General features: G+C 43.4%; 1 protein-coding gene across 1 annotated transcript; it reads right to left on the reverse strand.

Annotated features, from left to right (window-relative positions):
• Positions 1 to 13,064: 13,064 nt before the first annotated feature.
• XPNPEP1 (X-prolyl aminopeptidase 1) lies at positions 13,065 to 47,304 on the reverse strand. Its single transcript, XM_082225266.1, has 21 exons — positions 47,181 to 47,304; positions 43,440 to 43,539; positions 38,781 to 38,901; positions 35,929 to 35,992; positions 34,131 to 34,235; positions 31,843 to 31,935; positions 30,886 to 31,029; positions 30,510 to 30,605; positions 28,758 to 28,839; positions 27,828 to 28,038; positions 26,413 to 26,502; positions 26,111 to 26,161; positions 25,172 to 25,230; positions 23,521 to 23,598; positions 22,305 to 22,376; positions 19,569 to 19,629; positions 18,813 to 18,882; positions 17,504 to 17,677; positions 16,100 to 16,176; positions 15,062 to 15,160; positions 13,065 to 14,386 (listed from the first exon to the last, which is right to left on the reverse strand). Exons 3-21 carry the CDS (start codon positions 38,895 to 38,897, stop codon positions 14,258 to 14,260), a joined length of 1,872 nt encoding a protein of 623 aa, XP_082081392.1. The 5' UTR covers positions 38,898 to 38,901; positions 43,440 to 43,539; positions 47,181 to 47,304; the 3' UTR covers positions 13,065 to 14,257.
• Positions 47,305 to 72,089: the final 24,785 nt, after the last annotated feature.

Below are 72,089 nucleotides of genomic sequence, written 5' to 3' on the forward strand. Positions count from 1 at the left end.
TGGTGTAGTGATGTCATCTGCTGGAGTGCCAGGGAAATTTGATAGTCCTTCCTTCCTCCGGCAAGCGAATGAGGTGCTGGGGAGGCTTTCCTTTTCTGACAGACTTGCATAGAGGAAGTTAGAAAACGAGAGAATTATTCAAGCAGAGGTTTGATACTTTCTCTCTATCAGTTTAAACGATAACCCTTCTTTCTTGAGATTCTTTGCAATTTCAAATGGAAAGCTAAAGGTTGCATTTCAGCTGACTGAAGATCTTTTGTTGAAGCTCAATATGTTTCCTTCAAGCTGAACTTATGCAGTCAGAAGTGAGCACTATTGAGTTCAATGGCACTTATGCTACGTATTGCAGTCATGCTGATCCTAACATGGGATTATTGGGCATTATACTTTGTACAGCTGCTTTGTGGTGTATATCAGTGGATCCACACACCTGCCTGCATTGTTGGGTTCATTGCTGCAGGACAAGGTCGTTGCTTTGCCTGGGGTCCTTTGTGCCAAATCCTGCATCTCCTGACTCTTCTTCTTCCCCTTACAGTGTGGCCAGATGCACTCCTGATGAGGCCCAGCCACCCACATATTCATTTGCCCAGAGCCAGTGGTGCATATAAATCAGCATGTGCATTTTTTTTCCAGATTTGTTCCAAAAGATCAAGCAATGCCCCTGCTGCTGGGACCTGTCATGATGAGCTCCTGCGCTTCATAATTTCCCACTACACCACTGGAGAGAATAAAGGGATTTGGAGCAAGTTGTCTGCATGTGAAAGATTGAAGGGAAGAGCTGGAGAGAAGACTCCAGGAGACAACGCTGATGGTGGTTTTCTTTTCCTTTTTCTCTTAGTGAGAAAGCACATAAAAACCTAAGGGAAGCCCTGCTGGATCAGGCCAAAGGCCCATCTAGTCTAACATCCTGTTCTCATAGTCCCTAATCAGTTGCCGATGGGAAGCCTACAAAGCATCTTCTTCATCTTCTGAAGGTGCTTCACATCTTAAGACATGAGTGAGTCAAAGGCAAGGTTCGGAAATGGCCTTCAGTGCCCTCCTAAGTATGGGGGAGAGAACACTGGATAAATTCAGCAGCATTTAGGCCATCTGCTGCTGATATAGCTCCGCCGCAAGGAGAAAGAAAAAGTTGCTTTTTGTCATGGTGAGCAAAAGCCATCTATATGTTTGCAATCAACAGAGTATTACCAACCGGCTCTTTGGCAAATGTTATGTTGGGCCATTGAGACTAGGTTTACCCAGAGTAAACTATTTCAATTAATGAACACGGCTATGTTAGGTCCATTAACTTCAATACATCTACTCTGAACAAAAGTTAGGTGACCACTGTTCATAATCTAACCTCCGTGTAAGCTTTTTGTACAAGTGAATCAGGATGAATGCTTAATAAACAGATTGTCTGGACATACCCATAGGTAAAGGTGAAGGGACCCCTGACCATTAGGTCCAGTCGCAGACAATTCTGGGGTTGCGGCGCTCATCTCGCTTTATTGGCCGAGGGAGCCAGTGTACAGCTTCCGGGTCATGTGGCCAACATGACCAAGCTGCTTCTGGCGAACCAGAGCAGCACACGGAAACGCCATTTAAGGTACCTTCCTGTCGGAGCAGTACCTATTTACTTGCACTTTGACATGCTTTCGAACTGCTAGGTTGGCAGGAGCAGGGACCGAGCAACGGGAGATCACCCCGTCTCGGGGATTCGGACAGCCAACCTTCTGATCAGCAAGCCCTCGGCGCTGTGGTTTAACCCATAACGCCACCCGCGTCCCGGACATACCCATAGGCACTCCTAATTTCCCCTTGCTTTTTGGCCCATAAATCAACCCTTATACCTATGCATTAGGAGGAGATGGTCTCTCCAGCAAACGGCCTTTCTCATTTTCCTACCAGAATCATTTCTCAAGTATCATTCAAGCTACTTGAAGGAATCAGGAATAGGTTGCATTCTGTTTTGCTTCACCCACAACCTTACCAGAGGTCCCTGGTGACCTTGGCTTTCAGCTCTGTTCTTTGCTTTTGCCTAGAAAGGTAGCTGCTATCTGGCATACCAGCCTACTCCAACCCTGCAAACCTCTCTGTCCTGTTCCACCTGCCCTATCACCAACTCCCACCTTTCTCCACCCTCCATATTCTTAAGCATTGGTTGCACTGGCCTCTTTGGCCCTTGTGGACATGCTTGTCCTATGCACAGTAATCCGATTATATACAATTCCTGAGTACTTCCTCAAAAAGTCCCAACATTGACAGTGAACTGTAGTTGGCATATGCTAAAAGTCTTGATTCTTGAGTTCCCGTCACAGCTCAAGACACACTTACAACACTGTTTTGACAAGTCTGTTCATTACTTGGGTGTAGACAGTGTGATATGGGCTTGATTCATTGGCATCTCTGATACTTGTATTTTTCTTCTTCGTTAGATGGACTAATAAATTAATATGGGGAAATAGCATGGCAAGAAATGTGAAGCTTGCCCTATCCCAGAACAGCTGCTGTAGTTGAATTTTGGGCTATATCTTATTTGCAGTCAAATGTCATGGAATCTGATCATAGACCCTATGAGGTATAGTTTGGGCCATAGGATCATAGACCCTATGAGGTATAGTTTGTGCCACAGTGAGAAGCATAAAACCCAGCCTCGGCATGTTTTAAACCGAACAAACTCAGCTGAGCAAGGAGGGAAACTCACATGAGTGGAGTACTAATCAGGGCAAGCATTTATTTTGCATGTCTGATCTTTAAAATATTTTAAAATCTATCTGAGAAAATATACACCCTTGACATTCAAAGGAGGGCAGGGAAATCTGAAAGGAGAGGGAAATATTTACATGAGATTTGTGCAACATGGCGAGTCCCGTGAAAATGCTAGCCACCTTGAGCCTATGGGCAGAGGGAGCGAGGATATAAACTGAAATAAATAAATAAAACGCATCCCTTCTATCTTCAAGCAGTGTACACAAAGGCCACAGTTAAAAAGACTCCCGTGGAATACTGATGGGATGGAACAAGCAAGTCTCTGGTAGAAGAAGGACCCCTTGTGGTGTGAAAGAAAAACAGAATGAATTGAATACATGCCGGAAAGCAGCTTCTGGCCTGATTTGCTCATGGGGCGAAGATTAAACACTTTGAGAGGTAAATACAGCAGAATGTCCCCTCACACTGTTAACGTGATGCTTATGTTGGAGGTGGCCAAGAGCACAATGTATATGGTTACTTGGAAGTCCCACTGTGCTCAGTGGTGCCGACTCTCAGGTAAGTGTAAACAGACTTGCAACCTTAGAAAGGATATGCAAGCAGGAATATGAAATGTCAGAAGGTTCACTTTGCTTACTCCACTGAGATGGCTGTCGAGCATCTGAGGCTTATGTATGTGGTACACAGTGTTTGCGTGTGTCTGTGTGTGTGGTGGGGCTCATTATATCTTTAAAGAGAGAGCCAAGACCTATTTACTCCTTTGCTTAATGTAACACGTGTAACTTGAAAATTTGATTTCACTGACAATAATGGGTTAGATGTATGTATGGACATACACTTGGAAATCAAGCTACACTGTCTAATGGCAGTTGATTGATATTTTGTGCATGCTGTGTAAAATATTAATCAAGCAATGAATAGTAAATACTGTCTTATTTGCTAACAAGCAAAAGAGGAAAGTGCAAACAACCACTGTAGCGTGGATAATTAATCAAAAGATGGATCTCGGTTGCCATACTCTTGAAACTCTCCCATTTAGTCACATGATGTATGTTAGCTCAGGCCTTTCATATGACATACATTTTTATGTGACTTTTGAAACAGAGTATTTTATTTAAAACTACAGTGGTACCTCGGAAGTCGAACGGACTCTGTTCCAGAAGTCCATTCGACTTCCAAAATGTTCAGAAACCAAAACATGGCTTCCAATTGGCTGCAGGAAGTTCCTGCAGCCAATCAGAAGCTGTGTCTGGTGTTTGGGTTCCAAAGAACGTTCGCAAACCAGAACAGTCACTTCTGGGTTTGCGATGTTTGGGAGCTAAAACGTTTGACTCGCAAGGCATTCAGGATACAAGGTAAGACTGTAATGGCAAGCAATTGATGGTCTATCACAGGGGTCTGCAACCTGCGGCTCCGGAGCCGCATGTGGCTCTTTTACACCTTTGCCGCGGCTCCGGGGCGGATACTAGCAAGGGGAGGAGGCGCATTGTGTGCCCCGACACTCCCCACTGTGGCAGGCACTGTACTGGCTGTGACGTCGCATGGGGGCAGTGCGTGCGTTAGTCACGCACCGTCCCAACGTCACCTTCCCGCCCGCTGTCAGATCGGAGGGCAGCGGCACGCATGCTTTAAATGTCGCAATGGTTTTGCGGCTCCCAGTTGTTGTTTTTTCTTTGGAAACGGGTCCAAGTGGCTCCTTTTGTCTTAAAGGTTGCAGACCCCTGGTCTATCATCTTCTTGATACTCAATGGGTTTTCAGCAGGGTGGTACACCAGATTGAATCCTAATCCAAATTGGGCCAAGGATCAGAGCAGGATCTGGGCCTCAGTTTGGTTGGGTTGAAACAGCTTTGGATCACTACTTGTTGAGTAGGCCTGGGTCATCCAGGGCTGTCAGAGAGCAGGGCATCAGAAAGGAATGAGAGGAAGGCATGAGCAAGAAAAAGGAGAAACCATGAAAAGGAGAGACCTACTGAATCAGTCTGATCCAATGGATCAGGGTGGCCCTAATTTTCAGGTGCCTCCACGGAGGGGAGCTAGATGCAGTATATCTATTGAATGTCTAAGAAAACTACCGGTAATTCTTTCATTAGGCTTTGCACCTTTTTGCCAGCTTTCACTGCATATTCTTTGTCTTTAGGACACATTATACAGTTTCTTTACTTCTGTCATTAAAATCTTTCTCGCTTTCTCGCGCTCTCTCACACCGAGAGAAAGGTCAAAAACACTTCGCTGGAGATGGGTTTTCCATTTTATTGTCTACGAGGTCGCTAGTCGTGGTGTATATAAATAAAATATATACGTAGGGTCTGCTAGCTGCCTTGTTGATTTGGTTGCATTTAGGGCCTGTTTATTTCTTCCTCTCATTCTACACTGGGGAGAGAGAGAAAGGGAAGGAAAGAACTGGAACATTAAAAATAAAAAACAAGCTGCTATTTGATACACTTCCTTTGCATTAAAACTGCATCAGGCTTCCGACTTGCTTTTAACAGCATCCACGCCCTGCTTCTGGGAGTGAGGCGTTGGCATCTCTTGTGAGCCATTAGATTTACACTTGCCGACGTTGTTCTTTGAAAATTTGAGAGTTCTGCTTGGTGAGCAGGGTCTCAGGTGGCTTGCAAGAAATAAGGCTGGCTCCCATCTTTCCATTTGGGAGTCAGTGTTCCTGTGGGGATTAAACTCCCCTGTAGATGACCAGCTTGGCATGTGCAAGCAGCAAATCACCACCACTTACTCTGTTCTTGCTGCAGACGCTTAACAAGCTTCCACATATTGTGATGTTGATAGTCAGAGACACGCAGGTGACCACACATTTCACTTTCCTGTCAGAGAAAATCTACTATAAACTATCCCTGTCACCCCCATAGGGACATGTCATTGTTATTTTCCCCTTAGGACTCAAGGCACACACTTAAGATCACCTAACGCAAGCTTGTTTACTCCACTTAATACTCTTTAATGGACTGCATTCACTGTTTTGCAAAGGAACACTTTTTCTACTCTTTTCAGGGCTCATCCACACCATGCATAGAAAGCACGGGTATGGGCAGCTTTTTATTCTGCCCTGCTCCTTTCCAAGGGAAAATCCGCTCTTTAGCGATAGATCAAAACAAATGGCAATCCGGAGAAAAACTGAATTGCCATTTGCTCCTATTAAGCACTAAAGAGCAGTTTTCCCCAGGGAAAAGTAGCAAAACAAGAGGAAGTGTAAATAAGCCCTCAGTGCGTACCTAGGGATGAAAGTGGGGGTGGGGTTCATATTCGCTTTAGCAATTGCAACAGGAAAGAGATTAGTTCTTCCAAATGAATGCATGTGAGCAGCAGTACAAGTTTGGTATATAGACACCTCAGGATGTCTCATAGCTGAATGGAATATGGAAGTGCTACAGCTTCTAGCACAACCTGGTCTGCACACATTTTCTAGCTAGAAATCCATTGAGAGGTATTGGGCTCTTGATTGCAAAACAGTGAAACTGTCTGTTCCTTAACACGCTTGTAGACTTCATTTGGCCAGATAGGTAGCAATGTGCTATTATCATGAGTATGTGAGGTGTTCAGACATTGGTAACCACAAGTACTTTCTTAGACTGCTACCCTAAGCTCTACTTTATGTACAGCAGGGAGGGGGAACATGTGGCCATGCAGATATCTGGGGCCATGCTGATGGAAGTTGGAATCCAGTAAGATTTGGAGGCTTGCAAGTCTCCTGTCACTGCTGTACAGAGTGCCTTACCACTGGCCACTTTCACTTGACTTTAGTTTGTACTCAAATTTAGCCTGTCCCCTGCCTAGTTTTGTTGCAACTGCTTTCCTCAGACAGGACTCTAGACACTAGATGCAACATGGCCATGCATTTGATGATACACATCCCAGTACCGTAATTGCTTTTTTCTTGTTTTGGCTCACTGACAATACTCAGAGCATCTGTTCTCGATTCCATATATAGAAGAATACCTGATCAAAGGAAGTTGTTTTGTTTCTTCCCTTCCTTAGAAAGTGCAGTATTAGGACTCTTGATGATCAATGAGATTAAACTCCTAAGGAAAGCCAGTGCTATAAATTCTTAAAGTGTGGAATGGCTGCTATATCAGCAGGAGAGGGTATTTTTGCAACAAAAACAAACAAACAAACAATGTGGTGGAAAATAGCTCCCTCATGTTAGACCTCTGAGGTATAATGGAGTCCTTATTGAAAGCAATACAGAACAGCGTTCCTGACTATTGTTGCCGAGCCAATTGCTTCTGAATGCCAACGCAGCCACTTTTAACACCAGCAATGAAACACACAGCCTTGTCAACAGGAGTGCAACACTTAAAAACCAGAGCCAAAAGATTTCCCCTCCCTTTATCAATTTTGTCCACAATGGAGGGTTCAATCTGCTGCCAGTGGAAAAAGAGAGCTAATAGCCAATGTTCTTCCTAGTGGAAGGAGCTGCTTGGAACTCAAACAGTGTAGTCCTAACCGTGTTTTCTCAGAAATTTGTCTTGCTGATTACTGTGTAACTTACTAGCCTGTAAGTGGCTTTAGGATCACAGCTGTAAAGCCAGGGTTTGTTGTGTGGGCATCAGAAAAGTCTGGCAGGTCTCAGAAGAGCAGTGCATATCCTCTAAACATTAGGCTATCCCCCAATTTAAGAAATATTAGTCAATCATATGGGTTAATCAATCTGCATAATTTGGATGTTAATTGAAACAAGCAGTTAGCAGCACCCACAAAATTTGCCTTGTGTCTGTAATACTTGGAAGCAGCCTGATAAGGTTTTAGATCTGCTTATGTCATTCTGATTCAGTTTGTTATCCAGGACCCAAATTTGACCTGTTTAATCAGAAACACTATTTTTCCCCATTGACAATGATGGGAAAAATAAATATGGCTCTCTTTTTTTACAGAAGTGGCTGGAATTTGCAGTTAAGAGTCCCTCCGGAATGGCTTGAACCTGCCAAATTTCAGGTGCTGATTCACCCAGGGGTTTGTTGTGCAGAGAAACTTTTTGATGAGTTTTTAAATTTTTGCCATAAGTACATGCAAATTCCAGACATGCTTCCTTGTTCTGAGGCAATAAAGCCTGCCAAATTCCAGAAAGATGAGAGCAGTGGTTCTCCCACAAGGGCAAATCAGTTTTATCAGTTTTTGGTGGGGAAATGGAAATCACGTTCCCTCCTGGTTTTTGTGCACAATCTGCTTGAAAACTCTGCATTTCTCCTCTGTTGCTGAATGGAATGAAAGATGGGTGACCAATCCTGGCATCCAATGAAATGTGAGCATGTTCAAGGGGCTGTGGTTTAACGTAGTTAAACCAATGCAAACAAGAACTGAGTTCGGATATTTATTGAGACCTTTTGCAAGTGCCTTAGGATGTATTGGTGAGCACCTTGGCACCACATTTGTGCCTGGAAACGATGCCTTATGAGGAACGGCTAAGGGAGCTGGGCATGTTTAGCCTGGAGAAGAGGAGGTTAAGGGGTGATATGATATCCATGTTCAAATATATAAAAGGATGTCACATAGAGGAGGGAGAAAGGCTGTTTTCTGCTGCTCCAGAGAAGCGGACACGGAGCAATGGATCCAAACTACAAGAAAGAAGATTCCACCTAAACATTAGGAAGAACTTCCTGACAGTAAGAGCTGTTCGACAGTGGAATTTGCTGCCAAGGAGTGTGGTGGAGTCTCCTACTTTGGAGGTCTTTAAGCAGAGGCTTGACAACCATATGTCAGGAGTGCTCTGATGGTGTTTCCTGCTTGGCAGGGGGTTGGACTCGATGGCCCTTGTGGTCTCTTCCAACTCTATGATTCTATGATTCTATGACCCCTGCCATAGTACAAACTGCTTTGGAAACCCCTTTTGATTTCAAAAGCTGTTTGCAATGCAGTGAAGTTTTGTTTTTTAATGAAAACAAGGCTAGGGCTGTGACCCCATGCATATGGGAGTCAGACACATTGAACTCAGTGGGCCTTACTTCCATGTAAACATGCTTAAGATGGTGCTGAAAGCTCCTCTTGGCCTCATAGAACTAACTCTATAGTTTTTTGTACCTTGATTATTAGGTATAGTTGTAAAAAAAAAGGTTTATTATTATTCATCTTTGAAATTTGTTGTTCTTCAGGATTAGGAATGACTCTAAAAAGTAGATTTACTTTTACTTTGTGAAATCCCAGTGGTGAAGCTTCTTCTACATTTCTCTCCTTGATCCTTCGTTCCCAGACATCAGACAATATGTGACATGTCTGTGGAAGTTCTCTCAGAAAAAGCCTTGGCAGATGCAAGAAGTAAAGTTCTTATCTCAGTACCCAGGGAAGTTATGCAAGTTAAGCTGATGGCACTGAGATGAGGAAAAAACACCCTGGAGAAATGAATCATTGATAGAAGATCCTAAATATTAATAAGATACAAGAGGATGCTTCATTCAACTTTGCACTTAGCCCAAATGCCTGGATAGACTTGCTCGCTCGCCTGCTGGATCAACTATTCTAAGCCATGCAAAGATACCTTAGGCGTGCCGAACAAATGCCAGGTCTTTCTGACTGCTGAATGGATTATTTATTCAAATCTCAAATGCAGCAGAAACTCTTTAGCCTAAACAAGGTTTCAGATCAAAATTTCAGTTCTGAATATACTGTCCTTCTGAGGCCCACTAAAGAAAGGGGCCTCTATGAGAAAGGGGGGAAAGGATATCAGAAAATTGCAAAGCATCTTCAAATGCATCTAGGTTAGATTGCACTAATGCGTTATATACCTGGGGCTGCCTTTGAAGACAGTTCGGAAACTACAGCTGGTAAAAAATGCAGCAGCCAGATTATTGATTATTGACCAGAAGGTCTGAACATATTACATGTTTGTGTCATATGAGCACAAGGCATCAGCCTTAGTTTCCAGTTTCCCAGCTTTTGGAAACTTGGGCCAATATGAGTTAGTCTTAAATCTGATATTCAACTGGCAGGCTTTTAAATAATAATTACAGAAGGTTCTAGAAGGTTCTTTCTGATTGGACAGGTGCATCCCTAAAGATTTAGAATTTCTTCTGAGCTAAGGTTATGTGTGGCACACTCATTCTTGCAGTTAAAAGGTATATAAGCCAATATTGTTCATGGCACTGATTTCCTTTCAAGTATGAATCCATATTAAAAAATGGCAGAGAAAGTTCCTTTTCTCAGAACTTCTCCCCACTCCACCATCTTATTATATCAGTATGCATCTGTTGCAGCAACCCACATTTTGAAAAAAATTTAATGAGAAAAGCAAAGTGGGTTCCCCCCCTCCCCCCAGTCTGAGAAGTTTCCGCTGGAAATCCCCCAAGGACACAGAACAGCGAGGAGATAGGCCCCAGCTTTAATTGTTGTATTAAAATTCTTCCAAGCTAGTACACAAGCATTAAAAAGGCAAGCTAATTAAAATGCCAACACGGTGCCTTTCATAGCCTGTGAAGTTCTTATTATGTGCTTTTCTTATTGCTACCGTAACTTCAGCTAGACCCAAAAGCCTCCCTAAAAGTCTCTGCTTATATAAAAAAGTAGAATTGTGGCAGTTTTCTCCCTCTCTTGCAGTACTAGAAACTGAGGTCATGCAAGGGAAGCTGAATGCTCTTAAGATTCAGGGCAGACAAAAAAAATAATAACACAGCAGCACATCATTAAAACACTGGAATTTGCTGCTTCAAGGCCTAGTGATCACCACCAACTTAAGACGGCTGAGGGAAAAGGAAACTAGCCATGGCCACCAGTCATGAGATCACCTCTAGCATCAGTGGCAGTGTGCTTCTGAATCTGTTTCTGGGGAACATAAACAGGACGGTGCTATAGTGCTCCTGTCCTGCTTGTGGACTGCCTATTAACACCCGGTTGACCACTGTGGGAACAGAATGGTGGACTAGATCAGTGTTTCCCAACCTTTTTTGGACAAAGGCACACTTGTTTCATGAAAAAAATCTCGAGGCACACCACCATGCCAGATGGGGAAAGGTTACTTTTTACTTATGTAAAAAAAAAAAAAAAAAGTAACAGCATAGAAGGTAATGGTTAGGCTAGCATCCCTCTTCCAAATATGCTAGGTTTTTATTTGCAGGGACTGTTCTACATGGGAAAGCATTCAGCACTGTCATTCTCCCATCTGCCATCTGAATTGGTACTATTCTGGGTCAACTTACTCTGCTGCATGTGTAGATGAAAATGGCACCAAGTGTGGGGGAGGGGGCAGAACAGGTTTCAGATACAGGATATTAAGCATACACGTACTTCAGATTGAACTGGTTGCTTGCTTTGCAAGTTTTCATTTCCCAAATGACTGCCTTGGCAAGCGCAATACCTACCAGGCTCAACGCCGGTCTCGCACTGCCGCTTCCCGCGCTCTCAAGGACCCGGGAGGAGGAAGGCGTGAAGGCAATCCCGAAGGCGCGAAAACCTCGCGCATGCGCAGGCCTTCCGCCTGCGACAGCCCAGTAGGCCGGCCGAAGCGAGCGGCGATGGGATGTGGGAGGGAGCTCACTCGCCGCCCCGCGTGTGCCTATGTGGGGCACGTTACAGCCCCGTGACGTCAGCGCCACGCAGGCAGCCAGGCAGGCAGACAGCGAGAGCCCCGCGCTGGGCGGCCTCTCCTCGCCACCGCCGCCCCGCCTCTCGCCGCCCGACTCGCCCGCCTCCCTCCCACAGCACACCAGGCAACGTCTCGCGGCACACTAGTGTGCCGCGGAACACCGGTTGGGAAACACTGGACTAGATGGGTCTCTGGGAAGTGAGGTTCTTCTTTTCCTTGAACCCTTTGCTTCTCCTATACACACGGATGGCTCCCATTAGTCTCTGCAGCATAAAGAGGCTGCAATGTCTGATATCACTGCAATGGAAACCACAGCAGCAGCCTCCTTCCACTAGGTTACTGTAGGGGGAGAGTTCACATCTCCTATATGGAAGCAAATGACACTAATCTGTGGGGGGGAAGTAGAGGAAGTGCAGGAGAGGACAACTTAAGGTAGGGGGGAATTCCTGCCCCCATCCCATGGTTATCCCAGTATCGGAAGGCAGATTTTGCCCTCTCTTCAATAGTACCCTTGGTTTGATTCCACTACCGAATGAACGTTCTTCACTCCATGTTTCCCCCCAAAAAATAATAATAATTAATTGCTTTTTTATCTTCACCTCAGCACTTGAAAGTGCTGCAAATTTATACTAGGCCTATTTGCCTTTGAGTGTCTTGTTTCATCCTGATGTGCCTGTTTCTTCGCACAAAATGACTGAGCACTTCTTAATAAGGATTCTTTTAATCGTGTGGCACCTTTGCGTTCGTATTGCAAAACCCAGTCTAATTCCATCAAACTCCTGCCTCAGAGAGTGACATGTTTTAATATTAGTAGGAACCAATATGGGCCTGACTATGGCAACCGCACTAGCAAATTCCCACCGTGAGGGACAATTAAGAGGATTTGTATGAACAGAAATCAGACGAAATACAGCAAGAGACAGGTCACTGTTAACTTCTTAAGGACTGCGAGAGCCTGTTCCATTTTTAATTAATGACACTGAGCCTTAACAAAGATTTGCTTGAAGAGCGTTTGTCTGGAATGCCATTATTTTAGGAGCATCGTTTCATTATTTAGTGCCCATGCAGCAATTCCTCCTGTTAAAGATTCAGACTGGGCTTAATAATATAGAAAGTGCATGGTCTGGAGTACAAAGAGACCCCAGGTGATACAGTGGTTAAAATGTCTAAATAGGATGAGGGAGGCTCGAGTTCAAATCCCCATACAGCAATGACCCTATTTGGTTGGATAACCTTGGACCTGTCCTCCTCTCCCAGCCTATCCTATCCAACCTCTCAAGTGTTGTTGTGAAGATAAAATGGAAGGAAAAGAACTGTGTATGCAAAAATATTTTGCAGCAAGTTGTTTCCCCTGTTTACCTGTGGGTGGGTGTGGGTGTGTTCTGTCCTGGCACTCCCCGTTGCTGGAATGGAATAGAGTTTTGATGTTGAATATTTGTTCAGTGGCCCAAGGCAAGAGCAATTCAGCAACAACTTCCCAGTTGAAACACTTTTTTTTGCAGAAATATTAAGAGCTACCTGGTTTATCTTTGGATTGAAGGGTGGACTTGACAGAACCGCCAGAGCTCTTTGGAGAACGGTGAGTTAACAATGTTAACAAATAAACAAAATAGATCTAACTTTTACGTGTCTCCATGAGTGAAAAGAGTAGACAGCCCACATTCAGATCTCTGATCCTAAGGAAGACTAAAGCCCTTACTCCCGCCTCCAAAGCTTCTCACATTGTTCAATCAGACTGCATTAAATTAAGGGAGGGGGAATGCCTAAGAGTCCACAACCTGCTCCCATTGCAGAAATTTGGGGTGCATTTGTGGGATTTTAGAAATCTGTGAAATTGGACACAGCAGTAAAGAAGTATATGATGTTTATTGGCACTTCCAGATTTTGACTGCGGGTAGAGCAAAGACATGTTCCTAGCCATGTAAAAGGTTCACTCAAAACAATCAAGGCTGCTTTTGAACATTCTCCATCCTCAACACTAAACGTTTGCTTAATGGTCACACCCAGCCCACACCCTCAGAGCTGGGGGGAAACAAAAACCCAAGTGGCTACCATTGCTTTATACTGCATGCTTAAACACCGCAGGTGTCCAAAACAATTTTCATCACAAGAAGCAACTTACAGACGCTGCAAGTCGGGGCTGGTTTGTAGAAGAAGGTACCTTTCCCCATCACTTATTGCTCAATGACACACAACCGCATCCATTGAAAAATAATTTTGCTCAAGGTAAGCCAGGACTATCTGGACATTCTCTTCTGTGGCAGCAAATCTTTGTGCATTTACCTGGAAGTAAGACCCACTGAGCACAGTGGAACTTTCTTCAGAGTAGACATGCACAGGACTGAGCTGGGGGGGGGGGGGCACTTCACAGCAGCCAAGAGGTAACACGATGCTGCAGTCACTGTGTACATGTGAACTTGCTCTGAGCTGCATTTCTGAGAGGTGCAAAATGCAGAAAAGCAAGGCTTTGGAAGTTTTCAGTACAGGGTCCTTGGGAACACCTGTTCTCAGGCCCCTACAGGAGACCCATTTTACTATGCATCTCCACCTGATGCATAGCCCTGTTCTCTGTAGCGCTTTGGCAGGACATCGCAACCATTAACTTGCATCACGTTGCACACTTCCCAGGTAGTTTTCAGTCAGCTGCACAAGCTTGGCGGTTGCATAAACAATAGAATCCAGTGATTCAGCAAGTTTTCAGTGACCTCGTGCTGTTCTCCACTGACCCATCTTCTCCGTAAGATACAGACTCAATAGCGCCCACTTTATTTTTGCTCATTATCAAGAAAATAATAATAAAAGAATCATGAGGAAAGAAATCCCCTCCCCACCCCCCAAAAAAACCACTCCCACCCAGCCCCAGCACCAAGTTCTCTCCTGATTGATATGAAAGGGTTTTCACATTCCCCCCACTTCACTCTCCCTCCCCAGGCATGGTATATTATTGTAAAGCTGAACCAATACTGCACTTGCAATTGTGAAAAGGAATGACTTTCTCGCAGAAATGCACATAGACACACAAAGAGGATGTGCGCTGCTGTTAGTGCATCTTGGAGATGGGCTCCGTTTCCCTAATGAGCCACCGGAGAGCTTCTTCCCGTCCTTGTCGCTCGAGCTCTGCCCCAACCACCTCTCGGCATTTTCTGTGGTACTCGTTCACCCAGTCGCACTAAAAAGAAAGGAGAGCACCTTGATCTCCAGCCACTGTGAATGCTTCTTGCAAGGGGGGAAGGGATTATATATGTCTAAAAAGCTCAAATAGTTGAAGTGAAGAGCAGCCCTTTGTGTACTGATGTCTATGGGGAAGTGCAGCTAGATACAATAGTCCCTTGTGCATCACTTTTGGAGGGATGGGGGGGTCAAAGGCAATTGTGAGGGCAAGCTGAACTCGCAACAAAATGTTGCAGCGTGGAAGGTTCAGTGTTCCAGGCAGCTAGCCATGCCCTCTACCATGATGCGCAAAGAAAAGCTGGGCAGGAAGAGTACCAGCAAGCATGTTTCTGTTTTTGTCTTTAAATTTCAGCTCTTAAGATACCTATGAATACATCACAACAAAACAACCTCACCTGATATATACTCAGTTCCTGAAATTTTGTCAATCTGGGAGTTCCCCTTCCCACCTTCTATCCTCAAAATAACCACGGTGCCATTTGTACTAGTATCCTGTCAGGTTTGGCAATAGACCACGACAGGTTTGGCTGTAAATACTAAGACAGCTAAGTACTAAGATGGAGGTTTTCATCAAGACCTGCTCTGTCTGGAAATGAGGGGGAAGAAAACCAAGCATTACAAGTCCTCACAGTAAAAGTCTCAAGTTTTACAACACAGTTATTATTTTCCTTACCTCTTTTGGAGTTAGCAAATCAACGTCTATCATTTTGGTTTGAATGGGAACCAGGGTCAAAGGCTCAAACGTCAAACTCCCTCTGTTGCTGAAGTTATACTACGGAAGTAAAATATCCTAGTCATTGGAGAAAGCTTCTAGCTGAGTAAAAGTGCCCCTCTCACCATCACAGATTTCCCATAATGCAGCCTTCCCCATTCTGGTGTCCTCCAACTCTCATGAGATGACAGAAAACTGGACAACAGTGGCATTAAGGGTATATTCTGAGACAGTTTAACTAAGCAAATCCAGACATGTCATCCATCCCTCTGGAGAACTGTCCCTCGTGCATAAAACTGACTTTAGATTTGTTCTCACCACCTTTATAAAGATGTTTTCAGTCAAGTAACCTAATGCATGTCTAAAGTCCGTTTTAGGGGTGTAATCCGGCCCACCGGTTGGTTTAATCTGGTCCCTGTGGCAGTTTATTTCCTGGATAAAATCCTTAAAAAGCCTCAACAACTTCAATCCTAAAAAGAGCTCAACAACTTCAATCCTAAAAAAAGGTTGGCCCTTTGGTCGGCCCTCACAGCCATTCAGTTCATCAAATCTGGCCCTCTTTGGAAAAAAATTGGACACCACTGACGGTCCTAATGTGAAGGTTGGCCATCTTGTGCCAAACACCATGTTTCAACCCAATGTTCTCTTACGTTTGTCATTCCTACATAAAAACTCCCTTTCATCAGCAACTAGGAAAGTTAATAGAAGATTAAGGATACTTGTCAAAGTTATGTTTCAGCTTCCAGGATGGCAGAAACAACCAAGCACTGCAAGGATGGAAAAGCTGTGGCTTTGAAATCATTGGTGGGGAACCTGCAGCCCTTGAGACGCTGGAGGACTCCAAGTGCCATCAGCCCAAGCCAACAGGGCCAGTTGTGAGGGATGATGCCCAACAACATTTGGAAGAAGGTGGGTTCACTCCCCATTGGAAAGACATTGTGCTCACAAATCACAGCAAGGAGGCATTGCTCCTCTCAAGCACGCAAAGGAACCGCTCACCTTGGTTTTAACAGGAACGACAATGACAACGTTTTCTATTCGGATCCCAAAAGCATCAGCCTCATAATAACCAGGCTCTGCAGAGACAAAGTTAGCCAGGAACACTGTTAGAAAAATTTTCCCCAAAGGGCAAACCCCCTAACAACCTTGGGAGCAAGGCCCAGCTTTTCTGTTCAAGCAACCTGAAGATTTTGGAGTTCAAAGAATCTTCCATATCACACCCAAAGACACATTTACACCTTTCATACCTCTAGTTACGAACTTAATTCGTTCTGGAGGTCCATTCTTAACCTGAAACCATTCTTAACTAGAGGCGTGCTTTCGCTAATGGGGCCTCTTGCTGCTACTGCACTGCCAGCACACGATTTCTGTTCTCATCCTGGGGCAAAGTTCTCAACTCGAGGTAACTCTTCCAGGTTAGCGGAGTTTGTAACCTGAAGCATTTGTAACCTGAGGCGTTTGTAACTCAAGGTACCACTGTAAAGGCTTCTTCTGTGGCTTGATCACAGAAGCTGCATTGGTGAGGCAACACTTGGGGGTGAAAATACCAGAACCGTAAGAAAGGGAACCAGGATGGGTGATTTTTTTAATGCAGGGGCAGAACCAAGGCCCTTGAATAGCAATGATGCCTGAAAACCCCACAAAATTCACATGGCAGACAAGAGATAATGTGCACCAAATCTACTGAACACTTGTGCCAGCAAAATCAGACCTTAATGCATACATCCTGGGCTGACAAATTGCTGCCGTAACAGCTAAGGGACATCCCTGCCTCAAATCTCACTCACTGCTAGGTGAGCCCAGGCACCATTTCTCAGGCTCTCATCTATAAAATGAAGCAAGAGTAGTTCAGAGCAGCAGCTTCTTGGAGATGGAGTTACTTTATTTATTTTATTTTATTATGCTTTTTATTAACTTTTTATTACACCACATAAGCACATGATACTTAAGAAACAAACTAAAAAGAAAACACAAAACAAATGACAAACAAATAACCATAAAGCTGAAAGCTCTTACACACGGACTTATGTTACCCTATTTTCGATTGTTATTCTATTCTAATAGACTTCCTTCCTCCTCAAAGCGGGTCTAATTTCTTGTTTGTTTAACTGTTTCTTTCTCATTTCATCATGGAGTTACTGATGCTTACCAGGAGGGGGGTGTCTGTGAGTCTGTGATTCAAATATATTTGGACACTTGCAAGCACAATATAAATGCTAAGTATTAATATAATCACTGTTGATATTTAAGGACTGGAGAGGTGCCACCCTCCCATTCTTTCCCAGAAACAACAACATAGAGAGCCAAGAGGATCACATGAAATTCTTATATTAAAAGCCAAAGAGGCAGAAGACACTAGTTCATGTAACAAGAGTCATGAGTCAATGGGAATAAATTGATTACCATCAGAAACAATCATCCCGGCTTCCAGAGGTTCATCTGCAAAGGTTTTGTAGCTAATGCCACATGGACCTTCATGGACATTTAGGAAAGCCCCAACTCCGTGTCCTGTGCCATGCAGGTAATCTAAGCCTTGGTCCCACAGTGCAGAGCGTGCAAAGGAGTCCAGGAGGTGACCTACAAGACACAAAAGGAAGTTGCAGGTCCACAATATATTAACAAGCTGAGCAGAAAGCAAGCAGCCTTATTTCTGGTGGTCATATCCTGAACTTGCAGGTTGAAAAAGATGTGCATACAATTTTATACTGTCCTTTATATACTATGATTTTTTTTTTAAACAGCTTTGGAAACAGGATGTAAGCATGACCATAATATTATCCAAACAATTGGTTTCCCACTCCCCCAGAACAAAAACTAATTCATACAACAAATTTCCCCATAAATCTATATGCATATATAGTGGATGCTAGTCATCAGAGAGTTCATTTGGATACTTTATAAAGGGATGCCATATTTCAGCAAAATCATCTGTATCAGTCGCATCATTGGGGCATGTACTCTCTTAGTTAGTTTCTCAGATAAAGCAATTGACCACACGTTCTGCTTCCATTGTGTGATGTGTAGATAATCGTGTCCTTTCCTTTTGTGTACTGTGCTGAGGGAACAATACAGATACCCCTTTTATCTGCAATCTTGCAGAATTTATTCATTTTTTTAAAGGGATAATGTTGTGTCTTGCCTGAGAGTTTCAGAATTGTAAATTGAGGGGAAACAGGCCATAGCTCAGGGCTTGAATATTGGCATTGTGTGCCAGGGGTCCCCCCACATCCTCAGGCAGGGCTGGGACAGAATTCTGCCTGGAATCCTAGACAGCTGCCAGCCAGTCAGAGCAGACAATACTGAACTGAATGGACCAATGGTCTGACTCCATAGAAAGAAGGCGACTTCCTATGTTCTAAGTTTCTTAACACTCTTATATTCAGGTTCCATATAATTTTATTCAGACTTAAATTTCAGGTGTCAATTTTATTTTACTTAACGTGCTAAAACCGGAACCCCATTTTTAAAGGGGAATTGTTGTGATTTGCAAGGGAAATATTCAATTTTAGTTTTAAGTTTCTTTAGTTTGTATATATGCTTTATCTGCGTCTGTGGCAATTCTATTCATCCTAAGTTACCTTTATAGGGGTATGTACTTCCACATTGTTAAACCCTTCCCTCGTGAAGGCCTGATGACTAGATAACAGAGAAAACACAAATCTGATTCCGAGTGCCACTGCAGCTGAGGAAGAGGAAAGGGAAACAGACCAACCTTTGGTCCCGTTGGGGAATATGGCTGCGCTGACAGCTATGTGACCCTTCAGCACATAGGTAAAACACTCCTGGAAGGAAAGGGAAGACGATGAACAAAACAGAAGCCATTGGAAGGCCTGGCCCACGAGTCACTTGCAACCTAGAACAAGTGCATAAAGAATTCTGGACTGGGGTCTGCCAATATATTGGAAGCAGCAGCTCAGTTTGATAGTAAAAGCGACCAGTGTATATCTCATCTCCCTAAGATGTGTGTGTGTGCAGGGAGGGAGGGGTGAGATAAAGGGCAATTTCTAGCAGTGATCAGAGCTTGGATGTTCAGCTTACATGTGGACTACACCCCAGATGTTTTAATTGGCTCTTGTACACATTGGCATCCAGAGCATCTGCCCCACCCCACCCCCTTTGGAGAAAACACTGCTTCTATAAATATTCAGGTGGTTTTGATTATGAAAAAATAATGCCACAAAACTGAATATCCAAAAGGTTCTCGATGGATAGATACAACAGGGAGTGGGGGTGGGAATGAAACCAGGACCCATAAAGAGGGAGAGTTGCTGCAGGTGCCCAGGGACAATAAGGCCACCCTTGACTTTCAGGGGTGTTTTGGTGTCAAGCAGAGCTACTTGATCGTCTCACGGTCCATTGTAGTAAGTGAAACCTGCACACATACAAACCTACAGTGCTTATTGTATCTAAAATTGCCTAAGTCAACCCCTTTGGGGAAATCAATGATGAAAACCGAATTCTTGCATACCTTTTCATAAGCTGTTGGGGTGCCAAAATGCATTGTCCTTGTCACATCTGTAGTTCCATCCCTTCCAAAAAGAGAAAGAGAAAAACATATTCTAACTATCCAAAGGGAAAGGTGGAGGCATAGGCTGTTGCATTATACCGAGTCTTAGCATTGGTCCATCTAGTTCAGTGATGTCTACACTGACTGGCAACAACTCCCGAGGGTTTCAGGCAGGGGTCTCTCCCTGTCTTGCCTGTATATGCTGGGGATTGAAACTGGTATCTTCTGCAGGCAAAGCAGATGCTCTAACACTGAGCTATGGCACTTCCCGGAAAAGGCAAGAATATACTTTAATCTATAGCCAGCCTAGTGCAAAAAATTTTGAGCTTCTTCCAAGTGTTCTGCAGTGGGTAAGGCTCAGTTGTAACAAGAATGGGCATTGCTGGTCTTGCTGAGTCGCATCGAAATAGGCTATGAAACAGGTCAAGATTTCCTCATGGAAATGCCAGGAGACCATTGCCCACCAATCAGCTCACACAAGGAAGATATTCTGTGGGCCTCGTCCTTCTTACTGGAATCTAAAGTGCAGAAATAGCAATCAACTGGCAGAAGTTCATTGGGCAGGAGAAGGACAAGGTATGCCTACAGAGGGTGGAATAACAAGATGGGTAATTGGTCATGGCAGCTGTGACCTTCCAAACCTGCTAGCAAGAGATCTCCCAATTAGAGACCCCCCCAAAGCAGATGGTTTCTCCCGCACTCCTGAGATAAGGTCTCAGCTAGCCAATGGACATCCAGGTGTCTTCTGCCACACCTCAAAGTATAATCTATTTAGTTATGCTATTTTTTAAAAGGAGCGGCTTCTAGAAGCTGGCTCCAGCCCTATCCCAACTTTTCTCTAGTTAATGCATGCTCAAGTAAGCTTTCACAGACTGCAAGGCCACTGGAGAGATGTCAAGCGGAATCTGTAACTGTAGCTCAGAGGAAATGAACTCTCTTCCAACAAATCTATTCTGTTATCCCTCCAGCTATCCCGGCCCTGGTGTCCGTTGGTTCCTCCCGCTCTCTGCTTATGGAACATTCCAATCCGGATAACCATCTGCATTGTTGTCTCTGCACAGGGCAAGCTGTTCGGAAAGCTGAGGTACAAAGGATTTGGCTCCAGCACAAGAGATTGTACTAAACGACCTCTGCCCCCCCTTCCCCCCCCCCCGGCTAGCTCTGCCAGCGTACAAACTGAAGTCACTGGATGCAACTCAAGGCTCTGGGATGCTATGTTTCATAAATGATACATAATTTGGTACTGTGGGGCATGTTTCAGAGGATGAGAAAAGCAGGACACACTTCCTTACGTCAAACCAACAAAAACAGGGGAAATAAATCCTGCCAAACCAGTAAAAATCAGGGCAAAATGTGCATCCTGCAGCTCTGTGCATGAAGCACAAAAGAACAAAAATCAACCTTCCAAAGACAGCACTAGGGAAAGCGAGTTGGAGAGCATGTGAGCAGTGTTTGGGGAAGTATTCAAAGCCAGTCAAGCAGGTTTTCTATTGATCCATGGGTTGTTGGGAGCTATCAGGACCCCTGCATAACTCCTCTACCCTGTCCCAGAGGAGTGAGCAAATATTTCAAGTTCTCCAGAACGTCTTCTGCAGGCTAGGTGTTAAGCGGCACTTTTTAAAAAATGGGGAAGAAAAGAAAAAGGCAGGTACAGTGGAAAATCCTTAAGAGTCTGAAAAATGGGAGTTCAGAAAGTGCAATGCACACTTAATTTCATTAGAGGGACCCGGTGCAAAGTAGGTTTTCAAGTTCATCAAGAAATTCTATCTAATGGGTTGGGATCGCTGACCAAGGAAGCCTCCTTCATCTCTATGGTCCTACAGGTCATGGAGCTTTGCTCAAGCATCTAATTTAACTATATGTACCATGCTGAAAAGAAGTCAAGGGATCTGTATCTCTCTGAGAATTCCCAAATTATCCATACTTTTGAAAATAAAGAGCACAATCCACATGTAACTGCTCTTCCACAACCTCTGTTGACATTAACAGGAGTTAAGCAGGACCCTGAGAACTTCCCCCTGGGGGGGGGGGGGATTTGTGCAAAGTCTCTCTCCAGGCACTCTGCCCTAGCACATGACTTTTAAAACACTCGAGTTAACTTTGCAACATCAGCCAGTTCAGCCCTGCTGCCCCACAGCCTAGAGAATGTCATGGATGCATAACTCATTATATTCAAGTGGCTGCTTCACAATGTGGCACCAAGGAAGCCGATAATTAGGCTGCCTGAGAAGAAGGCGCTCATTGTACAAGTTTTATCCACATAGTTCCCATTCAGGGGGCCATTAAAATTTCAGAAAAACAAAAACGCCAAGCCTCTAAGCCAGGAAGGGAAAACCTGTGACCCTTCAGGTGCTATGGGACTCCACTTCCCATCAGCCAGCATGGCCAATGGTTAAGGATAATGGGATTTGTAGTCCAACAACATCTTGAGCGCCACAAGTTCCCCATCCCAGTTCTAAAGAAGCAATTTTCATCCACAGATCAGTTCCGCTCCATTCCTTGCTGAACAAAATAATTTTCAGCACAGCCCCCAACTTGCCAGAATAATATTGCTATGACTCGTATTTTCTCCATGGTGTTTATCTTAAACAAGTATAGTATAAGGCTGTGTCTTTTTCAATACCAAATCTATATCTGAGGTGGGATTTGATTTAGTGTAGGTTCACCAATGTGAAGTAGCCTATAAGCTTCATTTACCTGTACTGAGCCCCAGAATCCAGGAGGTAGATTTCATTCATGGATAAAGTCCTATTTGTCTCAGGTGTAGGCCTATTCAAGAAAAGAAAAATGATTTGTCTCACCTTTTCATTGAAACCAGCAAGTGAAAACAGACTGAATTACAAGTTCTTCCTTCAATTATACAATTAAATTATGAACTCTGGGCCGAGTGTATTTGTCCTTAGTAAATTTTCATGGACTGTTAGATCAAATCAGCTGCCCATTTCAGTCAGCATCATGTGTCTGAGGGCATCTTCAGCATTGTACAGCATGTGTTTACTATTCTAAATTATATAGGAGGCTGTGTAGCATCACAATATTTGGTGGTGGAAGCACATTCACAATGACAATCAGAAGGCTGGAAGAGCTTGTTATCTACACCTACTTGTTGATCACATGATTCTCTATTGAAAATTCTACAGCTAACAGGAGACAGGTCTATGAGCCACCAAGAAATATTCCAACACTTTAAATAAAATTATAAAGTAAAGTATTTGCATGTATTTGCACTTCATTCAACCATTATTTCAACTAGGGTTGTGCTAAATTCTGCACAGTTATCAGTTTTTGCACTGAAAGCTACACTTTGGGACAAGGTTAATTTTTTCACTGAATCAGTGGATGTCAAGATTTTTTCCTTTTTTAAAAAAAAAAAAAACGCTTCCAGCCTCCACATCATGCAATCCCTGAGAAACTTGTAAAGGACAAACGAAAATCCTCTAGTTTCTGTATTCTGCAGCAACAAATAACCTCAGCCCTCCACAATGACTCCACCCCTCAAACTCTCTCATTAGTAACTTTGAAAAAAAACAGGACGCTAGCCAAACAGGGACAACTGATCTTCATGAAGCCAACCGCCTGAAAACAATTTGGACATCCACAGTAGATGGTTACGGAACAAGATACATTGTTCTGCTGCTTCAACCACAAACTCTCTTTATATCACTAGACGGAAAATAACATCAACTGACGTGATTCCCTGAAGTTCTGTTAAGCCTCAGATAGCATGGGGACCACACCAAGTGCAATGGGATCCTGGAGAAAAGATTTGGTCATAGAAGCCAACTTGAAGATTAACAGTAGCGAACATTTCCTAATCTAAACTAAGCAGTGATACACTAGCATGATGGTGCTCTAGGTTCTTCCAACTATGTAGTGAAGTGTCCAGTGCAAGGACTCTATTGCTCTTACTTACTTGTAGTGAATTATAGCACCGTTTGGGCCTGTACTTGAAATCGTAGCAAAGCTCAAGTCGACAAAGTTCTCTTGCTGGCTGGAAAAAAGAGAAATTTCATGAGCAAAGGTCATTTAGAACTTCTAGAGAAAGGAGACATCCTGCCTCTCAAAGGATGAGAACAAAGGTTTTCATCTTCTGCCATTGCCCTTCATTGAGATTTCATCATTCATGATCAGCCTGGTGAGTCTTCCTGCAATTTGTCTCAATTAACCATTTGGGCCAAAACTTGCTCAAGTTGTTCTAGCAAGACAATGAACATCAAACCTAAAGTATGGGGAAGGGCTGTAGCTCAGTGGTAGAGCATATGCTCTTCCTGCAGGAGGTCCCAGGTTCAATCCCAGCATCTGCAGGTAAGGTTGGGAATGCCCTCTAAAAACTTGGAGACACACTGCAGTTCTGTATAGACAATATGGCGCTAGATGGACCAATGGTGTGAAGACGTGTTATAAAGATGCGTCCTATTTTACCACCCAAAAAAAGAAGGTTGGGAACTGGAACTAGTGATGATCTCAAACCAGAGCTTGCTCTATACCCTCTGCTTAGTTCATCCAAAAAAGTATCAGCTGGAGTACTGAAACATACTGAGTTAGTGTACTTTCCCCACATCATGCACAGCAGACTCCCTAGCCAAGTTTGCCAATCTGGTCTTAGATACAGGGTTGACTTTGTTTGCCCAAAATGACATGCACTGTATTCTATGTGATGAATAAGCCTGAAGGCCAAGAACAGCACAATCTTGTTCTGAGCTTGTTTAAGACAGAGGTATGAAACCAGGCAAGGAGAAGACAAGGCACCAGTTTGATCATGAAATTATGCAGGACATGGACCCTCTCTCAAAACAATTTGTGGACATCCAATCAAGCCAAATGTTGGAAGATTCAGGACAGGCAAGTGAAAGTACAGTGGTACCTCAGGTTAAGAACTTAATTTGTTCTGGAGGTCCATTCTTAACCCGAAACTGTTCTTAACCTGAAGCACCACTTTAGCTAATGGGGCCTCCTGCTGCTGCCGCGCCACCGCTGCACGATTACTGTTCTCATCCTGAAGCAAAGTTCTTAACCCGAGGTACTATTTCTGGGTTAGCAGAGTCTGTAACCTGAAGCATATGTAACCTGAAGCATATGTAACCTGAAGCATATGTAACCCAAGGTACCACTGTACTTCTTCATGCAGCACATAGTTAAACTCCCTCCCACAGGAGGCAGTAGCATCCACCATCTTGGATGGCTTTACAAGAAGGTTGGGCAAATCAGTCTATCCATGGCTCCTAGCCATGATGGCTATGCTCTCCCTCCAGGAGGCAGCCACACCTGTGAATGCCAGGTGCTGAAAACTGAGGGCGAAGAGAGTGTCTTCTGCTCAGGTCCTGCTTGTGGCTTTCCTCAAAGTTCTCTAGCTAGTCACTGTGAGGTTGAGCCAGCAGGCTCCTCCGATGCTCTTATGCTCCTAAAGGTTTGCTCTTCTTTAAACTGCCTGCCTTTTGGAAGTCGGACCCCTTCTTTCCGCAGCCTCCCAATAAAACAAATGGACCCTGTTTTCCCCAAAGTCTATATAAAACTTCAGTGACTATAATGACCCAGAGATTGCCCACATCTGTCTTTCTTCTTACCTACGGAACTCCTCTGCTTTGTCTGCTGCTGTTATTTCAGTAATATTCCCTTTGGGGACCTAATAGAAAAGATGGCAGCCTGGTAAACAACAATGGAAACACAGCATGTTGTAGCTTTCATGGGATCTTGCCCAGTCACCCTCTCTTTTCCTTCAGAGGCCACTGTTGACTCCCCACCCCTCCATGCTATCCTTGGGCATCAATATCAGGGCTCAACGACATTAGCAGTGGCTAAACCAACAGTACTTTCTCGTCAGTAGACTACAGCTATTGAATATTAGTGTTACATTGGAAAACTTAAAAGTGTGGCTAATCTTAACTATGCTATATTGAAACCAGCTTTATAGTTTGATTTCCTAAGTTGACTTCTTTCAATAAACCATGGTTAAGACTAGACACAGTTTGTTTGAGTTTGGACATTCCACTAAGCTGTGATTGGTGGCAAACAGCAGCAAAAGCTTCTGATCCCCTCCATGTGGCTGCACTGGAAAAGCAGGGCGAGGGGGAAGTGTTTGAATCCAAGGTTAACGCAGGCCCATTCACGTAGTGCCAAGCACCATAGTTTAGTGTGATATCTGAACATGGCCATTGTGAGAAAACTAATATAGCATATAAAAAAAAGAAGAGAATTTGATGCTTTCCAGTAACATTCCACTATGACAATCTCTGCCATGATTTTTCTCCTGTATGCAAGCCAATCGTTTACCGTTCCTCTTTTGATCACACAAGGCAAGCAAAAACAGTCTCCAAAAGTCATCATTTCCTCTCAAGGTGTAAATATGAACAGCCCTCACAATCCCTACAAGTCTCAGTGGCTTTCTCCCTCCCTCTAGGCCATTGTAATCAGTAGTTACCATGAGCAATACTAAAGCTTATATTCATGCAATCTTCTATTATACAGTAACAGTCTTCTCTCAGTAAAAATCTAAAAAACCATACCTCCTTCTCCAGCCAGTTAAATAACTCACACAAGGCCACAGCATCCTTAATCTGTTAATAAAGGGAGAAGAAGAAACAAGGTAAAGGGATTAATGAAATACACCTGTATGGAATAACCCACTGAACATTTTAATGGAAGAAATAGATTAGTAGGCAGTAGCAAAAAGATGACATTTCTACTTCCAAGCAGAAACTTCTACACTTCACTCCGCACTCTGCAAAAACTATTGCAGAGTTCAGTAGAATTAATAATTTGCAGCTCTGAAACAGAAAAAAGCGACTAAACTGGGCAGATCACTTACGTGAGCTCTCCTCATGCCTTCTGACTCCGCTGCATTCTTCACAGCTTTTGCAATGCATATGGGAGTGTAGGGGGTGAGGTAGCGGTGATCCTAAGACCAAAAGGAAAAGATACAATTTGGCAAGGAGCCCAAACTGCCTGCTGACCCTGGAGTTGTCTGGCCACTAAGACTAAGCTGAAGTGGGCTAGCTACATCTTCGTATCCTTCCAAGCCTCAGGGACCAGACAGAAAGGATGCATGCAGGCCAAGAGCATCTTCTGTCTGCATGAAAGGCAAAGTGTAGCCTTTCCTTACAAGGGACCACCAGAACATTTTGCATGCCCTTTCCTGCGCCTTTTCCAGTCATTTCCCCTCGATTCTGCTCAGACTGTTCTAAGCCCTTCAGGAGATGGTCCATCTGAAGTCTACAATTCCATGGATCTACGTATTTAGATAGGATTCCTGCATTGCAGGGGGCTGGACTAGATGATCTGTGAGGTCCCTCTGTGAGGTCCCTCTACAATTCTATGGTTCCATGAAGCAGACATACCTCTGCATATAGTTCTCTCTGGAAAGTCTCCAGCTCTGTGCAAGCCACTTTATGAGCTGAGCAGGAAGCAGGGCGAAGTCTGGTCTCAAAGAACATTGCGGACTGTGCCAAAACACTGCCATATACATGGGATACTGAACTAAAAGTACCTTAGAATCTTCTTGCACTCTGTGTTAGGTATGTAACACAGCACAGAAAGCAAAAAGAAAAAGGAGAGCCCATTTCAAACAGAAGGCATGCTCCTGCAGCCCAGGGTAGCCAGTGGAGTGCCTTCTACGTGTGGCTGGACTCCAACTCTATTGAGCCCCCACCACCATGGCCAATGGCCAGGGATGAGGGGAGTTGGAGTCCAACGCCATCTGAAGGCACCACAAGAGCTACCACTGCTCTAGCTAATGGAGGTTTCTATATTCATGTTCTACATACAGGTGAAGAAGAAAAATGCCTCACATGGGATAACAGTAAGACTCACGGTGCGTTTTGTCACAGCCTCCCCAAAGAAAGCCAGAAGAGGCTGCTGTGTCGTCGTCCCCCAACAAAACGATGAGAACAAAACCCCTTTATTCCTCTCCAGCCCAATCCGCAAAAGTAGTTTTTTGCTCCAGGGCCAATTTTTTTTTTCCCAAATCCCTGCCTTATTCTAATCTGACACTCTTTCAGATAAATTCTTTTAATGAGTTAGTCATTTCCTCCTGCCACAGGGGTTGTAAGCAACCCATGGAGAGCTTGGCTTGGGTTTCAAAGCCACGTTGCAGCAGAGGACAAGAGGCCTGCAACAGCCCCACGGAAGGAAGCTTGGAAGCATCTGCCCCGAGTGGAAGTGCATAGCGGCAGACCTGAGCTGGGGGGGCAAGAGGAATTTGCTGCCTTGCCAAAGCCTACAGACCTTGGGGATGGCCTGGGTCAGGGCATAGCTGGCTTTGTCACTGAGCCAAACTTTCTCGTGGGGAGAAAGGGTGTCGCAGATGGACTTCAGAACGGTCAGGATGGAGTCGTACGGCAGCACTTGGATGCTGAACTCAGGGTCCTGAGCAGAGTCCAGCAACAGATGCTCTCTCACGCCTGGGTCGGACATGCGATCGCCGTCAATGAACAACCTAGAGGAATATATTGGAGAGATAGAGAAAATCAGCCTGAGCCTTGCGGGAAACAAAATTAAATAAAGAGTGAATGACTGAACGTTTTATTTATAGCATTTGCATCTCAGCTTTTTGCTAAAGAGATCAAGGTGTCGTACATGGTTCTCCGCCTCCTCATTCAATCCCCACAACAATCCTGAGTGATTGGCCCAAGGCCACCCTTCATGGACAAGTGGGGATTTGAACCCCAGTCTCCCAGGCCTTAATCCAACACTCTAACCACTACACCACGCTGGCTGGCTCTCCAGGTCTCAGTAGCAGGGTATTGGTAATCTGGGCACAGACTTTCTCATAGGTGAAAAACATATGGTAGTGCTACCATAGGAAGGAGCAGAGTGAGGAGGCACCGAGGTCAGGGGAGATCTAGGTGGACAGTAATGTCTCTGCAGGTACAGCTGCCTTGTGGGGCTGCTGCCTACTCAAAGTTCCCCAGACTTCACTGCTGCCTATTTCTTTCCTAGTGAGTGCAGTGCCACCCCTAGGGAGTACACTGCACTTCCTAGTGAGTGCAGTGCCACTGCCATTCCTCCCCCTTCAGAGGCTGCAGCCTATTGCTTTTAAAGACCTGCTGTCCTTGCCCACTCAGCCAATCAGTTTCTTGAAGGAAAATATATACACATGTTGACCATCAGAGTAAATGTGAGCAAAATAAATGAGAAAGCCTCGGTTTCCATTACCTGATTGTATTGGCTCCTATGATGGCGTAAGCAAAAAAGACCGGGTTGTACTCAACATCCGAGCCTCTGAGATTAAAGAGCCCTAAAAAAATAAGGAAGGAGAAGACAGTGTGACAAACCTGGTTAAAATTCAACATTACAGTGGTACCTCGGGTTAAGTACTTAGTTTGTTCCGGAGCTCCATTCTTAACCTGAAACTGTTCTTAACCTGAAGCACTACTTTAGCTAATGGGGCCTCCTGCTGCCGCCGCACCACCAGAGCATGATTTCTGTTCTCATCCTGAAGCAAAGTTCTTAACACGGGGTACTATTTCTGGGTTAGCGGAGTCTGTAACCTGAAGCGTATGTAACCCGAGGTACCACTGTGCTTTCTTTTTTTTAAGAAAGCAGTAGGGAAGCACCATCCATCGTGAGATGCAACACAACCACTTAAATGAACAATAAGGGGCTTTTGCCACAAGATGGCATTAGAAGTCCAGACTACGCACAAGGAAGATCTTTTGGTAACAAGAAAATAAGACAAACGAAGTACAAAGGAAGCCAAGTTGGACCATAAGGAAAAAGTAGAAAACCCACAGCGGGGCCCTATATTTATTAGGACCACCCACAAAATAGTGAGCAAACTTTCAAGGTCTCCAGATCGCCTTATCGGGCTGGAGGATGAGGGAAGCAAAGCAGGAGTGGGATGGTGGAGAGGGAACATGGCTGGTATTAAAACCATAAAGTCTGCATTGCTTTCAGTCTTGTGACCAAGTGCAGGAAGAGATAAGGAACGTAATCAAGGTGCTGTGCAGGTTGCGGGTTACACCTGGGATTATAAACAAAAACAAAAGAGCATCCAATGGTTCAGTGGCTCACTCCTTATTATTTAAAATGTAAAATCCAGGAATTACTCACATCTGTCTCTAGAGACTGAGACCGGTCTCACATATCACACTAAGCTAAGCCAGGCTCCCAGAGAGGAGATCACAAGCATTTTGCTACACCACCAGCCCCAGCAGTCATTCTGATGATGGGCAGGGAGTTCAACTCTGGTGATACCAGACAAAGAGCCTTGGGAGGAGATTTCCCCACCTGAAAAAGGCCCCATCTGTGGTTACCATCCTACATCACTTCAGAAGGCCTCAGGACTCAAATAATAATAATTTATTTATTTATTTTTAAAAAGGGAGTTCAACTCTGCTTGGTGTGCAAGCATGTTTGCCACTGTGAACTCACTTGCGCAGCAAAGCCCTGCAGAAAGCAGGCCACAAGACAAGCCCACAGCCTACCAAGCAGTTTCCCCAGATCAAATCCAACGCGTTATCCTTTGGGCCCCATTGCCTCCCAATAGGCAAACTTGCCATTTCCTGTTTTGCACTTTACTGTGCTCCTGGCTGCTCCTCAGCTGTGCTTGGTGGGTATTTGGGAACTAAGTGGTAGCAGACTGTAAGCAGGCAGCAGCTATCCACAAGTGCAGCACAAAGTGGTTTTTCCAACCATTCATGGTAATTAGTAATATTGAACCCAGCAGCAGCCCTCCTGGAAATGGCACAAGGTTCCTTGCCATTGACCAGTGAACAGCCAGCAACTGAAATCTCTACATTCCAAAGATGACACCGGGACAGACTTCTATTGTCCAAATTGGCCCACAGTCCTACTGACCCCTGGGGATGCTGCAGGGTTTCTCATTTCCAGCTGCGTAGAGATTTCTGAGTAGATAACCAACATGGAATTGAACAATGCTAAAGGAAACAGGATACTTGTACTCACAAGCCACTTCATCCAAGGCGGTCACCACAAACCACGGAGCCTTCCTCTCAGCCATTTTCCCCCGCAGGGCTGTGATCTTGTCCTTCCAGCTGATCCCTGCATCATGCAATGAAAGCGAGAACTTAATCCAGCCAAATTCTCTAGGGTTAATGTAACAAAGCAGTTCTTTTATCTACACACAGGTGCCGTTTATGTCCAATGCCCAATTCATCTCAGATGCTTTTAGGGATATTAAATGATGGTTGCGGCCAGACTAGTCTCATCCTTTCCACACACACAGTACCTCTGCCCAATATGCAATTCAACGGGGAGCCTGTCGAGATTGTCATTTCATTATCAACAACATTCTTACAGACGTGACTGGGATCCTGCTAACCTGTGTAGTTCAAGCCTAGAGTCATCAAGGGTTTGCAAGGCCGTGGTGGTCGATCTGTCCATATGACATCAATTAGGTTGTCTTTGACAGGCACAAGAGTATGGCCAGCACTATTCAGAACTTTGGACATCCTCTTCCATTGATCTGAGGATGACAGAAAGAGTGACGTAAGAAGGATGCTGCTGTTGAGATCCCCAGCCTGCTAAGCTTTCCCTGTGAAGCGACATTGTGTAAGCAGAAACGTGGGGGATACAGTACACATTTAAACACATGGGTTGGTAACAGAATCATTTATCCACTGCATTTCTTAAAAAGTATTTTATTAAGAACCTCACCATTTGCATTCATGAAATATAAAAACATTTAAAAAAAACTGAACAAAATTGTGTGTGCATGTTCTGTACATTACAACGAGAATTAGGGAACGAGAACTTCTCCTGTTAGGGTCAACTAAACCCTAGACTTTCATCAGAAAACTTTGGACCAGAAACGTATCACATTTCTGACAATGTATCGCTCTCCATTTTTAAAGAAACAAAAGTTTTTACGCCTTATGGTTTTGAAGAAGAAACTGAAGATGAATGGTTAGCTTACAAACCACTGTGGGATTGTAGAGGGAAAGTAGTAAAAATATTGCCATTAACCAGATTTGGGGGGAACAGATTCCTGTGATCTTCTTCAAATTCCCAACTGAAAAGTTTGCTAGATTCATTTGCAGCTGAAACTCGATAGGGCAACCAATCCACCTCCTTCTTGAATAATCAGGATATCTCACTGCCTCCTTGGAAAAACATCAGCCTCCCTACCCCCAACTACCTTGGCTGCAGAGAAAGGGTTTCAGGACAAGTTCAACTACCCTGGCTAGAGCCAACCCCTTGATGCTGTGTGGTGAAGCAGCACAAGTCAGGAGAATCTAACCATTTACACAAATCAGAAGGCATTTAAGGGCAAGCTAACCTGCTGGAATGATGAAAGGATCTACTCCAACTTTGGAACCCTCGGGGAGAACACTCACAAGCCAGTCCTCCTGCGCGGGAGTGTTCTTCAGACCTGAAGGCAAGAAAGAATTCAAGAGAGATTGCAAAGTTTAAAGAAAAGGAACACAAGCATGGAGACCTTGATCACAAGACGGGGAGCAAAAAACCTCAACACAGCGCTTTATAACCAAATTTAAGTGCAGAAATGCATACCCAAACCCTAAGTAAGACTGCAGTGCCAGAGATGGAAATAGCACCAGCGGTGGGGAACCCCCAGCCCACCAGGCCTCCCTATTTGGCTGCAATGCAATTTTGGCCAAGCCACACCCCTCTTGGGCAGCTAAAGGCTAAAAAATTATTTCTTTTCTTCACTGCTCACTTTCCTCTGTGGCCCCCTAGCCTTGTGCTGCGGCTCCACATTCACGTGATTTTCACCTGTGGCCCCCTTGGAATATCCTGGACTGCCCAGGGAGCCATATGGCACTCAGTTGGGAAACACCGCAATAGAGTCCCGCCCATGGCTTTTTGAAAGCCTTAGCTGATGAGCTGTGATTGCACAGAGCTGTGCAAGGCTCTTTGAAGTTGCAGCGGTTGGCTAATTGTCAGGACTTCAAAGTGCTGCGAACGGAATTGCAACACAGGTTACCAACAGGTGGCTAGTGCCCTCTCCCCTGTCAAACCTGCCCTGTGAGGGAGATAAGGACCCAGCACACAGGTCAGGTCCACTTCCCCATGCCTGGAATACCCAATAGTATTTTGGGAGAACAAACCATGCATAAATCCCTAGGAACAAAACCATGACCCCTCACCAACCTTTATCATAGAAGCCCTCTGCTCCCAAAACAAACCCCATTTATGGAATCCTTTCCATACACCTAAAAACACTGCAGATATTCAGCAAAATTAATGACTTGGAGCTTGGAGCACTGTGATACAGTGCAGTGTGGCCCTGAATATTGCCCCTTTAATAACTCAGTTTGCTCCCTACTATTTGCCTTGGGAAATAATATGAGCAATCAGCTTCAGAGAACAATTGAGTCAGAACCCTGGGCTAGATGGACCAGTGTTGCCTACTCCAACTAGGAGATGTCAGAACGTTTCCATTTCTGCCAACTGATACCCTTGAACCTGAAGCCTTCTGCATGCAAACCATGCACTCCTCACACTGAAGCATGGTTAATTTCAGCTATAGCTACTGCTAGCCCCAAGAGCAAAGCACCTGGGAGGTAGCCAAACAGAGCATCCTTCCTTTCCCTGCCTGCCTCCACTGATTTGAGTACCACTGAAAAGAGAAGTGGTGCCCATGTGAGCTCTTTCCTTCTCCTATCTCCCTTCCCTCATCAGCCTTTGTTCTCACTAAGGTCAGAAAGCACTGCAGTTGCTAAGCAACCAAGGGATGGGCCGAGGAACAACAAGTTGCAAGTACTGGCAGCAAGTTCAGCGATAAAGGAGGAACTGGTATGTTCAGGAAGCCCAATGGTTAATTCTGATGTCTTGTCTTAGTGCCTCCATTGGGGAAGCTGAAACCATCTTTGTGGTTCAGGGTACCCTGAACATTGCAACATTTTAATGTCATGCCTCTCACACACACAGTTTCTGTTCCTCAATCTTTCCCCGACACGCCCATATAAATGACAGCAATTCGGTACAATTTCCATAGCTAGAATTATGCCCCCCAAAAAATTACAAGAGTTTTCTTAATTTTGAGTTACATGTCCAGATATTAAATGCGGACTTTCGGCAAGCACAGTATGGCTCTTTACTGTGGCATTTGGAAAGCTGGGTGCACAATTCACAGGCCCTCAGCTGCACCTTCAAGTGAGCCTGGAAGTAATCAGACCTAACACAAAATGAAGAGGTCACTATGGGGCAAGGTCACATCACCTTTATCGCCTTTGCTCAGCAGCTGTCAATCACTCAGGCTGCATTCAAGCAAACTCCATTATATTCTTCTCATAGGGTTGGTACAGGAAGCTGCAACTTGCTTTTATACTATTCACACAAGAAATGCTATTGTATTTTTCCAGAGAGCACTCACACTTGGTGAAGGGTACAGCCAAAAACTAGGATTTGCTTGCTTTCTGCCTGCAAATAACCGCTGACTTTGGGCAGATATACTAGGAAGGGAAAGCAAGAGGCCCTGCTCCTGTAACATGTCCAAGAAAACGTTGTTTTCTCCGTGTAACAACAGGACCAAGGGAGCGTTAATGGGTTAAGAAGCACAACTAAAGGAACTAAAGCAAAGCACTAGTTTGGGCTCTCACACACCCATCATCATGAGTGTCCAGTTGGTATCCATTTGCTCAGCAGCTTGGAGAAAGTAGCGTCCGTCGGTCCACATGGCAGCATCTTGTGCTGTTATTATGGCGGTTCCTGAGAAAGAGTGAAGAAGGAAGAGGTGGTCATATATTATACACACAGACACACATGGCCAGTGGTGCCCGTTGAATGAAGGGAAATGAAACAATCGAACGTGAATTAAGTTTGTTCCAAAGCATCTGAAATTCAGGCCAGAACAGTAGAGTTTACCTTGAGAAGGCCTGAGCTAAAATACTCACTGCCTGGGACATAAACCATAGTTAGGCTGCTGACACCTGGACTTGGCTGTTTTACAGTAAGGGGTAAACAAAGCAACACAAAATGGCTGGCCTGACAATGCTTGCAATGCATATATATCACACACACAGCTTGAAATGAAACCTACATCTCATAGCTGCAGTTTAATGCGTGTTACCACGGGACATGCTGCTAAACAGAACACACTGTCCCTATGAAAGATAAACAAGGCTTTTCCCGCCCATTAGCCGAATTTCAATGCCCAGCGATTTCAGATGCAGAAAAAAATTTTTTTTAAGAAGATTGAACTTGGCTAACCAACACTGTTTACCGCTTAATCCCCCAATCTGCCAAACTACAAGCAAATCTGTTTCCACTGGCTTCGCAGAGGGAAAAAGAAAGGCAAGCTGCGATCACTGTATGAAACAGTTAACAGGATTTTTCACTTTATTGAAGGGTCATCTGGGGGTCGGCAAAAGCTCATTACTACACGGGTATTACGTCACCATTCCAGCTGGTGTCGATGCTGAAAGGGGAAGGGACAAGTCAAACTTTTCCTTCGTGTTTTTCTTTCAACCCAGCACGCAAACTGCAAAGCACAACAGTTTTTCCAGAAGTGAGCTGAGCCAACTCTCTCCACCCCACCCCTACGCACATACCAAAGTTCAGCAGCCACACTGCTATAGACTTATCTGCCCAGAGCAGGTAATATGGAATATATACCAAGTCTGCCTTAAATGTGGTGGAGAGAACTGTTTATGCGGCATGGTAGGGACTGATTTCTTCCCCTTAAAAAGTTACACACAACAGCAGCCAGGTTTGGACCAGTCCCTACTCCTCTCTAGTATATAAAAGCATCAGGAAACAGATGCTGACATCACCTTCCCCATTTCATTTTTAATTTATACGACAAATGCCACTATGATTAAGGCTGCAATCCTACACACCAGCGGTAGAGAACATAAAGCCTGTGTCCCTGTCTTGCTCCTGGAACCCTCCTCAGACCACACCCCATATCCCCATGCCACACCTCTCACTGCTCCCGATTCACCCCGCAAGTGTTGTATTTGTGTGTTGTATTTCGTGAGTCAGGATGTGCTTTGGCAAGAGGAAGGAAAAAGAGAGAATGGAGCTGACTCTAACGGTGTTTCAAAATGAGCTGCTATGTTGTTGTTTTTAGGAATGCTATTGTTTTATTGCATTGTATTATATTGTAGTTTTGCAGTTGCGGTGTTGGGTTATCTATACATCTTGAATGCATTTTGTAAACCACTTAGAAATTGTCTTAAGCGGTGGGTGTATCAAGACATTTTGCAAATTACACAGAGATGATTAAACAGCCATATCCAGACTGGATGTAAAATAACAGCAACAACCATACAGCACTTTAGCTTTAGAGGAAGTTGGAGAGATTCATGTTCTGGCCCGTGAACCTCAGAGGAGGAGCTTGGCATTCAGAGCTGAAGAACTGTCAAATGTGACGGGGTCAAGCACAGTTCTGGGAACATACCTGCTGAGCCATCAAACCCGCAGATGAACTGTCTTCGGCAATCACAAGGCGCACTGTACTCACTCTAGAAATGAACAGTGAAAAGAAAAAGGGGAAAGTGAGCCTAATGATGCACAACAGCAGAGAGAGGCACCAAGAGCAGCAGAACGTGCTTCCTGAATTAGCTGTGCTGCCCTGTAAGGTGCCCTTCCAGATGCAAAGAAATACTGAAAAATCTGAACAAGCTCTTCCTCTGCACAGCTGGTGAGAATCCCAGACATATGGTGGGCACCAGGCCGGGGAAGGCTGCCTTCATAGAATTATTCCACTGAGACATTTAAACCTCCATGTTTATTCTTCATTTGTTTACTTCAGATCTGCAGTACTTTTTCCTCCGACATTTCTCACAGCGCTCATGTTTATTTCACTCTTGACCACACCACTGTCCAGCCAAAGAAGTCAGGCCTTTGATGTGGCAACACAAGCGGAAGAAATGCCCCCAGTATCTTCTGATCCTGGAAGCTGTAATAGACGATATGCCTCAAATCTGTAACCTTTGCTTTATTTTACTGGCATCCTCTAACTGGATTTTATGAGAAGTACTCAAAAATGGGTGTCTGCCTAAAATCTCCTCGTTAAGAATTTCAACCACTGACAACAAGCTGCTCTGGCCTTGATTATAAGCTCAAAGCAAAGAAGCCTAGAAGTCTCCACTGCCGGCATGTACCCCATGCAATTCAAAACTTAATTTGCTAAGGCAGAATCTACTTTTTCTAAAACCATGAGAAAGGTAGCTTTTCAGCTCTGGTGTTCACAGACCAGTGCAGTCACAATACTGGCTCCATGCAAACAGTGGTTTGCAAACTGAGGCAACCTAGGGAATGCATCCTTCCTACTCTTCCTATTTTCCATTTTCTTGTTGGCCTGAATCATGATTTACAGTGATATTTTTATCAACGCTAATCATGCTTCAACCTAGCCAGGTACCCTTCAAACGAGGCTAGTACGGCTAACCACCATCAGCTTCCATCCAGCCCCACAAATAATTTATGAAATTAAGTATAAATGCTTATTTTGCGTAAGATAACTTTGATGCTGTGAAATGGTAGGTAGCCCTACCACCACCACCACCCCCACTTGAAGCCTTGCTGAGGAACACTGGTAGAAAATCAGTCAGGCAGTTCATTCTTCTTCTCCCCCCCCCCCCTTAATTCATTATTACGTTTTTATCCTACCTTTCCTTTAAGGAGTTTAAGGGAGCCATGCATTGCCAGTCCCACCCTTTTATCCTCCCAACAACTCTGCGAGGTAGGGTAGACTAATAGATTGCGAGATTTCCCAGTGAATATAATAATGATAATAATTTGTTATTTATACCCCACCCATCTGGCTGGGTTTCCCCAGCCACTCTGGGCAGCTTCCAACAAAGTATTGAAATACAGTGGTTTGTTAAACATTAAAAGCTTCCCTAAACAGGGCTGCCTTCAGATGTCTTCTAAAAGTCTGGTAGCTGTTCTTCTCTTTGACATCTGGTGGGAGGGCGTTCCACAGGGCAGGTGCCACTACCAAGAAGGCCCTATGCCTGGTTCCCTGTAACTTGGCTTCTCGCAGTGAGGGAACCGCCAGAAGGCCTTCATAGCTGGATCTCAGTGTCCAGGTAAAACGATGGGGGTGGAGACGCTCCTTCAGGTATACTGGACCAAGGCCATTTAGGACTTTAAAGGTCAGCACCAACACTTTGAATTGTGCTTGTAAACATACTGGGAGCCAATGTAGAACTTTCGAGTGAGTTTCGTGACCAAGTGGGGTTTTGAACCCAGGACTCCTTGGTCACTCTGTCTACTTCAGCACGCATGTACTTGTGTCCTGAGCATCAAGGCTTTAAACCATGTAAATGGGGGGACACGGTTTTGCTGAAGTCATGGTATGCAGCAAATCTACTGGATACAAAATAAGGAGGGGTGGGTTTCTTCCTGTCCATTCAGCTCTCTGAACGGAACAGAACAAACCTGATAAACTTGCCCAGCAGGAAAAGCATAATGTGAGGTCTTTGCATTACTGCATTCCCTAAAGCGACACAAAGAAATAAAGAATCTTGCAGGTCATATTCCAAGATCCACAGGAACATATTAAAAGTCTCACAAGTGTAACCAGAGCTACAGAGAAGCAGGCTCAGGCAGGAAAAGAAGCACCTGTAGCAGCTGCAAAAAAATAAAAATAAAACCCTCTTGCCTGCAGCAACTTGAGAGCAGAATAGCTGTGTGTGTGTTTGGTTTGCTTGCTTTATTAGATGAAGAACACTGCGCACTGGCAGCTGGAGGCACTGTTCTCTGCATACAGCATAAAACGTGGACAATGGAGTAGCCATTAATCCTGGAGCAGGGCTTTCCACGTGGCTGCCCCCATTTTGCCCCACTACCTGCACCTTCCGGAAACAACAGAAGATATTTTTTGTTCCCAGTCAAAGAAATGGGTCTTAACCACGAGTGCCTGCTTTCCTAGGGTTTCAGTCTTGTTTTAAATGTATTTGCTGATTTTGTGTTTAATAATCTCATATGCAAATTGCCTTGAGATGGCTGTTCAGAAGGTGATTAATAAATGGATGATAATAGCTGCTGGGGGGCAGGAATCTTACTGTGTTCCCGGCCTATTTGTGGGCTCCCATAAACATTCCCACTGTGAGAATAGAACACTGGAACTTTTCACAGTGTGCATCACCTTGATATAGGTTTAGGATATGGTAGCATACAATAGGGATACCTCTACATATTAAGCACATTTGGTTAAAGAACCTTAATCTTTAGCTCTTGGAGGAGGGGCACGAGAGAGGGAAGAATCCTACCGACAGAAGACAATTCTGCTGAATCCCATACCTGGTGTGCATCTCCGGAGGGTACAATGTAGGCTTGGATCGGTTCTGGAACATATTTGGAGTTTCTCATTGCTTGTCGAAGCAGATGAAGCAGCTCTGTAGTCTTCTTGGGAGCCATATTCCTATTTGGAATTATATATTTTTTTAAAAAAAAAAGTCTGAGAGTCCTGTGGATTTCATACCTAAATATTTCAAATATGTAAAAGAAACTCCATGGTTTCCAACCAGAACCTGCAAGTGAACTCTCTTTCTCCTCTCCTCCCCCCCCCCTTTCTTCTCCCACAGGCAACTTTACTGTAGTACAGTTTGACCCCAACCACACTCGGCCAACTTCCAGGACCTTGCATTTGTAATGATGAATCTCTTGGCAGTGGATGCCTCATGAGTGGCAGATTGGAGGAAGTACTGTGCATGGGAAACTTTAGGAAACGAAGCACAACAGATGCTCTGAGGCATGTGAGAAGGGCAAGGACATCGAACAGGAAGGAAGCAATTCACAAGCTGCTGCTGCTGCTGCTCTCAGTTGTGGGGAATGTTCCTAGAGCTTCTCACTGCTTCCTATGTGCCATCGTATTATAATTTACTGCCAAAGACAGTCAGTAGGTTCCACAATCCCTCCTTTCTCAGCAACACATTTCCCAAGGGAAAGAAAACATTTCATTTTTCCAAGTTTGGATCTGGCAGCCCTACCCTTGCAACTTTCCATGTCTCCTTCCCAAAATCAAAATAAGTGTGGTGTAGTGGTTAGTATCTTGGGCTACGATGTGGGGAACTGGCAGTTCAAATCCCCGACCAGCCATGAACCTTTGATCAGCCACTATCTCTTAACCGAACCTCCTTTACAGGATTGTTGCGATGATAAAATGGGGAGGGAGGAAACATGTGCACTGCCCTGTGGTTCAGTGGAGGAAAGGCAAGATATAAACAAAATAAATAGAGAAATAAGAAACACGGCTTGTTGGGGAAGTGTATTTAGATAAGACGAGCATAAAAATATTCTTTGGGCAATTCATGTGTCACAGATCACAGATCACCGAGAGCTACCATCTTACTGGAAGATATGTCTATATTTTTATTTTTATAAAATTCATACCCTGTCTCTCATCATAGATGATCTGGCAGGTGTAAAACCCTTTCTTTCTAGTTATCATTATCATTTATTTATATGCCACTTAATGCCAAAACAGTCTTGGGTGGGTTATCCCAGAAGCAGCACACGTTGATCATCTCTATCCCAGATTACAATTCAGGATTACAACCCTTTTTGGCACCATTTGTGCATTCCCAAATGACTCCATTACCCAGAAGACTGGGGTTATTTTGGACTATTCCAGTGCTGGTGGAATATCTGCTATGCAAAATCATGCAGGTCCATCTGCAGATTAACCTGGGCTCACATCTACATTATTAATTTGGCACTCACAAAGAACAGTGGATGCTCATTCAGATATGTCAATTAACATCTGAAACGGGGGAAAGGGGAAACTGGCATATACAATAAGCAACTTCACACTGGAATTGGCACTGAATCAGCAGCTACTGAGTCACTAATATTCATTCAGCACAACACAGAAGCTACAAGATCATACTTCTAATTAGGAACATACCATCTGGTCAGGGTGGGTTACCATTTTCCAAAAGGGACCAAGATTCTATCTTTGGAAGAGCTATTCAGTGAGTGGAGGGTTGTTTTTTATTCCAACATTGTGATGGGGGCGGGGGGAACTGTGCCAGTGGAAATTTGTTTTTCTTTACACCACTTAAAGAAACTGGAGCTCTTTTGGAATAAGACCAACCACACTGTAGCCCACTAACCATATCACCAATTTACTGAATCCCTCCATGGGGATACTATTGGAACTTGCAGCTTGCCTTGGCATGAGGACATGAAGCCATTGCTGACTGACGACCATGGCTGGTGCCCATCGGGACCCGTAGGACAGAAAACAGAGAGGCCATCAGTAAATGGCGAGTAGAGCCAACTAATTCTAGTTTTGCCCCCCCCCCCCAATTTTCCCCTGCTGAGTTCTACAAAGGCCGGTTGAGGGGGAGGGGCTGGCATAAGAACAGCTTGCTGGATCAGGCCAGTGGTCCATCTAGTCCAGCCTCCTATACTCACAGTAGCCGTCCAGATGCCAACAGGCAGGATCTGAGCACAAGAGAACTCTCCCCTCCTACACTTTCCAACCAGAGCAGAGCCATCATGGCCTAGCAGCCATTGGTAGCCCTATCCTCCATGAATCTGTTCAGTCCTCTTTTAAAGCTATCTGAGTTGGCGGCCATCACTGCCTCTGAGGGGAGAGTGAGTTGCAAAGGTTAACTATGCACTGTGCAAAGTGCTTTCTTTTATCTGTCCTGAACCTTCCAACATTCGGCCTCATTGGATGTCAGCAAGTTCTAGCACTGTGAGAGAGGGAGGGAAACTTTTCTCTATCCACTTCCTCTGTGCCGTGCATAAATGTATGAACATCTCTCATGTCTCCTCTTGCCTGCCTTTTCTCAAGGCCGCAACCTTTCCCCACTGGAGAGTCACTTGATCATTTTGTATGCCTTTCCTTAACTCTTTCCAACTGCACAATATTCTTTTTGTGGTGAGGACAATATGCTTTTTGAGGACTGCTTGTAATAAGGAAGGCGAGCAAGTGGGACTGCTGAGGACACTGTTGGATGAGGCAGTGTCTCATTTGCCCTAATGGACCGGCCTCCTCTGTCAATAGAAATTCAATAACAGATGGCCTTGCCCGCATGTCACCAGGCCACCATCTTCCATGGCCATTGATTAGCCACTAAAATAGAAAGGGCCTTGAGCAGCCAAAGCCCAGTATTAAAAATGGGGTATGCTTGCTGCATGTTAACTAACCCTCAGCAAGAGTACAGCACATGGCCAATAAATGTGACTGAAGTGCAGTTGTGAAGCAAAAATCAGACCAAGGCATTTAACTTCAAATGCCCAACCAGAAAGCAGGATTTGGGATCAAAAGGCAATGACATACTCCAAAACTGCGATCTTGACACAGCAAGGTCTGAAACAACTTGGGCAACGCATGACAGTAGCTCTTTTTAAAAAAAATAGTTCAGGAGTGCACACAAGTAACAAATTTGCTCTCATTAGCCCACTTTTGTGGGTATTTTTTAAAGCACATCTGCTTTGGGGAGGAAAGGTATCCCATTAAAAATCAAGTGTAAGTACCATGAGGCTGGACCTAGTTCCTGTGCTAATGCATTCACAGTTGCAACGCTTCAAAAATGTCACAAGCATTTCTCCAGTGTGGTTCGCTTTTGAGGGCCAAACTGCATGTGACATTGGGAGACCTGTAATCAGATCTCCTGTGTTTTTCACAAAGGTAAAAGTAGCTGCATGGGGGTTGAACTGGATGGAAAGCAGGGCTAGGGGAAGGGGTTAACCCTCCCCCCAAAGACACACATATTTTTTCCAACCTAAACTTCTGTCCCTTGAAAAGCTAAGGTGCAAAAGCTAATAATAATTAAGCAAGAGCAAATTGTCGCTCCAGCACTGTAATGAAAATATTGCCAGGGAAAATATTGCCAGGGAAGTGTGCACGTTGTCTCCCACAGGGCAAATAGCAGCTAGCTTTAGATGAGGCAGTTCTGGTCAGGAAAATTCCCTGCCTCGCCAGCACTGTTTTCCCAATCCAATGCTTTCCTCCTCCCACCCCCGCCCCAGCTGCTTTAAACAGTGTGTGTCATGTCACACATTTAGTTTATTCCTGAGTCTCTAGCCCACTTGTCTGTAAAATATCTTTATGAGACAGGTCACTGTCTCAGAACTTCCTGAAAAGCCTCTGGTGGCCTGTCTAGCCAATACTGTACTATTATTCATACTGTCCTAAACCAGCTCCTTATATCCTTATTGCCAAGACAAAATTCTACTGCCAAAGTCCCCCTTAATACAACAGTTTAAAAAAAAAACCCCCACAGCAATGAGGACTAGAAGGTTTATATTTCTAAAACAGATTCCTCACAGGGTTCCTCATAGCCTGCAAATCACTCTCTCACTTTAGATCTGTCCAGTTCCACAAGTCCTCACTTATGTTTCCCTATATTAGCTTCCCTCTTAAAGAAATCAGTCTTAAAGAAACAAGTCCTTCAGAACTCAAGGGAATGTATCTCACAATATTAAGCTGTTTTGCTCTCTCTTTTTTTCTAAATAAAGAAACCGTTAGAGAACTAAGCAGTAACAATTTTACTTTTTCCATGGATAGCTAAGTACATTTTGGTTCTGTTTTAAAAAAGAAACTTGTTCATTCTCATTTCATTTGTGTTGCGTGCCTCTTTCCTGACTTGAAAAGACCAGACCTTCAAACTGTGTGTCCATAAAGTTTTTGGCACAGTCCTATTCGACCTCTAGCAAAAAAAAGGGGGGGCTGCTCTTTTTCTTCTCCCTTCCATTTTCCTTGGGTGGTCATTTATCCAATTTCACTAGATTCCCAATGGTGCCATTTACCTCCATCACTTTGACAGCACTAAATTATAGGCAAGGAGTAAGTTTTAATTCTTTCCCTGCTATCATCTGCCCCTGTGGTATTCAAAGACAAACAAAGCTGGAATTAAACGACATTTTCTCATCAGTGTAAAATACCGCCTCAGTTTAAAGGACAGAACCACAGTCTATACATGCCCCCCCCCCAAAAAAAAATACCTGTCCCGGTTAGTCCTTCCTTGGAATCCTGGGTTCCCCAGCTTTGGACAGCACAAACACTATTCAGCTCCTTCCTTGCTCTTCATTGACTCAGCAGTGCCTGACAAAGCAAAGGGCAAAACTTCAAAGGTACAGAGACTTTTTGCCACAATAACCCTTCTCTTCCCACAGTGGTTAATCTCAAGCAGCGATCCTTGCAGTGATAGGATTGTTCTAGTTGCAGTTCACAACACCAGAACAGAAAGCATTGTGCCATAGTGGAGGGGAGAGGGCTGCGCTTAGATCTGGGCTCAAACCAGTCAGCTGGCTCAAGGCTGCATGAAACTTGATGATTTTTATCATCATTAAACTCCAGGGTGGGTTACCACAATTTACAATTCCAAACTCAAAACAGATTACAACCAGAGGATTAGGGTGGGCCCTTTAATCACACAAGTCAGGGTAAAGAAATGAAAGTTGTATAGCGAAGAAGCCAGGCACACCTCTGTGGGAAAGGAATTCCACAATTTAGGGGATGCCACAGAGGATGTCCCCTCCCAGGCCATCACACACACACACACACACACACCCAAACTTCTGAGGGAGTTAGAACTCCCAAGAGGGACGCCCCTTCCTCACAGGGCTGCTATGAAGATACACAAGATGGTTCCATTTACAGTGGTACCTCGCAAGATGAATGCCTCGCAAGACAAAAAACTCGCTAGACGAAAGGGTTTTTTGTTTTTTGAGCTGCTTCGCAAGACGATTTTCCCTATGGGCTTGCGTCTTGCAAGTTTGTTTCCTTTTTCTTAACACCGCTAATACAGTTGCGACTTGACTTCGAGGAGCAACTCATAGAACGCGGGGTGGTAGCCTTTTTTTTTTTTTTGAGGTTTTTAGAGACTTTGGTGATTTTTGAAGCTTTTCCAAAACTTTCACGACACCGTGCTTCGCAAGACGAAAAAAATCGCAAGACGACAAAACTCGCAGAACGAATTAATTTCGTCTTGCGAGGCACCACTGTATGTTGCTCTGAACTGCTTGATAAAAAGGTAAAGGGACCATTAGGTCCAGTCGTGGCCGACTTTGGGGTTGTGGCATTCATCTCGCTTTATTGGCCGAGGGAGCCGGCGTACAGCTTCCGGGTCATGTAGCCAGCATGACTAAGCCGCTTTTGGCGAACCAGAGCAGCGCACGGAAACGCCGTTTACCTTCCCGCCAGAGCTATTTATCTACTTGCACTCTGATGTGCTTTCAGACTGCTAGGTTGGTGGAAGGATCCAAATTGTGATAAATGTCAGCAAGGTCCAGTCCATATGTAATCAGTTTAGACTTTAATTCTGGAACGGCTACAGATTAGAAAACATAACGGGGGACGGCAAGACTTGCAAGGAGGACAAAGTACATTGTAGTCGTGTGCACACATGTGAGCTGTTGGGGGTGGGCAGGAGTACAAGAAGTTGCTCATTCAGTTGCACGAGCATGTACCAACAAGCGCTGACCTGGCGTTCTGTCTGTAGGAAGAACTTCAAAAAAGAAACGAGCCATTTCACAGGGACAGAATTTGCACCCAGGGCTCTCACACCATAACCACATTTAAATGGCTACAAAGAACACATTTTCTTTCTTTGTCAGGCCTTTCCTCCAAGGGGCTCAGGATGACTTACAAGGGCCTCCCCACAAAAGCAACACCCTCAAAGGGAGGTGCCTTGGTTAAAAGATTGGGTCATCCAGCTCAGTAATGTCTTCATCCTGACTTGCAGTGACTCTTCAGAGGTTTAGGCAGGACTTTCCCTCCAGGCCTATAGCTGAACCTGATGTCTTCTGTATGTCAGGCACATCCTCTATCATTGAGCTACAACTATTTGTCCTGTGGTGCAAGTTAGGCTGAGGAAGTGGCTGGCACACAACCACCCCGGGAGTTTTGCGAGACTTGAACCTGGATCTCTCCAGTCTTAGTCCAGAGCTCTAACCATTATGCCACATAGGCTAACTAAGCTAAAATAGCAGTGCACCTGTTTAATTTGTGTACCCTGTTTTTTTTATTTAAAACCATCAAAGCTGTTTTCAACAAGACTATAACTAATAAAACCAAAATAATCAATATTTTGGTTTGATTATTTATGTTCTTAATTGTTAGGGGTTTCCTGCCTTGTGGGGGGGTTGGACTAGATGATCTTTATGGTCCCTTCCAACACTACAATTCTACTATTCTAACCAATCGAATAGAATAGAATAAATAGTAGCTAAAAATAGCCCTACATGCTAATATAATTTCTGTATTTTATTTATTTATTTATCTACCTATCTACTGCCTTTGTATACCCGCACTAAAATGTAACATACTAAATGGGGTGGAAGGGAGGCCTATAAATGAGTAATAACAGAAATAAGGTTTAAAAGACACACACGCCACAAAAAGCAGATTTTTTTTCTGGTGGCATCTTCAGGAGCTGGTGAAATGAGCTCTCTGTTCATAGCTTCTCCTCTTCTACCTTCCTTCAGGGTGCACTGAGGGTCTTTAAGTAGCCCCTGGGAAAATAAGTTCTCCACAAAATATCCAGAGTATATAAAATAGCTTATTTATGAAACTGTTACTATGGCAGCTACATGGGCATTCAGGAAATGGGTCCCCAGGACTGTACATTAGAGAGTTCTGTCATTAAGACACGTTCTGGCCTACATAAGCAACTTACAGTCCAACCATACATGTTTCTTCAGAAATAAATCCCACTAAGTTCAATATGTTTCAATAGGCAGGTGTTCACAGGATTTTAGCTTGAGGCATAAAGCTTTTCACTGAACAACCTGCCTTTTGCAGGTTCACTACTTCGGAGAACTCTGTGAAGTACCTGGGGCCCTGAGTTTAGAAGTGCTGACTTCATACAAGCCAAGTGTTGCTTTTTCTTGTTAGAAGACTAGTTAAGGAATACTAAACCAATGCTAGAATACAATGTGTGGTCTGTATGTCTAAAATTCTGTTTGCTTCTCAGGTGCATACACACCTGAAATCTTGCATTATAACCTTGACAGAACAGCTTCTTTTTCTTTCTTTCTTGTTGTTCATTATTGTAAAAGAAAAGAAAGCTTCTCATCTGGCCCGTCAGTCATACTCAAATGCAGTTTCACTTTCATTAATAAAACAATTGTTTTTAAGAGTGAGAGCTCATATTTTCCTTCCAGCTCCATCAGCTGCTTTTTAAAAAACATTTCCTAACAAGTGAAAGCACAGAGCAACATGGGGGGGGGGGGATTTTTTTCCAGGAAGTCCCATGCAGCCAATGTTCAGAATATCCGTTGAAGGCTGGGATCCTATTGCATATTTACTATGGAATAAGCCTCAGTGAACCTATGGGGATTTCCTTCTCAATGAAAATACAGTGGATCCGATAGATGCACACCACGCCACACTCATACATATGCATGCACACACTTAATAAGTCTGGTCTGCATCTGATGAAATGAGCTGTGCTCCAGGGAAGCGAAAATGTGCTGCTCTTTTAAGATGCCACAAGACTCTTCGTTTGGGCTTCGCGCAGAGACCAGGGGGAAATTAAAGCCTAGCCCTTTTCTTCACAGCCTGCAATGCTTTATTTTATCAGTTTATTTCAGATTGCTGGAAAGCCGGGTCCTCCGTTTCCCAGAGGTCCCCTGCAATGCACCAAGCTGCAGTTTCCGCGTCCCTTCTTTTCCCCTGCCCTCCTCCCGGGCGCGCCACCCCGTTTTTACCCAGCGGCCATCCTGGCCCTTCGGATCGCTCACCTGGCCGCCTCTACTGTTTTGCCTCCCTCACTTCAGCGCTTCCGGGAGGCTGCCATGCAAATCTGACGTCTCCAAACCCCGTGAGCCACCGAGGCCGGGGAAAGGGAAGGGGAGGAGCAACCTCCGCTTCCGTGCCAGTGACGTCGCGGCGGCGGCTCCCATTCATGCTCGCCGCCCGCAAGAGGGAAGGAAAGCAGGAAGGGGGCTTCCCTTGGCTCTGGCATTCTGAGCTTCTTCAGTTATTAGCTGGTGTGCGAGGCAGAAGGAAAGAAAAGTCGCTCGGGGAGATTATTTTAGCCATTTCATAAGATCTAACACACCGCTTGATATTTAACGCCCCTCAAAGCCGCTTACCAAAAAAGTAAATAAATAAAATAAATACAATTTTGTTATGAATGGATACTTTTAGTTATTTATTACCAGCGATTTTTTTCTTTAAAAAAAATTTAGGGGCACTCTCATTTTGACTCAAGAAATTCACCGTTTTACAGTTCAAGTCGGAGAAAACAAATACAGTAAATGGACAAAAGTACAAAGATCCACAAAATGTTTAGGGGTATGTGTACCCCCAGAAAAAGCACTGTTTATTACTATATGTAATACATGGGCATAGCCAGGATTTTTTATTAGGCCTTTTGTTAGGGGGGCGCAGAACCTCAGCTTGCTATGTATTTTTATAGATTTTTATTGATTTGGGGGGGCAGCTGCCCCTCCCTGCTCCATGCTTGGCTACACCCATGATATAATACACCGCTCTTCATCTGAGAAATGCAGGGAGATTTGCACTGTAAAAGCACAAAAATACACAAAAGTATCTAGCAGACAATCACCGCCCCCCCCCCCACACACAGTTTTAGAGGCCATTGATTGTTTCATTAGCCCAAGGTTTGGGGGAAGAATTTTCAGCTTGCGCCTAATGATAAGTAATGAAGGTGCCAGGTGAGCTACTCTGACAATAAAATAAGAAAAATAATAATTTAAGACTTTTGAAAAATTGAAACAACAATAGACTGGGATATGAGGCATACATCTTCAAAATAAATTGGAGAATTATATCCAAGTTTTATGTATTTAAAAAGGAAGGGGGCGAGAGAGATGTTGGGCTCATTTATTTCCATGCAAAAATGAACTGTGCTTTTGTTATGGTCGAAACCCTTTCCCCCTTGGCAAGGCCACAAGTGTAATAGGCAGATATTTGAGTGGTGAAGTTTACCCATGATTATCTGTAAAGTTGTAATTTCTGCCTGCCGCGCTAGAACAAAAGATAAGGCCCAGGGCATTTCTGAAGCAGTGGCTTATATTCACTAAAGCTTATATGTACCAGGCAAATGGGAAGAGAAAGAAATGGGCTGCTCAGAATTGGACTGTTTATTGCAATGCAAAGCAATGCAATCAGTTTATTTGAATTTTTATCCCTTATAAAGATTGCGTTTATCCCTCACCAAGCAGTTCAAATCAGTGTCTGTTTATTTATGTATGAATACACTGCCTCTCGATCTGTGATTCCACAGATGGCTAGCTCTATGGTTTCAGTTGTGTTTGTAGATGTGTACATACACATGCAATAATGTAACAAAATCCACAGTAAAACAGAACAGATAAAGCAATCAGCCTCATTAAAACGAAATATTATTTAACAAAAATATATCTACCTGCTTCCAATACATAAAAATGGTGGAGGCTGACAGACAAATAGGGAGAGGAGTTCCTAGAGAAAAGGCCCTGCTCCTCATTGTTCCCCACCATGCCTTAGATGGTAGGGGCTCCCTTGGGAAGATCTTGGTAGTCAGGCCCCCTGAAAGTTACACTTTTTAGCACTACATGGAGTTCTATTTCTTTTACCTTCACAGCACACCAGCAGAGCAGGTTAGGCTGAGAAACACTGAGAAACTAAATAATACTCTTGAGTGGACCCATTGGAATAATACACTTGATTTAAATGGGTCTACCCTGAGTGAAACAAATATTGGATATCACCCAGTTTTTGGCCTTCCCAATGATCTTCATGATATAATAGGGGTTCTCTAGTCCATATGCAGCACTCAATCCACAACCTTTTTTAAAAAAAAAACCTATCATTACTTTATAACCTAAGGTTGCAGTCCTACACTTATATATAAGAAACTGATGCCGAAATCCAGCATTGCTTGAGCTCTGCAAGTGCAGCTTTCTCCTGACTAAAATGCAGAGTGTTTGAGAACCAGGACATTTGCAGGGAAACCAAAATGCTTGTTTACCAAGCTATTGTACTACCAACTTTACTGTATGCTTGTGAAACATGGACCACTTATAAACGCCATCTCCAACTCCTTGAAATATTCCATCAATGGTGTTTATCTGGAAAAAAATACATATCACCTGGGAAGACAGGCAAACCACTGCCAGTGTACTGGAAGAAATAAAGATCACCAGTGTCAAAGCAATGATTCTTCCAACATCAGCTTCATTGGACTGGTCATGTTGTTCAGATGCTTGATTATCATTTTCTGAAGCAACTACTCTATTCCCAACTCAAGAATGGAAAGCGAAATACCAGTGGACAACAAAAGAGGTTTACAGATGCTCTCTAGGCAAATCTAAAAAAAATGTAACGTAAGTACTGATAACTGGGAAACACTGGCCTGTGAGCGCTCCAACTGGAGAAGAGCCTTTACCAAAGGTGTCATGAACTTTGAAGAAGCACGAACTCAGGGCAAAAAGGAGAAACAAGCTAAGAAGAAGACATGTTTGGCAAACCCTCACTGTGATCAACTCCCACCTGGAAACCTATGTCCCCACTGTGGAAGGATGTGTGGATCCAGAATTGGCCTCCACAGTCCTTACGGACTTGCTGTTAAGACCGTGCTCATGGAAGACAATCTTACTCAGCTCCGCGTGATTGCCAAAGAAGAAGATGATAAGACTAAACCCTTCAAGAACTGGATGAAACTTGTTTCTGAGCAAACGTGTAGGATTAATGTTGCAGCCTGCACATAGTGATTTTTTTACCCATCATTTTTGTAAGCTACAGTTGTGGCTGTGTTGGTCTGAAGCAAATGAAAAACAGACCTGATTGTTTCTTTGAATTTGTAGAGGTGGGATTCCCACACACACACAGTGCAGAGGGGGGCACTGAACGTGGCTCCACTCCCCACCCCATGATTGGCATTGTCTGGTTTATAAATATCCAAATAGGCCTAAGGAAGCAAAAAACCAATCATAGCTCCTCTGTATGTTTCCCCATGTGTCTGCTCCTCATAATTTGCAGCAAATGGACATATTTGTGGGCAGTGGCGTAGCGTGGGGGGTGCCAGGGGTGCCGGCCGCACCGGGCGCAACATTTGGGGGGGCGCGTTTGGCCGGCCCTCCTCGAGGAAGCAGGAACCCCACTGTCCTTGGACCTCCTCCGAAGCCTGGCGGTGGGGCGGAGAGACCTTCTCCCCGCGCCAGCCTTCGGATGGCTGTCCTGAAGACTTGTGGTGGGAGCAGTGGCGTAGCGTGGGGGTGCAGGGGGGGCCTGCCGCACCTGGCGCAACATCTGGGGGGGCGCGGAAGAGACTCGAGTGCTAAAATCCACGGGTTAGGGGGCGCAAATTACTGTTTGTGGGGCAGTGCAAAACAGGAAGCAGGCCTTGCTGCTAGTTCAAAATCAAGTAAGCAACTTAGACCTGGTTTGCCTTTGATGGCAATCAAATGTTTGCAGATTCTTCCTATCCACCAGCATCATTTTTATTTGTATGTCGCCTTTCCACAAAATGATTCCTGCTCAAAGCAACAACAAAGAAAGCAAAGATACATGTCTAAAGCAACTATTGCAAAAGCAATTCCAAAACAGGACAAAACAGCAACATAATAGCAAATATGAAAAAACCAATTTTCAGCACCATAAATATAACAAGATTATATTAACAGGATGGAAGTAGTTACAAATAACAAGGGAGCTTAACAGTTTCAACTTGAACCCAGAAACACCCCTCCTATTACGTCTCTCTCCTGCAACAGCTTCTTATAAGACCCAAAGGCAGTGGGTAGGATAAAGTAGCCTGAAACATCCATCTCATTTTGTAATTTACAGGCCCTCTCCTGCAACAACTAGCAAGACTTCCAGGGACATGATATTGCTCCTAGTATTGATGCCCCACAAGGACCTGTAATGCAGCCTGATCTAATGTTTGCATGTTGTTCTCATTCAAATATTGTTATTTTATTTTTCTAATAAAAGTATAGAAGCCATAGGTATGTATCCAGCATTCCCTGCCCACTAGTACAAGGAATCTTGCACTAGCAGACTGGGAACTTTTAATTTTACACTACAGAGTTATCCAATGCAACAGTTGCACCATCTCACCTGCAACAAAGCTACCAGCAACCTGCTTGTGCATTATCTGGCTCAACAACATTCTTCTGGCGTAAAAAAAAAAAAATTGGCAGCAGAATAAGTATACATGCTGCTAAGTGACTTCAACTTAGTGCTACATTGGATACACTGTTTTCCTTTCTCAGCAGATACCAATTTTCAGTTTCAGTCCTCTCCTCCCATCCAAATCCATATACTGTAGCCTCAAAATGACAGGCGTAATTACTGCAAAATCTGATATATTTTCCCTGATTGTTCCCTCAAGTATAACAGCTTGCCAGTTTATTTAGCTTTGAGCACATTTTCACAGGTGGCTTTTTGCTTAGCCCCCTTTAAAAAAGGGAGTTTGTTACAGATGACCACTGCTATAGGATTGCAAAGGGAACTGCTATGACTGAAGGTAAAAGGATTTGTGGTGCAGGATTTTTTGGATAATTGCTTCCAGGTTAGAGCGTGTTTGCTGCAGTCTGGGGTTACCCACAGGACTTGCAGCATGGCTTGTAGAGTAATATAATCATGTGGCTTGCAGCAGCCCCCAGTTTATAACTGCCAAGGGAAGGCACAGCAGATCATCTGCTTGGTTTTATTGCTAACAGGCTAAATCTGGGAGGAATTTCCCTTCATCCATCAAGTGAGCAGCAAGTGCAAGAGAATTTTATGGTACTCTGATTGTAAAGTTTGATCTATTGATGCCTAGGGGGTGGTTCATTTGGTTTTTGTGTTTTTGTTTTAAAAATTGACTTAACCTGAAGTCACAGCTAAATATTATTAATGAAGTTACATACATTTATGAACTGTGCTTTTCACAAATACTGTGACAGAATTGCATGGGACTGCAAAATATGAGAATAATTTGTTACCTTATTAGTTATTAACAATTTCATTGTTAATAATTTCAGTGTATTTGATGGATAGTGTTAATATTGGAGCTGCTTAACAAAGGTTAAAGACAGGGGCTCAGTTTCCAGAAAATGCATCACCACAAGACCAGGACATAACTGCCAAAATATATACAGTATAAATAATAATGATGATGATGATGATGATTATTATTATTATTATTATTATTATTATTATTATTAATAATAATTTATTTTTATACCCCACCCATCTGGCTGAGTTTCCCCAGCCACTTTGGGTGGCTTCCAGTCAAGTGTTATATGCAGTTTTGTATAAAGTTGCTTATTCTACTTTGTATGTATATATGCAAATATGGAAATAATTACTGTAATTTAAATGGAAATGCAATTCATCTCAACACAGTGAGGCAGGTGATCTGTGTACCTGTTCAACCTGCTCTTCAGATGCTAGCTGTTGATGGGCAACTTCAAAGCCCCTGTTCTTTTGTAGTTCTTTATTGGACTTGGACCAGACAGCCCTTCAAGTAGAAAACACCTTCAAAGAGAGAATATTCCTTTGTAAAGTAGAACATGTGGCCACCCCAGAAATCAGACATCCCTGCCCCTCTTCTCTGGACTGCTAAATCTAGTCCAGTCAGGAAACAGGACATAGTGAAGTCAAAATGGACCCAGTAAGTCTAAAATGAATAACCAGATTTTGGTCCTCTACAGGCAGAGTTGGAAAGAAAAGACAAACCAGCACATTGCATGATAGTGTCAGGACATCATGCTTTCTCATCACTCAAACTCCCAGGCAAGAAGAAGGTAAAACTTCATACCCTTAAGCAACAACAGGAAGTAAGTAATGCTTGCTCACAAACAGTTGGGAGTGAGGAATATGATCCCCGTTCCATGAGCAATACAGCTTTTTGCTTATGAAACACCAGATCTGGAAACTGTGGTAGTTCCACAATAAGGAAGAAATCCCAAATCCAGTTTAAGGGCTCCTCCAAATAACCTGTTTACTGAGCATTCATCCTGACTTGTTTACCCAAAATATATGCAGAGGTTAGATTATCTCCAGCCTTATTTGGAGCATTCATTCTGGTTTGTTTGAAAGGTGATTATACAACATTGACCCTGAGTTGCTTATACATCTTCATGTTGCTCATTCATTTGCCCCACAGTTTTCAATGCATTTCCTCATCACTTTCCTAACTGCAATGAGTTGGATGTTTTGTTTCGTTGCCTTAAAAAATTGTGGATTAGAGTATTACCGGTATTTTGCCCTGGTACAACTAATCCACTTTAAGGGCACAAACACTTTAAGGGCGCAAACCTAAATTTCCCCTACATGCTTGAATACTTCCTGCAAAATAGTGACAGCCTAGAAACACCCAGAGAGATGCAGAATTTTTATCTAGTGGAAACAAATGAAATCATCTTAAATAACATAGTTAAAATGCACAAAAACACAAGAAACAACTGAGGAAGGAGTCTTACTGAAGACATTAAATTAGTACTTCTTACATTTTGTTGTAATCAACCAACATTTGCTCAGAGATGATCCACTGAAATCAATAAATCTAAGTGAGCCAAAGTCATTCATTTCAATGGGTGTACTCTGAGTCAGAGTTGGCTACAACCTTGCATTCATAACTTTGGTCTTGGCACTACTTCTCATCCAGTCTCTAGATGCAGGCTGGGGAACCTGTGGTCCTCTAGTCACCATTGGACTATAATTCCCATAATTCCTGACCATTGGCTAGATTGGGGCTGATGGGAGCTGGTGTTGCAACACCAACCATCCCTGTACTACAACTTTGTTTAACAGAATTTACAATAAAAATGAAATGAAATAGATAGGGATACAAAAGGCTACTTACAACATCTGTAAGCAGCTTTCAACATGATTCATTTTCTCAATGTACAGCACTTCTGTGCAGCAAATAACAGACTATGCAAGCCCATTTCCTTGGAATAGCCAGTGAACCATGTTATGAGTTCATGTTCTCCGGATGGGGGGCGGGGAATCCAAACAAATATGGAAATATCTTATACATTACTATAAATAATGCAGACCGCAATGTATCTAATGGTCTCACGGACATCTCAAACATTTGGATTCCGAAATCTAACTGCTCATCTAAACAGAAATGCTATTTACGCAAGTCTACAGTTACACTCGGAAGGTCACAAGCTGGATTTGCACAAGTGGGAGCTGTGGGTCTGAGTTCTTTGTAGCAGATGGGAGAGATGGATAGGACAGCTTTCTGTTCCTGAAGGAAACAGTTTGTTTTCTCTCCTTCCTTTGGCAATAAAAGGAGTCATGGCTCCCATTGCTATTTGTGAAGGGAAGGACCTTAGTTTTAGTCCCTCTCCCACACAGCAACAAAGGGCAACTGGCATGGTAAGACCCTTGCAGGAAGTGAGATTTCCATAATTGCCTATTGGCTGTTATTTATTTAAGGCATTTAGATGCTGCCCTTTAGCCAAAAAGGCTCTTTGGGTAGCTTATGGATATCAGTTCTAAAGCAGTTCCCTCGAGTCCATAATCTAAAACAGACGAAAGACCTGTGGAAAAGGAAGAGGAGGAAGGAAGGAAAAGCAAGCTAAAGCTCAAGTTCAAGTTACTGTTCTTATTAATGAAGTTATATAGTTCTGTCCATGCATATCCTGGCTGTCTAGAATAGCAGCAGTCCCTCTGTGATGCCTGTGGAAATTCTGTTTTCCCCTTGATAAACAGGAATGGTTTCCCATGCATGGAAGCCTTCCTCACTCAAATCAGATCCAGGAGCACAACAGGTGGCAGTGGCCAGGCAAGGAGGATGCAACAGTTCCTGTTAAACCTCCAGTTCTCAAATTCCAGGGGATAGAGAAGGGAGTTCAAGTTTCTCCTCAATGGATCCTCCAGATCAGCTTTCATGATGGTCAAATCAGGAAGCTGAGAATGTATGGGAAGGCCCTCTTCTGCTCTTTCAGTGTTGAATGGCAAGGAAGAGGGACATGGCAAACACCACCTCTTTCTAGCTAGTTTTAGCTTTTCCCTGTGACCCAACATACATAAAACACCTTGCGGACCGCTGTGGTCTTGTTGTCATATTTGTAATAGCACGCTCTCCTACTTTAAGCTAGAAATGTGTAAACTATATTGGGATGCACTACAGATTTCCAGCACAAGCCTAACCATGTCTGTTGTGACATGAATTCAGTAGGTAAGTGAGGTGAGTATTGCAGCCCAAGGCCCTACAGTTACAGCAGGGCTTAACTACAATGTACGTACTTCTTACGTATAGTACTTAATTGTTAAGAATACACCCCCCTGCCTTTCCAATAAAACATTGCTCAAGACAGGCAGCTGAAAAGAAAAAAAAATTCGGCATAAGAACACAATCAATGCTTCGTAAAAAAAAATCACGCCAACGGAATACACAGCACAAAAAACAAAGATGGCACGAATGCATTTGCAGATGAGAGGAGTTGATAAGAGGCAAGGGAGGCAAAGCATCACATTCTTTTACTATTTCTCCTCTCTTAACAATACAATCCTATTTCTGCCTACTAAAAATCCCCACTGAGTTCCGTGTGTGTAGTGCTGCAGCCCAAACACACACACCTCTCCAGTGGGTATAGGATTGCAGCCTAAATCCCCCTCCTAAATCTGCTTTTTCCTGGAATTGCAGCCATCTGGCTTTTGTTACTTGCATATGCAAGTTAATGTGGAGTTCCGCCTTTTATATCAACATTGCATTAAGACTGTCACTTAAAATAAATGTAGCTGACCCTCCCTTCTTCTTCTTCTTCTTTTTCTTTTTCTTCGTCTTCTTCTTCTTCTTCCTTTGTGGCTCATCATTATTACCCCTCTTCTTATTCTTCTGACATGTTGCTCATGACCTTGATTCAGTGAAAGGAATTCTGGATCTCCATGGTTTAGGGAAATGTTCAGGACAACTGGTCAAATCAGATGTTAGATTTTATCGAAGCTTCTAAATGATTGTTGGATTGTAGCCAGCCTTTATGGCTAACAGATAGTTGCATACACACCCTAAAATTGACATTTCTTTTAAATGTCTGCACTGTTTGTTGCTTAGAAGAAAACTGGAATGTCCCTAGTGCATCAAATACTTAGAAATAAAGCTGTTTGGATAGTTCTCCTCTGGTCAGAGCAGTTGAAAACAGTAAATTGATATTGCTCCCTCTTGTGACCTGTGTGTCTCCTGTTCATTTGAACCAGCATATCAGGCAATGGTTTTTACTGGAAACAATTCTTTAAAAATATGCACAATTTGGTTCTAGTTGACCTATGTCTGCAATAGGAGCTGAGCTTGTCCCACTTCTCTCTTCTTCAAGCCTACTCCAGCCCTGCGGATTCCCGTAGGAGCAAGACTTCTCCAGCTTCCTTTCCCTTGTCTTCTTTCGCTATCCTTTTCAGCCACATTTCCTGTTTTCCTCATATTAGTTAGGATCTTGCAGGGAGCACAAGCCAATATGTTGTCCTACAAGGCAGGGGTAGTTAATGTGGTGCCCTCCACATGCTGTGGACCCATCTGCCCCAGCCAGTGCAGCTGATACTCTGGAATCATGGGAGTTGTAGTCCAAAACATCTGGAGGGCACCATTTGGTTACTCCTTTTATGAGGAAAGCTCTTTCTATCTTTGAACTGCATGAGAAAGATTCTAAAGCACAGCAGGGTGTTCCTTGGAATTTGGCTGAATGGATGCCTTATTAAGGGCCTGACCCTGTGGGTATTTCCCAGAAAACAGAGGCAGCGCTAACCAACTCTTTGTGTTGGAAGAGCCAACCATCTAATCAACTAAACTGCTGCCAGGAACCCGTATACAGCCATAACATCACACCTGCAGGTCACAGTGAAACTCAAGAACCTCCTTAGTCTCCCTTCCTCAGGACTGGTAATTATTGGCATCTCATTCATTGCTCCTTTCTGTACCTTTCTCACTTCTCAAATTTTCCTGTCTTCACATAATCTAATCCCCGGTTATTTGCATACAGGAACTCCCCCTTGTGTGTTTAGGTTTCATCAGCAATCCTGCCAGTTTCCACACACCTGCCCTGCTCCAGATAAGGCAACTTTTCACCCTCCATCTGCTTCTATCTCTGTATTAGTAACTGAGTAAACATAAGCTAATGGTCCAGCCAACATAGGTATGTGTAGCTTGGGTATTAACTTGGAACAACTAACCTTTTTGCTGTTTCATATTCTGACCAAAGTCCAGTCTCTTGAGCCTCCATTTTCTTGAGCAAGGTGATTCTTGCCCTCCCTGAAGCCTGAGAGAGGCCCAGACCTGTCCTCTAGTTTTCTCACGTGAGGTCAGTACATAATTCCCATCAAACCCACACAAGTTAGCAATGGGTTCTATCTTGCAGAAAGTCAGGGAAAATCCAGGCATTAATTAACATCAACATCACCATCTTCCTCTGATCCTGGATGGTGTCTACCACTCACCCTCCACTCCCTGAAAGGAGTCAGTTCTCTTTTACCTGCCAAACATGAGAGGCCAGGTATCACTCAACCCAATGTGGGTGGGAGAGTCCTTCAAAGAAAACAATGGCACACAAGCCTTTGTCCCAGACTCTCACATCAGGTTCTTTCGTCTCCTTCCTACCATCCTACCATTTGGGTCCACCATCCATCACTGACCACCAGGAAGACTGCAACTGACTATGCTTGCTGCTTTGCTTTTGAAGAGGCCAGAACACTGTATTGCAAGTACCGTATTTTTCGCTCTATAGGACGCACTTTCCCCCCTCCAAAAATTAAGGGGAAATGTGTGCGTCCTATGGAGCGAATGCAGGCTCCTTGGCTTCAGCGATAGCAACATGAAGCCTCCGAAGCGCAGAGGGAACTCGCACTGCGCTCCGAAGGCTTCAGGTTCCTTTTGCTGAAGCCGGGAGAACGAGACTCTCCTGGCTTCAGTGGAAGGAACCTGAAGCCTCCGGAGCGCAGTGGGAACTCGCACTGCGCTCCGAAGGCTTCAGGGATAGCCACCTGAAGCCTCCTGAGCGCAGCGGGAGGTCCCACTGCACTCGGGAGGCTTCGGGTTCCTTTTGCTGAAGCCAGGAGAGAAAGACTCTCCTAGCTTCAGCAGAGAGGGAGAGCTGCGCAGCGCCGCTTCAGCCAAGCCGGAGGAGAAATGGAAGGGGCTCCATTTCTCCTGCCGCTTCGCTGAAGGGGCGCTGAGCAGAGAGGGGGAGAATTTTTTTTCTTGTTCTCCCCCTCTAAAACAAGGTGCATCCTATGGTCTGGTGCGTCCTATAGAGCGCAAAATATGGTAAATAGCTTAGGATTGGTCAGGTTTGAGCCACAGAGCTCTTTTGTCCATTTGCCTTCTTCCTTTCCTTCTGTAATAAGAAGAAGAAGAAGAAGAAGAAGAGTTTGGATTTGATATCCCGCCTTTCACTCCCCTTCAGGAGTCTCAGAGCGGCTAACATTCTCCTTTCCCTTCCTCCCCCACAACAAACACTCTGTGAGGTGAGTGGGGCTGAGAGACTTCACAGAAGTGTGACTGGCCCAAGGTCACCCAGCAGCTGCATGTGGAGGAGCGGAGACACGAACCCGGTTTCCCAGATTACGTGACTACCGCTCTTAACCACTACACCACACTGGCTCTAATAATAATAATAATAATAATAATAATAATAATAATAATAATATTTATACCTGCTCCACATAATCATTCATGTAACATGGTGTACACACACCACTTAAATTGGATTTTGGATTATCCTTATTTTTCTGCTTTAACTGAAGGAATGCACCTACTGGCCGCAGTAGATGCATGAACACAAATAAATGAGCAGAAGAGCCCATTCAATCTACAGTCCTATTTAGAATAAGCAAAATTTAGAATTGGCATGAATGATTAGTATAGCTGTAAATGAGAACTATTCGAAAGCTTGCTGAGATTAATGTTCTTCCTGGTGACCTTATTCTTGGTTATAGTTGAATAATGTATGGTTAAAGTTTTAAATACCAGAGTGTGGGATGAGATTTGCAATGAACCCAAGGATGATTTGATATTAATTTTGGGGTGTTTAATAGGAGCTTCAATATTCTAAAAGCCATCTGTGCATAATGTAAAATATTTAATAATTAATTTATCAAACCTATTATATTTAAATATTTAGACTAGGTAATTACTACTTAGAGCATTTTGATCTTGACTATGCCTGATGGCTCATTTTTATTTTTTATTTTTTAGTTCAGTAATTGAAAGACATGATTCCTCACCTTTGCAACATGGGTTTGGAATCTGGAGCTGCACTTTTTCCATTTCATTTGGATCATATTATTTAAAAAAACAGGATATGACATCAGAAGGTACTAATGCCTGTCATATGACAGAGGATGTTACCCTTTTGTTATCCTACCCATAGCAGGAAATAAACACCCCCTTATCACGACTCCTAAATGTTGCACCTTCGTCACTATTCCAAATCTCATTTCCCACATTTCCAAACATATGTTTTTAAAAATATATATGTATATATCCCAACCCTATCTCTGTATTTGATGCAGGCTGTTTCCAAACACCACCCTCCAAAGTCAACAGAGAGAAAGAGAGAGAGAGAATTCAGAAATATTTTTTTAAGTGCTAGGGAGAGAAATCACTAAAGATTTATTATGTAGCAAGGCAATATATGTCTATTGTATATATCTATCCAGATGGACTTTGACACTACTCCCTTTTCTTTTTTTATAGCCCTTTTATTACTTCAAAGAGAGATCTGAAAACATGCAACCAGTGATATCACTAGCGATATGCAGAATCCAGACTAAGGGCTGCGCTGGGCCAGAGGGTAAAAAGAATTGGTGTTCCACACAGATCCTTGTCATGCTGTCTTAATTATTTATTACACCTGAGCACAGCTCTTCTTACAAAGAACTCAGAACAGCTTCCATTCAGTTGCCTGCCTGTCTGCCATCCAGAAACTGCCCAAGGCCAAACTTCAGCAGATGGGTTGCAGTCATGTGTCTTCAGACCTCTCTCACAGCTAACCCAATGTGTCTGCCATCATATCCCATTATATCCCACATATTTCCACTGTCCTCCAGGCTAGTATTTACATCCTCTTTCCATTTTAAAACTGCTGCCTCCTTTTACCGTTCATTACAGTGCCTACAACTTGCAGGGAGAATTACGGAAGTGAACATGGTCATTGCTCACAATTGTTGTTGTTGTTTAGTCATGTCCAACTCTTTATAACCCCATGGACCAGAGCACACCAGGCACTCCTGTCTTCCACTGCCTCCCGCAGTTTGGTCAAACGCATGTTCGTGGCTTCGAAAACACTGTCCAACCATCTTCAAAGACCACCACCATCACTTCAGCTGCATATGCAGTTCTCCCCATTTGCAGCCACTGCTTTGCAAAATTGTAGCTTTATTTATTTCCACCTAAGGAGCTCAAAGCAGCATGAGTCCATTACCTCACATTATCCTCACAACTTCCCTTTGAGGAGAATTAGACTGAAAGACTGTCAGCTGCCCAATGCCTGCCAACTTATTTTTCATGGAAAAAAATATTTTCTACTGCAGAAAGTGAAATGTGAGAGCACACTTATGTGACAATTTGCAGGGAGGAGACAATTTATTCAGTGGTGTGCTAACTGGTTAGGTTTGGAGCTTATTCATCACAGCAAATTACCATTTGTGAAGCTTTGGGGGGGGGGCGGATGGCAGGCCCCTTAAGTACCCTACGCAGCTCTGTTTATGCACTGAACAATAACACTCCTTCTGAAATATGATCATGTCATGAATTTCCAGAGTCTTAACTTACCTGTTTCACAACAACTCAACACCAGCAAATCCCATTGCTTGCTGCTAGAGCGAACCATTGTGAAGGGTAATTTTCCCAGCTTACACAAAACACAATTCTGTTTGGAAGCACATTCATGTGAATGAGACATATTCAAGAACATAAGAGCCCTGCTGGGTTAGACCGAAGGCCTATCTGGTATGGTATTCTGCTCTCACAGTGACCAATCAGATGCCTGTGACTGCCAGGATGTGGGTACAATAACAGTCTTATTCTTGGCCTATGATTTATCTGTATGCCTTGGAACCTTATTTTGGGTTTTCACCCCACAACTACTGAACTATTAAAGGATGAAAGATTTTTATCCCTCATTTACTTTTCAAACTATCTGCTGTTCATGTGCTTCTTTCTAACTGATCTAATAACACACACACACCCTAAATATTAAATATATTAAATCATTTCCCTTTAGGTAGTGCATGTTCAATATCAGAGAGTGAGCTGTTCACCTTATTTGATTTCTGTAGATCAGCAGTGGGGACGCTGTGCTCTCCAGGTGTTCCTGGACTATCACTCCTCAGTCCTGACTTTTGCCCATTCTGACTGGGGCTGATGGCAGTTGGAGTTCTATAGCACCCAGAAAGTCACAGGTTCACCATTCCTGCTATAGGTGCATAAGAAAGGGGTGCCAATTTAACAGGGAGAAGTGGAGATACTTTGCTGCTGCTCTCTCTATAGGTCCACGAGGTGGGGCTGAGCAGTTTGGGGTGGGTCTGGGAAAACAGCCTAGAACAAAAATTGTTCACTTGCGATATATATCTTTTTTATTATTATTTAATGGCCAGGGTAAAGAGAGATGGGGAAAGGCTTGTTCCTCATTTCTACAGAAAAAGAGTAAAAAAGATGAAAATCCCAGGCAGCACTTGTATTTTGTGGTGTTATTTTTTCCCCTAGTTGCCTAGCAACCTTACAATACGATCAAGCTTGAAGATATCGCACACCCAAATATATTCTTCCTATTTTAAAACAACCTTTTATTAAGAAACAATAGGCATGCCCTAGATTATGTTTTCATATATTATAAACTTGTCATGTTCCTATAAGTTAAATGAGCCCAATACCCTAACCTTTTTCACTACAGAGTATCATTACAGATACGAAGTTAAAAGGGAAGGGTTTCAAGATAACCTTCCTGTTTCTTTCCATTTGTTCCAAACTACAACGGAAGAGATTTTACTATGCAATGCATGAAACCAAACAAGAAGTTAATGGGCGGTGTGGGGGAGGGAACTGTTTGCTACGCCATTAATAATTTCAAGATTTCTTCCTACTTTTCTTTCCTCTCCGCAGCATATATTAAAGAGAAACCTTATATTCTTCCAAGTCATTTCTGCCTTCATCCATCCATAGACTTCAACTTGGATGTCTAATGAAATAATGATATAGTCAGTATCTCCAGTTCTCTTTTTTAATAGGCTTCTGTTAAAAAAAAAAAGGAGTTAGATCAGCTCCTTTCCTTCTCATTCCAGATAAGCCTCAGAAGCATTATTTCCCATGGGGGCAGCATCTAGTTGCTTTATATTGTTTTTCAAGGAAACACTCCAGCCCTCTATCCAGACTGCTAGGTGACCATGCTTGAGCTGCATTCAAAGAGGCCAGGCAATTTTACAGTACTACCCTTCAGTTCCTTTTTGTGCATGACACACAAAACATAGCACCAAGCCACCTTAAAAAAAAGAAAAAGCAGTGTGACTTGTTCAGAAGTATGGACCATGGGGAGTTGCCTTGCAGTGAGTCAGGCCATTGGTCCATCAGCTCAGGATTGACTCTACTGATGGTCAGAGGCTTTTCCGGGTTTCCCAGCCCTTCCTGGAGATACAGGAACCCTCCACACGGAAAACAGATGCTCCCACTGAGCCCTTCTTCAAGTGATGGATTTTGATCACCTGAATCACACACACCCTCCTCCTTGTCCCATTGTGCCACCACTCCATTCTGCCCTGCAAGCTCTTTTTAAAATGCACACTGTGTGAATAAAAGCAAGCAATTCCTTGCTCTGTGCGGTTGCTTATCAACACGTCTTTGGAAACTGATTTTGGACTTTTGCCAACTGTAAATTGAACCTTGCCACAGTGGAGTGCATGTACGTACGTATGTATATTCTGTCGAAAGGAGTTGCAGAACCTGCTTCTGTTCTATGTCTCCATATCAGAATACTTAGAGCTCTGAACCCCAGCCCTCAAAACAAAACCTCTGGGATAGGATTGTAGCACACAGGCAGATTTTCGTCTGTTCAAAACATAAAGCAAAATCAGGCCTCTTGAATCAAAATTGTATGTTTTGAGGTTAAGATCCCCACACACACTCCCATTGGGTTGACCTACTGTGGATTTTGTTTTGTTTTTGCAACTGTTCACACAAAGGAGTGGGAAAGGGAAAGAACGTGGAAAATGTAAATGATTTAGAGTAAGAGCAAAATGGAGCTTAAGATAGTTTATTATCGAGGAAGATCCCTGATCTCTTGCTAGGTGTGTGCTTGTCATGGTCTTATCACACCACTGTGGGTTTATTAGGAACTGTCAAAGGTCAAAAGCCGTTCTGTATGTCAACTCATTCAAGATTGTTTTCAAAGTAGAGGATAAAGGATCCATAACTATATGATACTGAGCCCTTGGTTCTCAGCAAGAATGAATAAGGCTTCACATCAGAGAGGAATCTAAGGGGGTGGCTGATGAACCAGCAGGGCTGGCAGAATCAGAGGGAATAGACTCAGATCCTGCTACCAGGGAAAGATCTGGCTGCCGCCACCCCTAGAAGTACACACTTCTAAGCACTGTCTTCTTACTATCATGAAGGCTGGTCCTGCCCTGCTCTTTTAAAAGTGGAGTGGGAGGTGCATGTCAGGTACCGCGACATTGTCTTAGCTGCTTCTTCATCATGTATCTTGGAACTCTGTTGTAGACTTACAAATCTTGTACTCTGGGCTAATGCTTCGTTCATTTGCTGATCTGGTGAATAAAGCTTTTGGGTTTCCTCAAGCAGAGAGCCTGAGTGCTGTTTTCAAGAGTGGGAGCCAGGACAATCTGTTCAGTAGCACATTTAGAGGCAGAAAAGGTATTATGAGGATGCAGAAGCGAGCATTCAGGCAGGAAGGGCTGCAAGGCCAAAAGCAGCATCAGCACTCTACCCAAATCCAAGCTTTGTCCACCAACGTTCCCCTTGGCCGCTTTCTAACCAGGTAAGAAAGTGGTTCAAACCACCTGGCTTGAGTACATGGATATGATTTATATTCCTGATACATTTGTTCATATTGCATTAGCATGCACTATCAAGGGCCCAGCTAGAAAGAATGTCATTTTGCAGAACGGCAGACCTGCAATATTGTTAATGATAGCCTGTTTAGAGCTTTCAAGGCCAATTAACTTGTTACTTCTGACAGATGTGAACAACGGATTAGCCCTGAAAGCTAAACAGCTGTTCAACACGTCATTAATGCTAACATGCACTTTGTAGAAAGCTAAAATAGACAATAGGTTCAAACATCCTCAGATCCTGACATCCTCAGATCATCATACCTCTACGGTAAGGGTTTTAAGTTTGGAAATATTTTTATCCATAATATAATGCATTTTTATGTTATTGTCACTAATATATGAATTTCAGTGCACACTTTACCGCAGCATATGCATGTTTGCACAGGCTAGTTTTGGTGAAGTGAGAATATTGAAAGCTGCCCATGCTTTGGTTCACTTATTTCAGAAAGTGTGGGTTATGTAGGTTTGGCTTTAAACATGAATTGAATCAAATTTCTCCCCCATCCTTAGGTGTATGTAATTTTTAAGTATATCTCTTAAGTATTTCACATGACAAAAGTACTGTCACTGTGCTAGTTTGTTTTCAATATTTCCCGAAAGCACCTGATTCTTTTGGCCTGTGTCTGTCACACTGGCATTATGTGACACTGCTTTGTGTGTCATGATTTCCAAGTTCTATTCATGACACTTTCTTTCATTGCCCATATGGTTTTGCAGTCTTCCATGGATATTCTACGGCAGGAAAATGTGAGATCAAAACTAGTCTGTAGTCCTTCATCTCCTGTGAGGATTCACATGGAAAGAATAAGCAGAAGTGAATGAGAACATCTGAAGGTGAGAAATTTATGCACGTGTGTGTGCCTGATGGCCATTGCAGATAGAGATGACCCATCACCTATAATTTTAATCATATGGAGCCAATTGGTACACTCAAGTTTAGGGTGGGCTAACTTTTATACACATTAAGGGAATCCCATCTACTAAGTCCTAACATGTTTACTTAAATGTAAGTCCTACTGGCTTTCTCATACATTTCAAGTCAGTGTACTAAGATTTTTATCCATTAATTTTCTCCATTTCTTATATTTATAAAGAATTCAGCTTTATTCAATTCAATGGCACATTCACATCTATAGCAAGTACAGTAATACCTCTGTGAATGTCCACCTTGTCTAGCATCCATTCCGATGAACGTCTGCGGCAAACCCGGAAGTACCGGAACAGGTTACTTCCGGGTTTGCCGCTCGCACATATGCAGAAGTGCAAACCGCTCCAAGCATGTGTGCAGACGTGGCACTTTGCCCTGTGTCCTTTTCGGCTATAGGCCAGGGCTCTGGAATGGATCCAAGCCACAAAGCAAGGTACGGCTGTAGATACATTGTGGCTCATGATGTTAGAAGTACTGCTCATATAGGCAATACGCCTGGCATGGAAATCTGTCCTTATACAGTAAACCAACATTAAATTATCCCATTGCTGTGGATGTTTCCTGCCTTGGGGATGATGATAAGTTAGTTCAGTAAGAAGGAAAAACTGTAGCTTCTTTCCTGTTCCTGTTTGCAAGCACAAGCTGCACTTGAAACATGCTGCATCCTGTCTTTCTGCTAGTGCCTTACATTTTGAAACAAACTTCCCCATTGTTCAACGTTTTGGCCTTTGAATTATGTTCCCTAGAAGAAAAGTCTGACTGTGGTCATCGAGATGGAAAATAAGTATAAGGATTAGCCATTATGAAAAGTAGTGAAAGCATTATTTTATACAACTCAAGTGAATAAAACCACAGGAAGACCATGAAAGGAGAGAGAGAGAGAGAGAGAGAGAGAGAGAGAGAGAGAGAGAGAGAGGAGCTTAAGAAGCTTCTTTGTTGTCCAGGCTGTGATGCAGAAGACTAGAGCCATACATGAGCTATTATTTCCTAGTGAAAGGGAGAGGTGTGTGCTCAGGTTTATACAGCAAAATTGGGGCCACAGGTAGGGTAGTGCTTCTGCTGTTGGCCACTGCCAGGGAATAAGTACTTCCCTAAACCTCCAATGCATGTATAGAATTGCGCATGTGCCAGTTTGAACCTTAGCCATCATTTCTTCTATTGGAGGTGTTCTAGGTAGGGTGAGTGCCAATTATTATGCAACCAGAACAGTACCACCAGTGCACAAGAGGGGAAACCTAAGGTTTGCAGCAGTAGAAAACATTTATTTAATAATAAAAAACTAAGGGAGCAAATAAAACCACCCCACCTCTCAAAACAGCTGAGAGAAGACTGAACAGCCTCAATGACCATAGAATACTAATGTCTCTGGAGCAGGGACAGAAAACTGGAGGAGGTGGAATTGAGAAAAGTCTGCAGCTGGCTGAAACTATGACCAAGAGCATTCCACATATCAACATTTGGTTTCAGGTTCCACTTCTGTATAGCCTCTGTACCAGGGATAGCCAACTTGATGCTCTCCAAATGCTATTGGACTACAGCTCCCAACGTCCTTGACAATACTGTATTTCAACAGTGTTTCCTGTGGCTGATGGGAGTTGGGAGTGCAACAACATCTGGACGACACCACATTGTTTACACCTGTTCTATCCTCTAAGCCATGGCTTTCTGGGTTCTAGAGAATCCAGAGGCTTCTTTGAAGTTTTTCAGAACTCCTCAAATAGATGATCAGGGATGATGGACAAGTTCTCCTAGAACTTTCCCATAATGCATTGGAATTCATAGCAGACATGAAGGGCAGTTTCAAGGCAGAGAAGTCAATAGAGTTTCATATAATAAAAAAAGACTGAAAGCTAGCGGTAAGTCAGCCTGGGAGGATTTGCCAGCTAGATGCAGCTATGGGTTCAAAGGCACAAGGGGGATTAGACCATTATCAGGGCTAAAGCTACAAAGCAAAGCAGGATCCTTCACATATCAGATCTAATGTGGATGTTGTTGGAGACTTGTGTGTCTGTTGTTGATGTGAAAATCTTGGCTAAACTGCGTAAGATGGAAAGTAGGAGAAAGATGGAGAAAGAGAAGAAAGCTGCTTGGTTGTTTTTAAATTGAAGTGGGTCTCATGGTTGGAGAAATTGGACCACAATTATATCTGTCTGAAAGGGAATTGGGGTATTCTCATAAATCAACATCTTCATGTTCCAGATTGATCAGTCTGAATAAATAAGCACAATTCCCATATTTAAAATAACATATTAAAGTTACCATTGCAGCCATAATCTAATGAATATCCATTGGTGTAAATCCAATATTTCATGACTCTTAAAATGCCCCAAGAGTGTTCCCTAAAAGGAAACTTAAGCTGCAACCCTATACAGACTTATCTAAGAGCAAGCCTGTTTGGACACAATGGGGCTTAAGGATTACCCTTTAAAACATGGCAGAAAAGTAAAGGTAAAGAAACTAATCCACATTCTGTCATCTGAATACCCAGTTAGACTTTGAAATATTTGCTCTCTCCTTCCACTCTTCATTCCTCTTCTATGAACATTACCTTTCTATCTGCTGAACTGATGACCACATTATATGTTTAGCTCCTTCCTGATTCTTTAGCAACTTTGCAATTGGTCTCATTTAGAAAAGACTAATGAACTCAGAATTGACAGTCTGCAGACTGAGATCATCTCAGTACTAACTGGTAAATGCTGCAGCAAGGGAGGTGAGGTTATATTGTGAACAGTTGTCATGGCAACCTGATGTGTTAGTGAGTAAAACATGCTGGGTGCATGTTGTTATAAACCTGGACAACTTCAAAGCTGCTGCCTCACTGCAAAATCTTGTTGCCAAGGCAATGCAACAGAAGGCTAGACCTGACTGAAATGAATACCACAGATGGCTTGTGACAGTACCATCTAGCCGGCTGGAAAGAGAAGTGTTAAAAGAAGTAGTAATCAAAAGAGAGCAATAACAGGAATGGGAGGAGGAAATGAGGTGGGATTTTTTATCAAGAGAGAAAAGAAAGCAGAGACGAGGCAGATATCAGGTGATGTAAACCCTTTAAGGAAAATGTGTAATGTTCCTCATTCGTCTGAAATGTGGTAACTTTTGAAACTGGAAAGATGATATTGGTATTGAAAGGAGCTCTATGGATCTTGTTGGAAGAAATATGTCATACTGTGTGCTAACTATAAACACATTCTGCAAGCTTTAATGGGTTCAGTCTGTAGATCAATCAGTAGAGAAAAGCAATATAGTTTTAATTAGCAAGGGATGACATTAAACTGAAAGTTGTGGTGCAATCCTATAATATCTAATGAGAAGTAAGTCCCATTTACTTCAGTGGGGCTTGCTTCCAGGTAAACGTGGATTGCAGCATTAGAAAACACAGCAAGTCTGGATCTCTAGGTCTGAAACTGCTGATTCCACAAGTTTTCCTGGATAAAGCGACGGGACAAAAATACTACCCCTTGGACCCCTGACTAGAACTCGTGGGATGAACAGAAAAAGCAATCATGGAACAAATAAAAGTGTGTTTTCATATGGAGCAAAACTGATCTCTAAGACCCGTTGACGGAGATTGTGGTGAAAGCCAAGAATGTGACTAGATTCTGCAAAGAAATAACCAAAGGAATGGAAGATAAGAGAATCCCAGCTTGGTAGACAAGGCGCTCAGGATTCATATGACCTGGTTCACAGTGGCAGTGGGTATGTCCATTAGTAATCTGTGCAGTTAAATGTTTTTCCTCCTCATACTGGCCAGTTTTACAGAGAAGGGACCCTTGCCTGCCTCACCGAGGTTTATGATTACATAAAGAGTAACTTTTACACTGTATTCAAATGATTTGATGAATCAAGAGTTGAAGGTTTGTTGCTAACAATAATCGGAAATCATTAATAATAATACTGTAATAATAGGACTCTTGTAGGCTGTTGCTATTTTGGGGTGGGATTCAATCATGTACCAGCAAATTAAGGTTGCACAGTTATAGTTGATTGGGAGGTCTTGTGCAACAAATCCACTCCCTCAAGATATTGGTCTTTCTGCAATTATGAAACTGATAGGTAAATGCACTGGAAAGTGTAGGGTAACAGTTGCTCTGATGCAAGGCTATCTAGCCTTCCTGCAAAACAAAACACCAGAGTGACTAGGCTTATTAGGCAGTCCACATCATCTAATCTCCCTGCAAACACATCAGGATGAATGCTCAATAAACCGCTCACCTGAAAGCACCCAGAGAATCCAACTCAACTCAACATGGAAGTACACCATGCCTCCTATGTTACAGAGGCAAAAAAATCCACAGCAAGTGTTGCTTTATAGTAGGGCATGAGGTAATTTCTTCTTGGAAGACAAACCTTATTGACCGAAGTGAAATCCAGCAAGATAAATAAAAATGGCATTTCTTTACAAATACAGTATGTAGATGGACAGAGAATTATTCTCTCAGTAATTGTCTACCTGTATATTTATAAATATACTTAGATTAGCAGATTGTGTGCAAATACTTAAGGATATTTAAGGAGAAAGATAATCTAAATATTTGCCAACTTGGAATTTATGTTTAGAATAATCTAGAACTTCATTTTGCAGTCTGCCACCTGAACTTAATATGTAGAAGTATACACCAGTGCTTTCAATGTGCTGAGTTCCCAAGGAAGCAGTTTAGGGCTGTATTCCAGGGCATGTTTACAAATGATACTAGAAATGCTTTTTGAATTTCATGCTTATGTAATCTGAATGTAAATCTCATAATGGCTCAAATAGTAAATTATTTAAAACTTCTCTTCCATTTTCTATCCAACATTACTCACATATTTACACGGGGGCCGTGAACCCCTCGCCTCCAAACCATGCTACTTACCTTGTTGCAAACTCCTGGAAGAGCATTTTCCCAACCTGGAATAGCTAATCACCTCCATCCTCAAATTTTGGTGAGGCCAGAACTGGCCAGAGGATCCAGATGACCTATTCCTTGAAGAGTTTATTTCCACCCTCCCAGTACGTAGCTGGCAAAAATTAAGAGTGATTTAGTCCATCTTTTTAGGGTGCTTCCAGATGGTGCATAAAATCGCTAACAGACCATTTAGCTAGCATACTTCTCGTACATGGCAACAGGTTTTTTAATAAAAAAAAAACTTATCGGATTGTCCATGGAATGGGTAAATCCAAATTAAATGTGGTGTGGGGAAATACAAGGTTGTCATTTTTATGCTGCCAACATTGTGAAGACACTGTGAAAAACTTGCATGCCTGAGCAGGTTGTTTCCCTCAATAAACTCGTGACTGGAAGTACCCTTAAAGAATCATATTGTGTGTAAGAGAGACATATGTAGCCTCCAAAGAATTCACCCTTTTCTTTGCAAACATATAGAAAACAAAAGTGTTTAAATTGAACTTTAACACTTCCCCTGCGAAGTCACTGAAATAGCATGAATTTGACTACCCAGCCTGCAACCTTTCACATTGGAACAGTATTTGTTATCACCTCCTTCACCCCACTTAAAGTTGTAATGTACTCCCTCTCCAAAAAGACAAAAACGGGTCCCTGGGTGAAGGACTGCATAAAACACACCCTCAACTTTGGGTGTTTCCTTCCTTCTGCATCATAAGCTATCGCTCATATGATAACACCTGGATATTTTCACTGTTGAACTGATATGAACTCCCTGCTAAGCTTCTGTGAGGCTGGAGTTTATAAATAATGGATTCGAAAAGATCTGTTTTGCTCTTATTACATTTATGTAATCTGAATCCAGGATTAGCATTGTCTTGTCTTTTCATATACTTTCAAATTGATTTGATTCCTTCCCCCTCTCCCCTAAAAAATAGTTGTTGCTTGGCTCATGCTATTAGAAGAACAGGATGTTCTTTCTTGCCCCGAGGGGACTAGCAGGAAATGAGAACTAGGTTATCTGGCATGATATGAGCTGTAATACTATTGGGACAATATTAGTACTACATAAGAGGAAGATGTTTGCTTGATTATTTTTGTAATCCTGGAGTTTTAATCCCAAGAATGTGAGCCTGGTTTCATTTCTGCTGCGATGGGAAAATGATGGTTGCAATCTTTCTAGAGTATATTGAACTCAGGGAGGTAAAGGTAAAGGTACCCCTGACCTTTAGTTCCAGTCACGGACGACTCTAGGGTTGCACACTCATCTCACTCTATAGGCCGAGGGAGTCGGCATTTGTCCGCAGACAGCTTCCGGGTCATGTGGCCAGCATGACTAAGCCGCTTCTGGCGAACCAGAGCAACACACAGAAACGTCATTTACCTTCCCGCCAGAGCAATACCTATTTATCTGCTTGCACTTTGACATGCTTTCAAACTGCTAGGTTGGCAGGAGCAAGGACTGAACAACGGGAGCTCACCCCGTCGCGGGGATTCGAACCGCCGACCTTCTGATCGGCCAGCCCTAGGCTCTGTGGTTTAGACCACCCATGTCCCTCAGGGAGGTTTACTTCTAAATAGGCATGTTCAGGACCACACAATAGGAGACTTACGGTACTTTCATTTCTTTTATGGTAACCGAGTAAGAACTATTCAAATTGTCGCTTAGTTAGAAACTACTTATAACAGGTGTGGGGAACATTTGGCTTTCCAGATGTTGCTGAAATACAACTCACATCATCCCTGGCCATTGGCAATGCTCCTAGGGCTGATGGTAGCTGTGGTTCAGCAACTTATGGTGGACCACCGATTCCCCACTCCTTACAATT

This window comes from Podarcis vaucheri (genome assembly GCF_965113315.1).
Source record: "Podarcis vaucheri genome assembly, chromosome: 5".
Taxonomy (NCBI): domain Eukaryota; kingdom Metazoa; phylum Chordata; class Lepidosauria; order Squamata; family Lacertidae; genus Podarcis; species Podarcis vaucheri.

Coding starts and splice junctions, on each gene's coding strand:
- XPNPEP1 (XM_082225266.1), bottom strand. CDS start 38,897: ATGGCTCCCAAGAAGACTACAGAGCTGCTTCATCTGCTTCGACAAGCA. Junction 34,236..35,928: donor CGGGTTTGATGGCTCAGCAG/GTATGTTCCCAG, acceptor ACTCTTTCTCAG/GAACCGCCATAATAACAGCA. Junction 26,162..26,412: donor AAGGCATGAGGAGAGCTCAC/GTAAGTGATCTG, acceptor CTTTATTAACAG/ATTAAGGATGCTGTGGCCTT.